This window comes from Ursus maritimus, unplaced genomic scaffold (genome assembly GCF_017311325.1).
Source record: "Ursus maritimus isolate PB19 unplaced genomic scaffold, ASM1731132v1 scaffold_14, whole genome shotgun sequence".
Classification (NCBI taxonomy): Eukaryota; Metazoa; Chordata; class Mammalia; order Carnivora; family Ursidae; genus Ursus; species Ursus maritimus.
Window position 1 is genome coordinate 24,033,307 of NW_024423786.1, and position 72,089 is coordinate 24,105,395.

The window sequence follows — 72,089 nt, forward strand, 5'->3', positions numbered from 1 at the left end:
TTTGCTTTATTGGCTGTAGAAACATCATGGCTACCATTGAAATGAAATGACTTTTCAAAGCCCTTTATTGGATCTCAGGATGTGTCAGTAAAAAGAAAGAAAAAAATAAACAGATGGAATTTGAACACAAAGAAAAACGACCTTCACTCAGAAACTATTTATTAAAATGATAGTACAATGCACTTCGTCTGTGAGGTGGCAAGTCACAAATAAGAAATATGGGAACCCGTAGAGCTGTTGAAATTTAAATTATGTGGCAGCTTTCCATCAGAAATGCAACAGTAATTTAGAGTTAGGCTTTCCTGACAGATTTATGTTTCAGTAAACAAACAAAAGGACTTTCTTGACTACAGTGCCAGGTGCAGGGAAAGATCCATGAGAATTGGAAAGAATGTGGGCGAATTGATGTGGTTTTCCCCTCGCATTCAATATACTTACATATTTCACCCATATTTATATTCATATTGAGGGCCAAACCTCTCTGAATGGGATTCAGCACATCCTGTTAGAACGCACTGAAACATCACACCTTCGAATAGCTGGCAAGTGGGGCCTGGGGAAGAGGAAGCCCTCTTCAGTTCTTTGTAGTCCTGCAGAATTTCACGTTCAATCTCTGAACCATGTCATGGGTGTTAGTTCATGACTGAAATGATTTTGCAACAAGTGCCTGCTACTGTGCAAATGAGGACGTGTTTTGTATCTCAATAAAAACGAGTAGTGTGGGTTTAAATAAAATGAGAGTTTTGAAGAGCACGTTTGAATATTGGGGAAGGTGTCCTGTGTACTTTGAAAGGAGAAGCAGACAGTCTCTGTCTGATGGGGTCTTCCCCTCTTCCCTTGTCTCCCCTGAGATGAGCGTGGACATTGTCGCTTCCTTGTTTTTATCAACACCACAGCAGTCACTTGGGAAAGGACGAGGTGCTGGGAAGCTTTTCCTGGCATCCCACACAGACCTTTTTACCCAAAAGCCTTAGAGGCAGATAATGAGGTTGTAATATCAGGCTATGGAAGGATTGGTCATCCTGTTCTCCTTACCCAAGTGATCCTGAAGAATGGATGGTAGTAGGCAATGAGGCCACTAGCCCTTACCAATAGACGTGATCTAACGGAGCTGCTGGCTGACATTGCATGTCCAAGGAGTGATTTTTTAGTGACTTTTTGTTACCCTAAACCTGTACACGATTCTAGGGTGTATAGCCAAGCAGTGAAACCCAGAGGTTTTCTAAGAGGTTCTTTTTTAAAGATTTTATTTATTCATTTGAGACACAGAGAGAGAGAGAGAGAGAGAGGAGAGAGAATGAACAGGGGGGAGAGGCAGAGGGAGAGGGAGAAGCAGACTCCCCACTGAGCCGGAAGCCTGAAGCTGGGCTCAATCCAAGGACCCGGAGACCACAACCCGACCCAAAGGCAGACGCTTAACCATCTGAGCCACCCAGGCACCCCCTTTCTGAGAGGTTCTTAAGGATCCTTTCTCATCAGCTTTTCTTTACTCTATCAGGGGTAAGGCCAGTCCATTCTAATAGAGGCAGTTTGGGATAGTGTTGCGCTATGACTGTTTTATGTAGTAAGCTCAAAGCCCAACTTATTGGAAGCCTTTGTTTGAATTCCAAAGATTTGCTCTGGGAGAAATGTGTTAATCAATGACCACTTTCATCTCTTCTGTCCTGTGTGATGTCAGGCAGCAGTGGCCACAGGGCCATTGTGCACACGGAAACACTCTGTCCTATGTAGTCCTCAAATTTAAGGCATAAGACAAATGAGTTGTGATGGAATCATTATCAGGTGGTAAGTATACTTTTCAGGAAAGAATATTTCTTGACCTTTTCTAAAGGGCAAGCTCCTGTTCAACCGTAGAGTGAGAGGTATGGTTTGCTTTATAAAGTGTGAATGTATCTGAGGACATTAAGAAGAACTTAAACACACCATAGAGGGAATATGAGAATAGATTAAGATTCCAATTCGAATTATCCCTTAAAGGATGAAGACTTTCTTTCCTTATGAGTTATAAAAAGCCTATTCAATTCAAGCTCAGCAACTACCTTCAAGATAACAAAGAGGAATATTTGTAATGTAGTGACTGTGTAATTTATGAAAATGTCTAGTTATACATGAACCATTGCTGTGTTGGGGTTTTTGCACTTAATCAGGCAAATTATTTTTTGTATGTTTTATAGCTATGTTTTTATATAAATATAAATAACAAATATATTAATTTTGGATAAATATATATATACATCTATATGTAAATATAAATGTTATATCTTTTGTATATGAATATACACTTATATTTATATATACACATAATTAATGAAAGCATGTTGTTTGTTTATTTCTTGCCTTTTGTGGGTGCTATTCTTTTGGCAAATATTGTTAAATGGCAGTTTCTAGACCGTGAATAATATATGTGGCCAATTGCCTCTTCCCATAAATGTAATTAAGCAGGAGAGTGAGTCAGAGATAAGCTCCAGCTTCTAGTTCATTTTTATAGACATTTGGTAATGATGAACTGAGCAATCAAGTGTCTGTGTAAACTGATGTAACTTTTCATACCATGAGCCTAATTATAGCTCTGCTTAAACACAAGCTAAATTGATAGCGAGTATACTTCTAACCTGAAACGTAGTCTCAATAGTGCTTATAATTGCAGGGGTTTTTTTTTGGAGGGAGGGGTCTACGGAGGGGCATGTGAATTATTGCAAATGTTCTTCTCTTCAATAACATCATAGAGAGAATCCTTGTCTTTGTAATCTATGCCACTCAAGCCCAGGTAAGCATATTTCCATCGTTCGATTCCCCGAGAGGTCTGGGAGTAATAGCCCAAGCACAAGACAAGGAAATATTTTGCAAATTTAGTGCAAACTAGATAACCAAACTACTTCTCATGGAGCTTATTTTCAAGCAAGAGAAAATGTAAGCAAATAAGCAAAATAGTTAATTTTTTACAATTAACATTTTTTTAATCACACAACTAAATAATTGTGCTAAGTACCAGGAAGGAAACCAACAGATAACAAGTAACTGGCTACCTATGGTAGGCATCAGGTTAGGCTCCGCAGAGGAACTGACCTTCCAACAGAGACTTGAAGGGAGATAAGAAGCCAGCCTTGCTGAGAGCCCTAGAAGAAGGAAGAGCAAGTGCAATGTTCCTGAAGCAGGATGCAGTGTGGCTGTTATAGGTATTCGTAGAAGGCTTGTGAGCTTGCAGCTTAGTGAGTGAGGAGAGCAGGATGAACAGACCGTTTGGATTTGAGGGGGGGACAGAAGGAGAGGGGAGAAAAGAAATGGAAAGAGAGGGTTCTCTTTCATTAGCTGATTTTATCCAATTTATGCTGTTAATCTGATGGCTTTCTAACCTAGCACTTTACTTCTGTTGCCTCCAAGTTAAAATATATATATGGAAGTTTATTATGTTTCATACTCAGAGACTCAGAGACTATCAGCCCTAATATATGAATCATCCCACCACCATTGACATAGACTCCATCAAAGAATAAAGGTCTTATAAAAAAAAATCCAAATGGTCTAAACACTGTGCTTATAGGAAGGCTGGTGACAGTGTCTTATATAAAGGGCAAATAATCTAAGACACATGCTGCATCCTCAGTAACCTTGGATCATATAAAACTGATAAATTGCAAACTGGTCCACAACTATTTGGCACCATGAAAATAACCCTTCACTGAGATGTGCTTAATATTAATTCCTTGTCTCTTACAAGGAAATTATAAAACACAGCTAATACCAGTGCAAATGGCCAATAAGCATATGATAAATCACCTACCTAACACAAATGAAAGAAATACAAATTGCAGGAATTAATAAACAATATGAAAAGATATTCAACCCAGCTAATAATTAAAACCTAACTTACAACATCACTTTTTCTTTCTTCTATCTATCAGATTAATAGGAATTTAAGATTTGTTATTATCCAATGCTGGTAAAAAAGTGAAGAGTATTTTCTTTCAAATACTGTTGGAAGGAATGTATGTTGGTATGACGTTTTAAAAATTGAGATGTAATTGATAGATAGCATTATATTAGTTTCAGATGTACAACATATTGATTCGATTGATACATGTACATACTGCAAAACGATCTCCACAGTGACTCTGGTTAACATCCATCACCACACATAGTTATAGATTTTTTTTCTTGTCATGAGAACTTTCTAGATCTACTCTCTTACCAACTTTCAAGTTACAGTACAGTATTATTAACTACAGTCACCAGTCCCCAGGATTTATGTATAACTAGGAGTCTGTACTTTCTGGCATCCCTTTACCCATTTCCTCCCACTCCCATCTCTGACAGCCACCACCTGCTCTGTATCCAGGAGTTTTTGTGTGTTTTTTTAAATTCCATATGTAAGTGAGATCATGATACTTGTCTTTCTCTGCCTGACTAATTTCACTTAGCACAGTACCCTCAGTGTCTACCCATGTTATCACAAATGGCAGGATTTCATTCTTTTTATGGCTGAATAATGTTTAATTGCATATAGTACCCTACATTTTCTTTATTTATCCATTCATGGATAAAGTTGCTTGCATGTCTTGGCTATTGTAAATAATACTGCAATAAACACAAAGGTGCAGATATCTTTTCAATTTAGTGGTTTTGTGCTTTTTTTTCTGTGCCGATAGCGCTCTTGCAAACATGGTTAACGTTCCTAAAACCCACCGGACTTTCTGGAAGAAGTGTGGCAAGCACCAACCCCACAAAGTGACACAGTACAAGAAAGGCAAAGATTCTCTTTATGCCCAGGGAAAGCGGTGTTATGACAGGAAGCAGCGTGGCTATGGTGGGCAGACTAAGCCGATTTTCCAGAAAAAGGCTAAAACTACAAAGAATATTGTGCTGAGGCTTGAATGTGTCGAGCCTAACTGCAGATCTAAGAGAATGCTGGCTATTAAGAGATGCAAGCATTTTGAACTGGGAGGAGATAAGAGAAAAGGGCCAAGTGATCCAGTTCTAAGCTTTGTATTTTGTTACATTATGAAGACAGTAAAATCTTGAGGTTATGTTCACTTCATTTGGTTGCAGTTGGTCTTGTAAGAGGGAAATAAACTAGTGCCACCAATTAAAAAAAAAATTAGTGATTTAGTTTCCTTCTGATAAATACCTAGAAGTGGAATTGCTGAATCACATGGTAATTCTATTTTAATTTTTTGAGTACCCTCCATGCTGTTTTCCATCATGGCTGCACTAATTTATATTCCCACCAACAATGCACAAGTATTCTCTCTCCTCCACATTCTCACCAACACCTGTTCTTTCATGCCATTAGCTAATACCCAATCTAACAGATATGGGGTGATATCTCATTGTGGTTTTGGTTTACATTTCCCTAATGACTGAGCCCTTTTTCAAGCACCTTTTGGCCATCTTTTTGTCTTCTTCGGAAATATGTTTGTTGATTCAGATCTTCTGCTCATTTTTTACTTATACTATTTGGTTCTTCTGCTGTTGAGTTGTATGAGTTTTTTATGTATTTTGCATATTAACCCCTTATCAGATGCATGACTTGAAAATACTGTCTCCCATTTTCATAACGTAGGTTGCCTTTTCATTTGTTGATGGTTTCCCATGCAGTGCATAAGCTTTTTGGTTTGTCGTAGTCCTACTCACTTACTTTTGTTTTTATCGTCTTTGTTTTTGGTGTCAAATAAAAAAAAAAATCATCACCACGACCAATGTCTAGGATCTTACTACCTGTGTTCTTTTAGGAGTTCAAGTCTTTAACGCATTTTAAGTTGATAGTGGTCCAGTTTCATTGATTCAGTGTTTCAGTTGCTCTCCAGTTTTATCAACACCATTTACTGACCTTTCCCCATTGCATATTCTTGGCTTCTGTATTGTAAATTAATTGAGCATATATGCGTGGGTTTATTTCTGGGATCTTTATTCTGCTCCATTTATGTATGTGCCTGTGTTTGTGCCAATACTGTACTGTTTTGATTACTATAGCTTTGTAATGTGATTTGAAATCAGAAAGTGTGATACCTCCAGCTTTGTTCTTTGTCAAAATTGCTTTGGCTATTTGACGTATTCAGTGTTTCCAATACAAATTTTCCAATACAGATTTTCTGACTCCCTCCCAATACAGAAGGAAACAAAACTACTTCGGTGTTTTATTTCTGTGAAGAATGCCATTGGAATTTTCATAAGGATTGCATCTGTAGATTGCTTTGAGTAGTATGGTAATTTTAGTAACATTAATTCTTTCAATCCATGACCATGGAATGTCTTCCCATTTATTAGTATCTTCAGTTTCTTTCATCGATGCTTTATAGTTTTTCAGGTATGAGTCTTTCACCTCCTTGGTTAAATTTATTCTAGGTATCTTGTTCTTTTTGATGTAGCTGTACATGGGATTGTTTTCTTGACTTCTCTTTCTGATAGTTTATTATTAATGTATAAAAATGCAACTGACTATTGTATATTGAGTCTGTATCCTGCAACATTACTGAATTTGTTTTTACTTCTAACAGTTTTTTGGTGAAGTCTTTAGGATTTTCTATATATAAACTATCATGTCATCTGCACATAGAGACAGTTTTACTTTTTCCTTTCTATTCTGAATGGCTTTTATTTATTTTTCTTGCCTATTACTCGAGCTAGGACTCCCAATTCTGTGTTAAATAAAAATGAGAAGCATGGGCATCCTTGTATTATTCCTGACCTTAGAGAAAAAGCTTGTAGCTTTTCACCTTTGAGTATGACGTCAGCTATGGGCTTATCATATATGGCTTTTACTATGTTCAGGTACATTCCCTCTACATCCACTTTGTTGAGAGTTTTTATCATAAACGGATGTTGAATTTTGTCAAATGCTTTTTCTGCATCTATTGAGATGCTCATATGATTTTTGTGCTTCATTTTGTTAACGTGGTGTATCACCCTCATTCGTGGATGCTGAACCATCGTCCTTGGACTAAATCCCACTTGATCATGGTGTATGATCCTTTTGATGTAGTGTTAAACTCCATTTGCTTATATTTTGTTGAGGATTTTTACGTGGATTTTCTTCAGGGATATTGGCCTATAATATTCTTTTCTTGTAGCGTCCTTGTCTGATCTTGGTATCAGGGTAATGCTGGCCTTGTAAAATTCGTTTGCAGGTGTTCCCTCCTCTTCTATTTTTTTGGAGAGTTTGAGAAGGGTATTAATTCTTTGAATTTCAGTATAATGCTCCAATAAGGCCATCTGGTCCTGGCATTTTCTTTGTTGGGAGATTTTTGATTTTTGATTTTTGATTTTGATTACTGAGTCAATCCCCTTAGTAGTAATTGGTCTCTTTGGATTTTCTATTTCTTCATGATTTACCTTGTTTGATTGAATTTCTAGGAATTTATCCATTTTTCTAGGTTATCTAATTTGTTGGCATAAAATCATTCATAGTAGTTTCTTATGATTCATATATTTCTGTATCATCAGTCATAAAGTCTCCTCTTTCATTTCTGGTTTTATTTGTTGGAGTCTTCTCACTTTTCTTCTTTGTACAGCTAAAGGTTTGTCAATTTTGTTTATCTTTTCCCTCCCCCCAAAAAATCAGCTCTTGGTTTCACTGATTTTGTGTGTGTGTGTGTATGTTTTCAGTCTCTATGTCATTAATTTCTGCTCTGATCCTTATTTTCTTCTTTCTACTGACTTTGGGATTGGTTTTTTTCTTATTTCTAGTTCTTTGAATTCTAAAGTTAGGCTGCTTATTTGAAATCTTTCTTTTTTAAATGTAGGCAGTTTTTTATTTTTTTTATAAAAAAAATTAAAAAGATGTAAAGAAAAAAATAAAATAAAATAAAAAATAAAATGTAGGCAGTTACCACTATAAACTTTCTTTAGAAGTGCTTTTGCTGCATCTCAGTTTTGGTGTGGTGTGTTTCCATTTTTATTTGTCTGAAGATATTTTTTGATTTCCCTTTTAACTTTTTTGTTTGACCTATTGGTTGCTTAGGAACATGTTATTTAATCTCCACAAAACTTGAGTTTTCCAGTTTTCTTCTTGTAATTTCTGGTTTCATACCATTATGGTTAGAAAAGATACTTGATGTGATTTCAGTACTCTTAAAGTTATTAAGACTTGTGTTGTGGTCTAACATATGATCTGTCCTGGGAAATGTGTATGCTGCTGCTGTTGGGTGTAATGTTCTATTTATGTCTTTTAGGTCCACCTGGTCTAATGTGTAGTTTAAGTCCATTGTTTTCTTACTGATTTTCTGTCTGGATGATCTGTCCCTTGTTGAAAGTGGGGTACTGAGGTCCCCTATTATCATATTGCCTTCTATGTCTCCCTTCAGATTTCAAATAAGCAAATATTTCAAATAAGTTCGTATTTGTTTAAATATTTAGGTGCTCCAATATTTGATGCATAAATACTTATAGTTGCTATATCCTCTTGATGCATTTCCCCCTTTATATAATATAATGAAATTTTTGTCTTATTATTGTTTTTTGTCTTAAAAATCTTTTTTGTCTGATATAAGTATAGGTACCCCTGCTGTTTTGGTTTCCATTTGAATGGAATATCTACTTCCATTCCTTCCCTTTGAGCCTATGTGTATCTTTAAAGCTGAAATGAGTTTCTTGTAGTCAGGATATTCTGTTTTTGTTGTTGTTGTTGTTTTTTAATCCTTTTGGCCACTCTGTGTCTTTTGATTTGGAGATTTTAATCCATTTACATTGAAAGTAATTATTGATAAGTATTGACTTACTACTGTCATTTTGCTAATTGTTTTCTGACTGTTTTGTAGTTTCTTTGTTCCTTTTGTCCTCTATTGCCCTCTTCCTTTGTGATTTGATATTTTCTGTAGCAGTATGCTTTGATTTTCTTTATTTTTTGTGTATCTACTATGGATTTTTGCTTTGTGATTACCATGAAGCTTATATAAGACATCTTATGGTTATAATAGTCTATTTTCAGGTAATAACTTAACTTCAAATGCATACAAAAGTTCTACATTTTGTAACCCCCCCCCCACATTTTATGTTTTTGGTATCATAATTCACATCTTTTTACTGTGTCTATTTATTAAAAAACTACTGTAGTTATAGTTATTTTTAATGCTTTTTCCTTTTAACATTTATACTAGAGTTATAAATGACTTACCACCCCCATTACAATATTAGAGTATTCTGAATTTGAGTGAGTTTTGGGAGGAACCCCACCCAACATCACCTGCATATATCTTATTTGTCTGGGTTACTTAGCTATCTCTAGTTGGATAGGAGTCAGAGGATATTAGTAATTTTAGCTTAGAACATAATATTGTTGCCTGAAGAAAATCAAGATATTGTTAGTAAGGACAAAATAGAGAGTGGATATTGGATAGGTAAGGAACAATGTCTGCCATACTATAAAAATCCAACTCTTATTTAAATGGTTCAGTTTGGAAGAAAACCAGATTGATGCCCATGGACACATCTTTATGGTTCTTTCCTTTTCCTTCTCTTATTTTATTTTATTTTATTTTATTTTATTTTATTTTATTATTTTTTAAATATTTTATTTATTTATTTATTTATTTGAGAGAAAGCAAGAGGGAGAGAGAACATAAGCAGGAGGCAGGGGCAGAGGGAGAGGGAGAAGCAGACTCCCTGATGAGCAGGGAGCCTGATGCCAGACTGGATCCCAGAACTCTGGGATCATAACCTGAGCCGAAGGCAGACACATAACAGACTGAGCCACCCAGGTGCACTCCTCTATTTTAAGCAAAGCCAAAAAGGGAATGGATATTTCATACAGGTTTCCATGGCTGCCTTCATCTGTTCTCTGCCCTATTTCCCTCATAAAACTGATGCAGTTGTTTAGCGTGGACAGGCTTTCCCAGCACACCTTACTGGAAGATAGCATTGCCAGTCTACCACCTGGTAGAGTTGTATTGCAATTTCTGTCTTCCAGAGATGGAAGTACATTCCTTTCCTCTGATAAGATAAAACTCCAACTCCTTAGCATTACATTTAATGGCCTTTGTAATTTGACTTCTTCCTACTTCATCACCAACTAGTCCTAAGCGTTGACTTTCGGCCTCAAGTAGCATAAAATTGCTTGCCCTTCCTTGTACCTATCATGCTGTTTCTCCCTAGTCTGCCTTTGTTCTTGCTGTGACCTCTTTCAGGAGTGCCCTCCCCCGGTTTTTCACCTAGGTACCTCTTATTCTTTAAGTTACTGGTTCTTACCTGAGTTGGTTCCCTTCATCCCCAGCAAGAGGACGTTAGGGAATGTCTGGAGACATTTATAGTTATCCCAACTGAAGAGAGGATCCTATTGCATCTAGTGGGTAGAAGTCATGGATGTTGCTGAACATCTTGCAATTCACCGAACAGCCCCCCACAACAAAGAATTATCCAGTCCAAAATGTAAGTAGTGCCAAGTTTGAGACATACTGCTTTAGATATTGTTTCCTCTAGAAAAAAAAACTTTTACTGAACTTAACCAAGACTGTCTCAGTTACCTTACTTAATGTCGCCTTAATGTTGTTGAGACTTCTTAAGAACCTTCTATTTTGGTGATTAAGAGCTTCTACTCTACTACTGTGTGTCCTTTGGTAAGTTATAGAGCCTCAGTTCCCTCATCTGCAAAATCAGTATCTAATTCATGGGCTATGGTGAGTATTAATGAGACAATGCAAGTAAAGTGCTTAGCACAGTACTAGGTACTGAGTATACAATTGTTGCTGTTATTGCTGTTATTGTTGTTACTGTGTTTGTCATTATTTATTACTCTACTTCTAGGGTCAGAGTTAGATTTGCCAAGAAACCAGTGAAGCTTAAATTTCAGGGCTCCTCTTTTTGCTTGGGGTTCTTCCAATGCCCTGTACTGTATTCTCTATGAAAGATTTTACATTATCATCTTAAAAACTCCCCCAACTCTGCTTCCTGTTCCCATCTTATAAGCTCCAGACACTACAGAACTTAGACCCACTCCTGTTCAGGATCTAGTATAAAGCCTTGCTATTCACCAGCAGCAATAAGCTACCCAGGACTATAGCCTCTTCAGCAAGTCACCAGCCAGCCTGAAGATAAATGTACTTTTCCATTATTGTCTGGTTTTTTAAAAAACCCTTCAGCCTTAAACTCACATTGCTTCCTCTCTTCCTTGTTGGTAGGTCCTCTAAAAGGCATTTCACCTATCATTCAGGAATCAATAGCATCCCTCCCCTTTTGTTCTCTCTTTCCAGTTGATGATTCAGCATCGTTGCAAGGACAATGAGAAAAAGAAAATATGTGTTATCACTGATTATTTACTGAAGAGAATTTTGATATAACTGCAACAGCACAGCCCTGTTTCCATGGGGACTGTGTGGGTCTCAGAAATCTGTTAGCACAAACTTCCAGTTATGGTATTTGCTATGTAGTTATCTGACTTATGTGGCTCCCCCTTCTTCAACCTCAGCTGCCTCCAACATCCCTCCCTGTGTTTCCAGTAATAAATACGTGTGTATATGTCTGTGACTGGCTTCCAGCCTTCCAGTGTCAAGGTTGACGTGACAGGACCAGAAGAGCTGGACAGGTCAATAAGAAAGAAAACACAAACAAAAAACCATGGTAGTGGAGTAATTCCAAAGACCAAACTGTTATTGGAAATTATATGAGGCATTGAAATTCCCACCACAGAGAATCCCCAGTGACAGACACCTAATAAAAATGGAAAGATAATAATAGAAAAAGGATTGCAAAAAAAATAAACTCTTGGGCTAGCCAGACTCACATAAGAATGAGAAATAATAATACAAATATCAAACTTTTCCCAGTGTATTGTTGATTGTTCAAGGAAGATGACTTGTAGCTTTTCTTCCCTTGATTTTGATCTCTTCTCATTATCTGATAGCACCCAGCCCCCAAAATAGAAATCACCCGGGTCTTTATTGAGAAATCACAGGCAAAATCTCCTCCTTGATTTTCAGCAGTGACTGCTATTTTATCCATGGTTCTTCTGATTAGAATATAGGCTGGGGAGGGAACAGGCACATTTAATCATTTTGACCTAAGAAAAACTAGAGGATAAAGGAAAAAAGGAGTGTTTCATCAAAGGAGAAGATCTTGTAAATCAGGTTAATAATATTCACACATGGGGTTTTGGCAGGTATAAATGACTTGACACATGGAAGAGATCTCTATGGTACTTTCTCCACAGAGACTCTTTTCTGTGGATGCATTGTTTTAATTAACCAGAAGGACACACCAGTGGCTTCCACCTTGATGTCTCTTTACAGACCCTTTTAGTAAGCTTTCAACTCATATATTCTGTATTCCCAGAATATCTCCATTTGGCCTTCTCTAGGGCATCTTCAATGCACACAAACCTGCTGGACTCATCATCTTTCCCCAAAAATCTGGTCCTTTCCTAATATTCTCCAGCTCATAAATGGCATCACCATTTATCTGAAAAAAAAAAAAAAAAAACCAGAAACCTGAATGTCAATTTTCCAATCTTTCGTGACTACATTCTTCTCAGTACAGAGTTAAAGCATTCTGAACATAGTCCCATGTTCCCTTACATCTATGAAGACAGGAATGTAAAAGAAAAGCAGAGATTATTTTTATGGAATACAGATTCTCTAATAAAGTACTTTGTATCTGAACCTGTGAAGCACATGGAGTTAACAAATAAGTATACACTTCCCTGAACTGCTAACCTGCCAGGACAGATCCAGTACATTGACAAAGAGTCCTGTGAGAAGGAGATGCTGTGTGTGGGTTAGAAATGATTTTGTTCATTTTAACTTCTCTAAAAAGGCAATAGAAATCCAATAGGCTTTAGAAGAAAAAAGGAAGAAAGAAAGCAGTTGAAATGCCATTTTCTTGCCTCCAAACGCACATTACATTTATCAAAGGAAATAATATGACTTGTAAGAATGTTTGTTATTGCCTTTTAATTTCTATTCAATAGCATCACTCAAATAATACCATGTAGGCTCTTGGAGAATTTGAAACTAGCTTGGGAGAATATTCAATATTGTTTGCAGCTTGATTTTAGTTCTCATATGAATATATTTCAGTCTCCACAATTGCTGCTGATCTCTGATTTAGAATTTCTGTTGGAATTCTAATGCATTAACTTTTTTTTGAAAAAGTCACACACTGAATCACACAATTGCAGGTTCAAAGGGATATTTGGAATTATCTAGTTTGTCACCTTTATTTGCAGCAGAAACTGGGGTAGAGCAAGTTTAAGACTTGTCCAGATCTCTGTAGATAATGTCAGCACTGAGTCTGGAACCTGGACTTCGTGAATCTCTATGTAGTTCCTTTCGTCCGGTACTGGCATTCTCTACCTAGTCTATTTTAAACATTTTTGTTTTAACGAAAATTTCCCTCACCAAAATCCACTAAAATATTTGTTTTGTTAAATTCTTCTTACATGCTGCATGACAGTCTAATCATAATAAAGATAGAATAAAACTTGGACACAAAACCAAGGGAAATAAATGTTGTATCTTGACCATTTCATTCCCACATTATTCTCTTCCCATTTTCCCTCAGCACTCCTGGCATCTACCATTCTGAATCTTCCCTTGACCTTGACTATTTTATCAGTTGCTGCAAATTTGTTATTAACGATCTTTTGAATTCATTACCAAAATAATCTAAACCTATTATTAAAACATTTATATCCTCACTCGTCGACATCCAAACATTAAACTTTCATTTAAAGTTGAATCCAATAAAATAGCTATTTTTTTAAACCTCTTGGGAACTGGCTTCTTACCCATCGTTTTTTAGGAGTTGAATTAATTATTAAAGTAACAGATTATTTGCCTTGAGATTAACTGCTTGGTTTTTAAAGCCAATTTGTATGGGTAGACAGCCTGCTGTTCCCGGCATATTAAAATTCAGAATACACAAAGTAGATTTCAGCTTTGTTTAGCTTCTTTGCAGATCCCACATGATATTACAGTAGCATCAAATGCAGTGTACGCATATGAAAAATCCTTAGCATTCACTTGTGAGATATATTTCTCTACACGTATCACAGAGCAACACAAGATCACACAAATTAGAGATGCTCTCTCCATCAAGAAACATCATTGATCAAACATTGATAAATAAGGACAAAGTCATATTTTTTCAGGTTAAGTAGCATTTTTACCTCCGCTTCCTCCCAAATATAAGCATTATACAAAAAAAATAGGAGAAAAAAATAGGCATGTGGGCAGGCATATCTTAGAGCAAGCCTGGGAATGCCAGTGTAAGGGCGCACTGATACTGTTTCTGACTTGACTGAAGTTTCTTTAAGTGGTCAGGAACTTAATGGTCTCCACTTGCAAAAGGGGCACTTAGCCCCTGACCACATGGTTGGTTCAGAAGCAGACATTTATCCCAAGCAGAGCTTCTGAGGATTAGTACTCTTGTCAGTACTGTTGGGAAGGGAGGTGCTTTCTCGGTGTGATGAGAATATAATTTTTCTTTGGTATGCAAGCATACAATCTGCATTCTTCTTAATTTATAGTTATACAGTTCTTACAAAGAAGTTTAAATGAAGTATCCCATTCTGTGATTGATCAGACATGGAACTGATAAAATACTATATTGATTAAGATGTTTCAGTGCTAACAGTCGTAAGTTCTAAGTCTCTCTCCTTATTTTTGTTTCCTTAGAGAGATCAAGTCTGTAATTGCTTTGGCCTTTATATTGCAAAATATAGAGTAGAGAGTCTTTTATATGGACCACTGTAAGCTGCCCATCGACTAATGCAATCATTTCCTGAAACCGCTCCGCTCTTCTCTGGTATGAAAGAACAATAGGCTGATGTTTGCCTCTCTGATTTACTTCCTGACCCCTGTACCTGAATTTCTTTTTTGTAGGATCTCTCAATCTATACAGTCAAACCCTAGGGCAGAAAGAAATTATGTCAAGTGAAGGGTTAGATAAAATTATGACACCCACCATTGACATTTAAGAGATTCAGAGAGCCATGTGTTCCAAGTGAGTTCACACTCATGGCTGCGTGGCAATGAGAAGGCTGTATTTGTATTACAATATTTATAACATCACTGCATCACCTTTTCTTGGATATATTTTTTCTCTCCTATATCCATTCTTCCCCACTTGTGATATACCACTACCTGAGTTTCTTAGAGGAATCATTGTTCCCTACTTCTCTTATTCCTACATTTGATTAGCCTGGTGTCACATAGCCCAAGCTTGACCACAGAGGCTACAAATGTTTTGTTTCAGGACTTATGTTGAAATTATTAAATTTACTAAAAAGGGAGAGTCTTCTTTCATCCATTAGACTTGAAGGTAGGCTGATGTCAGCCTGGAGCAGCTGGTTCCTGAAGCAAATGCTGTTGACCTACTCATAGGCCCTAAGCTCTCAACATTTCCATGTTAGCAGACCCAATAGCTCCCAACTGTAAGCTATACGTCTCTGCCTAAGAGCTTTCTCTGGCCGTAGCAGCCAGCCTGTGCACCTGGCATATTCATAGGACAGGCTGTAAGTGCCAGAGAATTCAGGCTCCCAGAGCAGCTTTCCGCCAGTGACTGGAGGGAGCTGGTGGATCAAAACCCCAGGCCTCTCTCCCTTTAGATGACAAATCTCTGAAGTGTGGACTTGAATTTTCAGTGTCAAATTTTTTATTTACCTTTGGATGGATATATAGGTGTGTGTACACATATGAATACATTTATTTATATGTGTTTTTATGAAGATATATATACATGTATGTGAATATATACCTAAATATTCATACAAATGTAGAATTCATATTATTTATATATCATTCATAATATTTTTATATGGCTTTATGTTGTTATATGTCTTTGACTTAGGTAGGGGTTGTATCTTTTAAGTATCTTTCTTGGCTCAATCATAGAACACTGTTCTAATTAGTTCATTAAAATCACTCAATATTTATTCAGTTTCAGAGCTAATATTCAGCCATATTTATCAGTACAACCATATCATTTCTATGGCTAGCCCTTATCTTACGGGTGTCCAATCTGGTTCAGCGTTCATGCCATAATCTGTTAAGGCTGGAATCAGCATCATGACTGTCAGTTCACACTCACCACCAAAGCCATGTCCTCTTCTCCCCATGGCTCAGAAGGTGGTTCTATAGGCTCATAGAACATTCTTGAATCTCCAGGCCAACACCCGAGATAACCAAAATTGAGAAGAAGACACCCAGGAAAGGAAAGGTGAAGAATGAGATTCTCATCTCCTTCCATCTGTAACAGACTGAAGGCAGGGTAAATTTTTAGAGATATTTGCATGTGTGTGTTCTCTTGCCTTTTCCTCCATTCCAAACAGAGAGCCAGACCCTTGGATTTTTTAAGAACTCAAAACAAAATCTTCTTGGGATCTCTGCTACTATTACCTTGAGTAAATACCTGAATTTATTGAATCTATTTCTGCTCAGAAGGGGCAGATAACAAGTAAATAGACCTCAGAAGGGAATGGGTGCACAGCAGTGTGTCTTGGCAGAGAAGGAGAAGGATGTTTAACTTCACAAGCCTATAGTGGTTGATGTCAGCAAGCCCTGGCCATATTTTCTATCAGATAAAGCTCTCAGATTCCACATTGCAACTAGTTTCTTAAAGCTGGAGGAATAAAGTGGGTACATTAACCTGATTTAGGGAAATGAATATTTTTATTTAAAATGTATTTTTTTTTCAGATAAGCAGATATCCTTTGTTGGGATATCAATAAATAGGGAAAAGTAGGAAATGGATATTTCTTACCCACTTGAATTTTGTGATTGAAGAACTATACCTTTAATAACCATATAGACAGACATATGAGAAACAAGCTGTTCTCTTATAGTGAGAGCATGGGCCCTGGACCAAGGACTTATCATCTTATGAGGAATCTTATAGCAATCATATGTGGGATTGTGGCAAGTGTTACCTTGCATTTCCTCTATGAACAGGGTAGGGAGACTGTGCAGGACTCTGTAGAGAATGCTCAGGTCAAGGTCTGCTGGCTTAAGGAGGTATAGTGTTGTTCCTAACTGTTTGATATGAGGGGCAACCAGGCACAGCTTTCTATGCTCTGGGATTGAGCACGTTTTGTTGTGTTTGCAAATGCCTCAACCAGGATTCTAATCTATTTGAGAATTTTTGCACCATATGAATAAGGCCCCAAAGGCTTTAAAAGAGAAAAATACGCACACTCTGACATAAAGATTTATGGATTTCAGTGCACATTTCAGTAGGGAGACTTAAAAATTAATTTGTATTCGAGGCAGCACAACATGGAGTATTTGAGGCATTTAAGAATTTTAAATATGAAGGAATGTGCAGAATAGGGAGGCGATTCGTTTGAAATAGTGTATCAGAGTTTAGAACAGGTGGGGAAACTCGACTTTTTTTTTAATGGAAGAAAATGTTGCAAAATTGAGTTTTGCTTTGCCCACATAGGAGTACTCAGAAACCAAAGCACCAGGCTTCATCTCTGCTAAAGAGCTCTGGATATGGAATATTGCAGTTACTTCTGTACCTTCAGTGTAAGCTACCATGTGTGTTTGTAAACAACTAAAAGACCCAGCTAATCTTGAGCAATACACAAATGAGCCATCTTTGAGAATGCCAGTCGCCTGCTAATAACTTTCTAAAACTGCTCTCCAGCACTAATTGAAACCATAAATCCTCATCACATTCAAAGCCTAACCACTGTATACCATTAGCTCACTTCAGGTCTTAATCTTCTTCTGGGTACTTTCTTGCTGTATCCATCTGCCCCTAGGAGCAGCCACATTTGTTATTACAGTTCAAGTACCCTGAGATAGCCCTGTTGGAGAGCAATATCCCATCTCGCTAAGCCTGTCAGGACTAGGGTACGCTTAATGGGAATACCTCCCTACCCCATTCCCATTAGAACAAGGTCAAAAAATGTCGGGGAATTATAATTTTACTAATTTTTTTCCTAGAGGCCTGTAGATAACACAGATCGAAAGAATATTTAAATTCTGTTTTGCTAAGACAGGCTACTTCTGTTATATAATGGAGCAGGTAGGAGGTTATGGTTGCCTCTAGACAGTTTGCCAGACAAGAAAAATGGCTTCACGGACCATCTGACAGCTTTATTCTTGTGGCTCTGGCAGAAAAATAGGCAAAAAAGATTGCAGAGGCGGCTGAGTGGAATATAACACAAAAGTTCAGAAAAATATTAACTGGTTGTAAAATGAGTGGGAGGATGTAGTAAAGGAACTGGCATTTCAGTTATATAAAATCACTTATTACAACATTTTTATACCCAAATTATGCTCCCTTTCTGTGCTGTGTCTTTGGGTCTGTTGCCCGGAATAGGTGGTAAAGAATCCTTCCACGAGGCCCGGAATGTTTATATGGAAGGAGAGAGGAGCGGCGGCCGTGAATCACTTTATGGCTGAATCATGCTCCTGATCCCAGTGAAGACCACCCCCCCACCCCCGGCAGTTTGGGTCTGATTTATATTAGGCCCTGTGCTTTTACAGATCTGTCCTGGCCTGTTTATTTACAGACACAGCCACTCCTGGCTGGGCCTTCTGATGGACCCTTGTAATTAATGTGGAATGCTCTGATACTTGTATCGAGACAAGTCCATTTGGGGCCCTCAAATAGCTGAGACAACAGTGAATACTGCCCGATTTTCTGTTCCTTGAAGCAGAAAAGACTGAGCAATAAAGTATTTTCTTCGATGACGGTCCACACAGTAGAGTCATCCTGGATTCCATCCCTTTTAGACAAACTGGCTCATGAAACATAGAGAAATGGGCCTCTCAACCCTTCTGTAAGGGGTTATAAGGATGTGGATATTCCCTTAGGAAAGCTCTTCTTTAGCATAAAAATGGAAGACTAGAGACCCCGCATCCCTTGCAGTGATACACCCCAAAGTTGCAGGAAATATTAACATATCGTTGTTTAAAGAAAAAAATGAGTAATGAAATACTTGGGAAAACACTGGGTGAAACACTTAAATAGGTTTTCCTACTGCAGGACATCCCAGTGCCTCTCCTAGCCTCACAGGCGCTTCAGATCTCCACGAGAGGAATATATGCATTTCTGATGCGTTTCACCACAGGACTCTTTATTTTATGGAAACTTGCATGTGGTCAGTATTCCTTAGACTAAGATAAACAACGCCCTTCTTTATCAAGGACTCTGTTATATAAAGAGAAATGATGTTTCTTTAAACGTCTGGCAAATTTAAATACTTGTTTTTGGAAAAAAAAAATTAGAATTCCCCATTCTGTAGAATAATGATCAAGTACTTGTATTGTATTGTATTGTATTTTGTCATTCAAATTCCTAGTTGAGCTGGCCCCAGCTTATTTTTCCCCATTTTGACCTGTTACTTCGCTTGCCTTGCCCCTCACACTCAAGTCTAATTTACTTCTTGCTGCTTTGTGTATACTCTTCGTATCTCTCATCTCTCTATCCTTGAACACAATGCTCCCTCTTTCTGAAACAGCCTTTCTCCCTACTTTTACTTATTTGGGACTTAACCATTTTTCTAGAATCGTTTTCCCAGCTTTAGTGTTCCTATTGCATTCGTTGTGGACCTCTGTTCAAGCTTACAGCAACCTTCCCATGTTCTGGTTATTTGCTGATTTCTGTGAGTTCTTGCTCGAATATGAGTTCCTTAAAGGCGGGCTCCTGTGTCTTGTTCACCTTTGGGCACATAGACTGTTACATTATCAGAACAAATCTAGGTCAAGGTAAATTGAGATATGTGGTCCCTCAACCCAGTTTCTACCTGACTCTCTCCCTTCAGCTTTCCTCAATGTTTCTGAAATGGCCAGGCCATCGGATGCTGGCAGGTTCCCCCCGAGAGCTGATCTAAGCCCACCCTAGCAAGTCCAAATGCGCTGTACTGTGCTCAGTGTTACTCTGTTTATAACACCACGACTGACAGGGTGCTCCTAGCAGAGAGACAGGTTTCCACAGGCGTGTCTACTTTACCTGCAGAGTTGCTCTAGACTTGTACCCACAAGGCTTAGCCTGCCAGGTTGGAGGAGGTGGCTGAGTTTACAAAAAGTCTAACACAATGCTTTTTCTCAGATCTAGTAACTACCAGTGTGTACATCCCTGCTGAGGATACTACCACCAGGTTCCTCCCTCACACAGTCATCGAGGTCCCCTTCCCAGAGCCCTTGGGATGACACTTTGCTCAGACTCAATGGCTTCTTCCCTGAGTACTGTCTTAGCTCTATGCTCTGTAATCTGAGAGACAGTTTTCACCCTCATGTGTAGTCTCTTGGCTCAGCTTCAGCTCTGGGAACCCCAGCTCAGGTCAGAGGCCTGAGCCTTTCCCTTTTATCAGGACACACCTGCCGTTACATTGCATCATTCCAGGAAGGAATATAATGCACATTTAAGAGTAAGTATGAGCTCTGGAGTCAAACTGTCTGGGTTCATATCTTGATTCCAACACTGAGTAGCTGTAAGTTTGGGCAAATTAACCTTTGTGACCTCAGTTCACTTAGCTATAAAGTAATAGTAGTACCTATTGCACATGGGTTCTTTGGTGGGTTTTTTTGGTTGGTTTTTTTTTTTTTTTTTAGAATTAAAAGGAATGATGCCCATGAAATACTTGGCGTGATGCCTGGCATGCTCTAAGTACTCAAAAATGGCTTTGTTTTAGAATAGAAAGGAGGGCCAGCTTAAAGCCTTGGGAGCCCCTATGCAGCATGTTTAACATCCTCACTGTCCTCGCCTGTCAAACAGATGTGTTCATCTCTTGTTGCATAACAGAGTATCACAAACTTAGTGGCTTCAAACAACACACATTTATGATCTCACAGTTTCCAGGGGTCCAGAGTCTGGGCACAGCTTAGCTGGGTCCCCTGCAAGGCTGCAATCAAGAAGTCAGACATGCTGGGTTCTTCACTGGAGGCTGACCGGGGAAAGTTCACTCCCAAGCTTCCTTAGGTTGTTGGCAGAGTTCATTTCCTATGGCTGTGGGGCTCGGAGCAGCTCACTTCTTCACAGCCAACAGTGGAGAAACTCCAGCAAGATGGCCCTATGGTGTGATCACCACATCCCATCCCTTTGCCATGTAACATTGGTTAGAACCAAGTCAGTGATCCCACCCACAGTCGTGAGGAAGGGATCACACAAAGTCATGAATATGGGGGCCATCTTGGTGCCTATCCTCCACAAGGGGGAAGATACTAATAGTAATGATCTCATTGGTGGTTGACAAGATTAAATGAATTAATGTATATAAAGCTTTTGGAATAGTGCCCAGCACATAGTAAGTGCTCAGTAAGGGCACTCCATTTATAATCAGGCCTGTGAGTGGAGGAGGACGTTGGGTTGGAATAAATGAATGAGTCTACGTTCGGGATTTGTAACTGGGTAGATCCTTCCCAACCAGGCTTTATGTGGGGCTGATTTCCCCAGTGGTTTTAGATTAGCGGTTGTGAGCTCTGCTGTGGGTGGTATTGAATGTCGACTGTAGGTGGGTATTACTTGCCTTAGTCATGTGTAACTAATTTAGAGTACACTGTGTATTCAGGCAAGTGTCTGTGATTGCCATTTTTGTTAATGGTGAGAATGACTTGTTTGCCATCTTCCCTTAGGAATCGAGTAGTGGCCTGAATGTATTGGCTTCCTCCTGTGTGTGGTACCTAGGTGTTAGTTTGTTGCAACAGGGTGGCCTGTAGGCAAAGTTCAAATAATCATAAAACCAGGAATCAACTCAGAAAACCTGTGACCAAGCCCAGGCTTCCTGGCACACAAAGAGTGTGTCACAAGCCTGTGACTCTTCTGTGCCAAGACTTGTGCTAGTTGTTCACAGGATAAAGGAAAAGAAACTTAGACAAAAAATCATGCTTATGGAACTTTTAATGTGTGGCCCCCAAATTCTTTGCTCTTCCCATTGAGGGGGAGGGAGAATTTATGTCTCCTCTCCTTGAATCTGGGCTCTGTGATTGTTCACCAATAGAATGTAGCAGAAATGATGCTGTGCCACCTTCTAGTCTCAAACCTTAAGAAATTTGCAACCTCCACTCCCTGTCTCTTGGGAGGTTAACTTAAAACTCAGCCACCATGCCATATGAAGAGGCCCGGTGCAGGTAGAACGATAGCCATCATCACCTGCCAGCCATGTGAGTGAGCAATCTCAGAAATGTATCCTTCAGTACCAGCAGAGCTGATGGCCTGTGGAACAGAGAGATGAGCTGCCCTCATCAACTCCTGTCCAATTTGCAGATTCATGCACAAAACCATGGTAGTTGTTGTTTTAAGCTACTAAATTTTGTTATGCAGTAATAAGTGTCTGGAAGAGGAGACAGACACTAATCAAAGACTAACACTGGCAACAGTACATCTGTATGCTATCTTCACTGCCCTGCACAGTAAGAACATGGTTCTATGATGCCGTCGAACAAGGAGCCTCACTCTTAGGTTATGCAACCAGGGAGGGCTTCCTTGAAGAAGAGAAGCTTGAGCTGAGAGTGAAAGAAGTTAACATAGAGAAGTGGAGGTAAGAAACAGCTGTGCAGAGGCTCCTGGGGTACAAGCACATGAGCTATTTGAAGACGGGGCAGCAGGAGAAAATTGGAGTGATAAAATGAGCACTCAGGTAGGCAGCGTTCAGATTTAGAGTGGGCCCGTCCCCATGCAAGGAGACCATCCTGAGTTCTGAAAGAATCTTTTGAGACTGTGGGGCACACACACGTATGTCCAATGCGTGGGAGTGGAAGGGCTAAAGCTTGACCGGAAATCTGGTGTAACCCACCTATCTTAGCTGTAAATGCAACCTACAGTGAGCGTCCGCAGTGCTGGCATGGGGTGGGGGTCTTGATTCAGTTAGAATTAATTGCTTCCTGGCAGAAGAAAGGTTGGAAGACTTTTTCTTAACAGTTTTCACTTCCTTTTCCAAACTGCATTTCTCAGCTGACCTAATTCAGCAGCGATGTCTATAGGAGTTTTTAATAGATTCACAGGGGCTAGTGTTTCGCAGACTGCTCTCTATTTTTACATCTTTACAGTGAAGAAACTATTCCTTATAGTGAAGCATGCTTGCTGGAATTTTGGCCTGCTTTCTCTCCCCTTGCCTCTGTGTAGATGGGAAAGCAGAGAGCAGAAGCCTTCATATGTATTCCATTCACATGTGTGAGAATAGCTACTCCCACCCTCCTCCATACACCCAACTTTTCCAATTGTCCCTTATTTTCTGGACAGCATCTTCCGCTCTAACCCCTCAGATTCACTCTTCCTTCTTTCCACACATGCATCATGTCCGCATCACTTCAAACCTCAGTCTTGGCTTCATGTAAGCAATAGTTTTTGTTTTTGTTTTACTACCTGTTGTGTACTAGGTTCTAGGCCCTGGGGATTTAGGAGTGAAGGTGACCGTCATCAGACCAGAGCAGTGGTTCCCACCCGCGGCTGGAGGCAGCGGACGTGGGAGCTTGACAGTATGTCAGTGCCTTGGATCACTTCCCAGAGTTTCTGATTTTACTGGTTTTTCACTATTGGAGCAAGAGGTTACAAATAAACCAGAGGAGGAAACTAGAATGATCCATGTGGTAATTGATCAGACTCTGAAACATCACTAGGAACTCATGTTCTGCTTAGTAGAGATACAAATGGTTACATGTAGAAATATTTACAGAAATATATAGGTATGTATATAAATATGGATTAGTATGTTCACATATATCTTCTTGCTCAGTCAGCTGAGAGGACTTAGAAGCAATGCTATGCCAGGAGCAAAGAGCACACCAGAGCCCCGATCTTGGTTTCTAATACCATTCTCCAATAAAAGAAACCAGAAATCCTTGCAGAAATGTCTGATTTTAGCACTGGGGCAGGAAATATGCCAGATGAGCCTGGAGCATCTCATTGTGCCAGAAAGTATGGAAGTGCACAGAAAATGAAACACATGAAAACCCTCCATATTAATGGCGGCATGGTAAAGTGGCACTTGGAGCTCCCAGGGGTCAAAGCTATGAAAATGTGAGCAAGAAGAAAAATAAAGCAGTACTGTATGATAGCCCAAAGTATAAAATAAATATCCATGAGCCCATACTGGCATACAAAAATGACTGAATCAACAAATTAATGGGGCAAGGAGAGAAATGAGAGAGCTCTACCACGCAGGAGTCCAAATAATTCATGCACGTACTTGGCCCTCAAGGAGGTGGAGCGTAACTCCCCACTCCTTAAACGTGGGCTGTGCATAGGGACTTCTTTCCAAAGAGTGTTTACAACATGGACAGGAGGGAGAAGAGTAACTTTGCTGTAAAGAAACCTGGCAAACAGTACTTCAGCCAGCCATGTGATCAAAGTTAACATTAACACTAAGGGGCGCCTGCGTGGCTCAGTCATTAAGCGTCTGCCTTCAGCCCAGGGCGTGATCCCAGGGTCCTGGGATCGAGCCCCACATCGGGCCGCCTGCTCTGCTGGGAGCCTGCTTCTTCCTCTCCCGCTCCCCCTGCTTGTGTTCCCTCTCTTGCTGGCTGTCTCTCTCTCTGTGTCAAATAAATAAATAAAATCTTTAAAAAAAAAAACGAAACAATTAAGTCTCATTGACAGTATATACACCTGACAGGATATAATGCAAATAGCACTTTACCGCTGTGATCTTCTTCCTTAAAAAAATTGCAGCTCCAGATCAATCATGAGAAAAACGTTAGATCCCAGTTGAGGGCCATTGTATGAAATACCTCACCAGTACTCCTTGACACTGCCAAGGGCATCAAAAACAAGGCAAGTCTGAGCAACTTGCACAGTCCAACAGAGCCTAAGGAGACATGAGAGTTGAATGTAATGTGGTCTCCTGGGTGGGATCCTGGAACAGAAAAATGATGATGGCTTAAAAAAAAGGAAACCTAGGGGCGCCTGGTTGGCTCAGTCGGTTAAGTGTCTGATTCTTGATTTTGGTTCAGTTCATGATCTCAGGGTTGTGGGATGGAGGCTTGTGCCGGGCTCCACACTCAGCTTGGAGTCTGCATGAGATTCTCCTCCTCTCCCTCTGCTCCTCCTCTCTCTCTCTCTAAAATAAGTAAAATAAATTTTAAAAAATAAAAAAAATGAAAAATAAAAGTCATTTTCATAGTATTTTAGTCACCTCCATATTGTTTGTCTTCGAGCCAACTAACTAGACTATAATTTCTTTGCAGCTAAGGAAACTTCTTTTCTTTTGTAGTGTTTTCTTATGTACTAGAAGGTCCCACCCACAATAGGTAGGCAACTGTCTTTGTTAAATTTTTTGCGGTGGCCTGATACTGTGTAACTTTTAAGTAACATATATTTCTTTTCTAAACTTGAGAAGGATTTAGTTAAGGCAAAAAAGAAGTGTATTAAAAACACTCATGGTTGCATGATGTCTGAGAAGATCACTGTTAATGTGTTGGTATTCTTCTAGATATTTTTTATTTTCCACTATAAAATTGGTATCATGCACTACTTACTATTTTGAAAACGATTTTCACTTATGGTCTACTATGAACTGTTTTCCATCCCATAAATAATCTCCTTAAAGCATAAACTGAGCATTTTAATAGCTGGATAATGTTGACTTGCTAAGTTTACTCAAGAACATGGGGAAGGAAGGAAAAGGTGGATAAAGGATAGGGGAAAATAGGAACAGTTCTGGGTGATGACAAGTGGTTCTGGCATTGCGTGTCAGGAGTGGCTGACCTGCTGGTGTGGTGGGAATTTGGCAGGCAGAGGGAAATCTAGTCCTCCTTGCTCCTCTAAATCTACTGTTCTGTAGACGGAAGAGCCTAGAGAGATCCTTTCAATGTTTTTCCTTCTCTACCACAAAGGAGGAGGAAGGACATCCACCAGCAAGTTGAGCAGCATCTTTAGTGTCCTATTATGTCTTCATCTCATTAGATGGATCTTCCAAGGCTCAGAAGTTATTTAGGAGACAGTGAATAGCTCTGTTGTCTTTGTAGAGCCCGTCATTCCAGCTCAAAGCCACTTTCTGGCCCATTTGTACAATGGTGGAGTGTTTCTGGGAAAGGACCAGTTGAGGGGGCAGTGGTTTCCCCTCTTGTCCTCAGTGTATAGAAAAACCACAGCACCCAGCAGGATCTGGGAATTGGTCCCATGTTGCAGTCCTCCATCAATTTCCTAACTACTCCACCACCACCAAGGTCTAGTTCCATAGTGCCCAAGCAGGTTGCTTCTCCATAGAACAAAGTGTACTTGAGATATACTGAGTCATCTTGCCCACATTTTTAGTTAAGGCAATGCTTATAGCTCTTCCTTAACCAATTATCTGGAAGCAGAAAAAGAAATCAAGTAGTCTTTATAAAAGCCAGTTGCTGGGTACCAAATTCTGTGATATCCATTCCTCTTTTGGACATTTGAAATCAAAGTTGAAGGGAAACTTTATCTGAGTGGGTTGCTGTGAGTGGAGACTTATTTTTGGCTGGCATAATGAAGACATTTAGAAGACAATGAGTGTTTACAGGAGGAGTGATGGAGGCAGTCACGAAAGTGTGGGACCAGTGTGGATTTGGGGTTTTGAATAACATGTGGGTGACTGCTGACATTTGAGAACTTTTATCTGGGGTGGATTACAGATGTAGGAATTCAACGTGTAGGCATTTAATTGCCCATTTAGTAACACTAAATCAACATCTGATTCAATTTGGTGGGACAAAAAAATCCATACATTGATTAATTCTTTTAAGAAAGATACTGGAGGGTCACGTTGGTATGTATTTCTGGATATTAAGGAGTGTATATGGCTAATAAAAACCAACCTTTCTGAAAGAGTAGGACTTCAAAATTATGAGGGTTTTTTGCTACAGAGGAGGTTTCAGATCATGAGTCCATCTTAAATGCCACCCCAGGAAAGTTATTTAGAGAAATAATTTAAAGCCCTTCTTAAAAGTTGCTTTAACTATGAGAGATTGGATGTCACTAGGACATGCGCTGGGAAAGAGGAATCAGAGGTTTGGGTTCAAATCCCTGCTTGGTTACTACCTTGCTATGCAATGACAGTAAAATACAGAATCGTGGGCAATTGTATGTCACTGTTGGTACATGTGGGGTCAGAAAGTTTGGGTCCAGATCCTTGCTTATCACTTCTTAGCTGTGTTACCCACAAGCAAGTCAGAGAACCTTTCTGAACTTCAGTCTCCTCTTCTACAAAATGAGGATACTGATAGTAAATACAAGCTTTACAACCTTTACCATATTGTCATAAGAATGAAATGAGGGAGATGTAAATGCCTCAGGTAGGTAATACAACTACAATATGAAATGCTGGCACAGACTCCCAAGTTGGTGTTGCTATGTGGTTCTAGTTCCAATTGAGGAATCTTTAAAACCTTGAAATGTATCAAGGTCTTTTGCTATTGTTGCTCATACCAAACCAGACTAACTCTGATCCTAGGCAAAAGGAAAAGCTTTGTCTGTTGCCATTTGCCCATGATGGGGGTGGTAATCCAGAGGACATGACCGCCACTTGACCCGTGAGCAGGATCTGCGCAAAGTCTCCTCAGCCCCTGCCCTGTCCTTGGAATGTACATTCTGCCCATGTTCCCACAGTGAGAACTGTTCCAAGGACATAGCCTTGAGAGCGTAAACTGTTGTTGAGACCATCTGGACCAAATACGTGAGTGAACCCAGTTAAGGCCTCTTTATGAATGTCTAAGATTAGGCAGGTAGATGTGGAAATCGACTTGTCTCACAGGCACCCAAGACAAGCCTTGTAAGTAAGTTTCCTTGCTTATTAAAACTGCCACCCACCAATCTGGAGTGATCTGCCTTCTGTCTTTAGTCTCTCCTTACCCTCCATACAATGGGGCCAGTTTGTGAACCAAAACTGCACCAGAGTGCCTTGAAATTTTTCAAAAGGGGAAAGGATTTCTAATGAAGGAGACTTGACGGATGCAGGCACTAGGTATCAGTAGAAGTTATTTGTGATTGTATCAACTAGCTCTTGAATTCCAAAGTGGTACAGTGAATGATGCCAGGACCAGTTTTCCAGTTAGCATAAGGGCTAGGGAAAGGGAATCTTCCTCATTACTCTCTCCACAGATAACTGTGATGTCCTTAACCATAAAGACAGCACCAGCTGCACCAGATCCACAGCCTTAAATCTTTTTAATGCATATACTCTTGCCTTGTATCTCCCTCTGCTAAAGTGTAAGCTCCTTGAAGACAGGCACGTGACTTACTCCTTAGCAAGAAAGCATGTGGCAAATGAGGATAAAATCCTTGATTTGGAGCTAGAAAAACCAAGTTCAAATCTCATCTCCAAAATTCATTAGTTGTAAGAGACAAGGCACAAAGCTTTTAAACCCCCTTTGAGCCTTATTCCCTGCTTTCGTATAATGGGAGTCTCCAACAGCGTGGTTTTGTTTAAATCTACTTAGTATTGGTACCATGTGCTGGGATATATATGCTTGGTGCTTTGTATTTATTCATAAAGTCTTACAACTCAGTGAGATATAATATTATTATGTCCATTTTGCAGGGATAATTATTTGCCATTTAACAGAAACACTAAAATGTCTTGGAGATTCTGTTGTTAGTTCTCTACTCTTTTCTATTTTGACTTATTCTGTGGGTATGTCATCTGTCCTCATGGCTTTACATACCAACTAGATGCCAGGACTTCCAACTTAATATATTAAGCCAAGGAATGCCTGGGTGGCTGTCGGTTAAGCATCTGACTCTTGTTTTTGACTCAAGTTATGATTTCAGGGTCATGGGATTGAGCCCCTGCTTGTTCCTCTCCCTCTGCTCCTCCCCTGCTCATGTGCTCACTCTCTCTTATATATATATATATATATATATATCAAGCCAAGGCTACTCCCTTGAACTTCAGACCCATATACCCAACCACCCACTCAGTATCTAATAGGCATCTGAACATGACCAAAACCAAGCTCCTGATATTTCCCCTAAATGTGCTTGTTTCCCAGTTACTCCTTGGTACTTGTTAATACTATTCTTTCAGTTGCTAAGGGCAGAGAACCTCGGAGTCATCCTCCAATGACCTCTTAGTCTGACCTACCACATTCAGTCCACAAAAAAAATAATTTTAGCTCTTCCTACGGCCCCTCTCTTCTGGGCTCCTACTGCTGCATGCTAGTCCAAGGCATCATCTCCTACCTGGATTATTACAAGAGCCTCCTGACCGAACTCCTTACTTACGACCTTGCCCCACGATAGTCTTCTCAACACAGCAGCCAGGGAAATGCCGTTGGAAGGTTAGGGTAGATGATGTGTCCCTTTGCTCTGTGCTCTTGATGGCTGCCCATCTTTTCAGAGGGAAATCCAGGTCCTCATGTGGTCTATGAGGGCTGACGTGATCTGCTGCCTCCTCATGGCCCCTCTGACCTCATCTACCAACCTTGCCCTCCTTGGTCCTTCTCCAGCTTCCTTACATCCTGGCTGATTCTCCAACATACCATCACATTTGCTTCTCAAAACCTCTGTGCTTGATGCTCTCTCTGGCTGGAGTTTTCTGCTCTCACATATCCACATGGCTCCTTGCCTTGCTTCCTTCAGGCTTGTCTCAGACATTCTCATTGAGTTCTCTCTTGTCCTCTCTTCCTAGAGAACCAACCCTAAAACACCCTTCTCTATCACTTCCAACCTGATTTATCCTCCCTGATTTATCCTCCTCCTTAGCACACAGCATTGCCTAAAACATTGCATATTTCCTTTGTCTGCAGTCTGTCTTTCCCTCTAGAAGGAGAATGCCACAAGGGCAAATATGTCTTTTCTGTTTGTGGCTGTGTCCCCAGTGTCCAGAGCAGTGCCTGACACTTAGTAGGTGCTCAGTACATATTTCTGGAATCAATGAATAAAGGAAACCAAATCTCCTAGAGATTAAGAAATTGCTTGTGCTCCAAAAGGTTGAAATGGGCAGTAGTATCTGCAGTCTGAGACTTAAGGTCTCTCTGAGATGGGGACAGGCAGGATTCAGGCTCTTCTGGCTTGGGTCCATGTATTTCTGAAAGCCACGGAAGTGCTGTTCTTGCCAAAAAGTGTTTTTTAGAACTCTCTGCAAGGGTGCCCCAGTGAGTAAGACCTGCCAGGGTGCCCGGCACATAATAAGCTGACAATGCTAACTCCTGGGGTTCTGTGTATAACCCAAATTCATAGTCCTTGACATGGCCTGTCAGCTTCCACTGCCTTCGGTTCTAAATTTGTATGATCTTAGCATAATTAGCCCAGTTTTTGTCGTTCCACAACTGCTAAGTATGCAGTGGCTGTGGCGTGTTCTGGCTCCTCTTGGAAGCAGATGACATATCATGAAATATTTATTAAAAAAACAAGTGCAGGCATTCTTAATTATTACCACTGACTGCTTTCCTCTCAAAGTCCAGGAGAGTCGAGTCTGCACAACAGAACTGCTTGAATATGATAATTTCCTTTTGATCTTTAATTTTCCTCCTATGCATTTGGGTACATTTTATGGTTACTTTGAAAAGCTCCACTCAGCCTCACTGGCTGCTTGTTTATTGTCCCCAATCTGCAATGTCTTTTGTTTCATCATTTACATTTCTTAGCCTGTTTCAGATGAATAAATATTGCCCCAACTGCTCTAGCTTAATAAAACTATTATTGCTCATTAACTCTCTGTGCTAGAATTAGCTGGAAAATATGCACTGGGGTTGTTTCCTGTTTTTGTATGTTAGTAGTAAAAAAAAAATCATTTCATTCTCTGGGATCTCTGAAGTTTATTCTTGGCAGTGGAGAGACAGATCTCTGGACACAAGTTGGTGACTCGAGGTCATTGCTACAGAGGACCTGCTTGTTATTCAAAGGGATCACCAGTTCTTGGTTGGACAGGTAGAATTAGAAGGCAAATGGGTGTTTCAGCTTCTCACAGACATCCTAGAGCCCACAGGAGGAGAACGGAGTCATTAAAGCTGTTTGGTTTTGCTTTGCTTTCTCCTCTTCCTGGTCCTGGATCGCGCTTCTGTTTTCTCCCTATTTCTTTCCTTCTTTTTCACTTTCCCCACAGTTCCCTTCTCATGTGAATATCAGAAACTTCTTTAATGAATTTTCATCTGTAACTAAGCCCAGGGTCTGCCCATCTTCACAAAATGGAACCAGAGGGTGGAAATCCTATTCTGTGTGAGGATCATAAAATCATTAAGCATGTAACAACATTAAAACAGGAACACACCATCTCTCGGGTTTCTTTTGACCTTTTTCAACTGTTCTAAGGCTGATTTTTTTGGGAGAAGACAAGGAAATTGGAATAGAAGGAAACTTTTGCACTAAGTTCTCAAAGTATTCATTTATTCTTATACTCTCCAGGGAAGGAGGTAGAAGCTAATTTTCTAATTCCCATTTCATAAATGGGAAAGCTGAGGAATGAGATGCTAAGATCTAAAAATTCAAGTGGAAACTGAGGGTAACGAGGGGGAGTATTTAATACATACAAAATAATACATATGTAATACAGTAAGGCATAAAATACGATAACAAAATGATACTGAGAATACACTATCCAACTCAAGAACCAGAGTAGTACTAATACTGTGGAATTCACATGTAGATAGCCCCAGAGCTAACTACTATCCTAAATTTTGTGATTCTTATTCCTCTACTTTTTACAAAATAGTATTACTACATTTGTTTACATTTATAAATAATTTACTATTTCATTTTGGCTATTTTTAAGCCCTATAAAAGGGTAACATACTGCAGGTACTTTTGTGACTTACTTTTTTCCACTAATACAGCACAACCCCATCATTACCAATACATGTGATCCAAAGAATTCAAGCACATGAAATGTGGGATCACATTGCTTCCAGATTAGTGAAATGATGAAAGAAAGCCCAAAAAGCTAGTTGGCTAGGATTCTGGAAGTCCAGATGCAGAGTTCACATCCATCCTAGTCCTGACTCCTGGTAGCATTTGCCTGCTCCTGCTGATAACCAGTGGAGTGAGTTATGCAATCACTGTCACCATTTGGAGGGGAGCCACCAAGGAGAGTCAACTGACCTGCATTGGACTCGGACTAGAATGGTTTTAGGTCACTGAGATTTGAGTTATTTTTTAGAGTTTTAGCACCTTTGATTTTAGCCCCTTTCTACTCCAAATGACCTTTTTCAGATTTGTGCCTTCTTGGTCTCTCAATTGGCCTTAGTAGAGATTTGTTGACTTTACTAGTATTTTCAAATACCTGACTTTGGCTTAACGGATCATCTCTAATTGAGTGTTGTGTTTTTATTTCACTTAAAGATTCTTTTCCTTCCATTTTCCTTGAGTCTGTGTGGTCATTCTTTTTCTAATTCCTTTAATGTGTTTCTTAGCCCATTAATTTTCAGCCTTTCTTCTTTTCCTTTGTAAGAACCTAGAGCCACACATTTTCTTTAAGTACTGGTTTTGATCCATGCCACTAGTCTTGACTTATAGTTTTATAAGTCAGGATAGCCTAGATATGCTTCAGTAATAAACAGCTCCAAATTCTCATTTCGTTAAAGCAACAAAGGTTGTTTCTAACAAGTTCCCAGTTGATGCTGATGATGCTGATTCATAGACCACACTTTGAATAGCACTGCTTTAAACGTATTTCAAAATGAATCTTTCTCAAACAGCTCTTTGCTGTTTCAGGTCAAAGGAGGGAAATAAATGGCTTATTTGGAAAATCATGCATTTTCCCTAGCCTGTCTGAACCTTCTGGACAGCATATTATATACATACTTCAGTGATACATCTCTGGATGGTTGTCAGCCCAGCCTGTGTTCCCCCAAAGAAACATCAATGCCTCCCTGACCTTGAAGTCACCACCAGGATATTGCGAGGCTCTCAGAATTCTTTAACACTAGGCTTTCAGAAGCCCCTTTTTGCCCACACTTGGTTGATGGATTTTTCTTCCAACATAGGAAAGAAGTCTCAGAGGGTGGATGTTATGATCCGTGGGTGATTCAGAGTTTGTTTAAGGCTCCAGTGAAAAAGATTTCAATTCTCACCCCAATGATCAAATGCTCATCTTCATTCAGAGAATTAGGATTCAGCCACAGCAATTACTTCAATTCAGGCACTCTCTTAGACAAGGCTGAGAAGCAGTCTATTTTCTAAATGTACTCATCTTGCGGCACTTTTCCCTGTTTCCTTGGGGCAATAAGAGAACCCCCTCCCCCATTCTGGCCTTAATTTTTAAAAAAATTCTTCCTTCCCTGAAAGCTACATTAAAGTTAGCCTGGATTGACTTACTCAGTGCTGGGACAAATTTAAAATTAGGCACTAGTGCTTGTGTTATTTATTTATTGCTGCATAAAATCAACCCAAAATCTAGTGACTTAATCAGCAATATTGATGTATTACCTCTCCTTATTTCTGTTGGTCAGATATTTGGAAAGGGATCAGAGGACTAGTTCTCCATTGAGTCTCTCATGTAGTTGCCATCTTACATTAGCTGGGTCTACATTCATCTGAAGGCTTGACTAGGGCTGAAGGACTCACTTCCAAGATGCCTCATTCATATGCATGGCAATTTGGTGCTGGCTGTAGACCGAGGGCTCCAGTTTCTCTGCAGGGCTGCTTCAGTAGTCTCAATCCATGGCAGCTAGCTTTCCCTGTGTGCATGATCCAAGAGAAGGGTGGAAGTTGCAATGTGTTTTATGTTCTAACCTTGGACATCACTGCCACTTTTACCATATTCTGTTGGTTGAGATACTTTAAAAAGTCTGTGCAGGTTCTAGGGGAGAGAACATCGACCCTACCTCCTGATGGAAGAATGTCAAAGTCACATTTTAAGACAAGCACATAAAATGGGACATATATTATCACAGCCAGTTTTAGAAAATTTATCTGCCGTAATGGCTAATTAAAATGTTAATGCATACGCCACAGTTGTAATTGTTGGAAACAAGAGTTTCCTAAATTTCCGTGGGCATGAGGCTTTACCACAAAGGCCTGAATACACAATGTTAGAAGTGGGATTGTCCCTTGCATCGTAATCTAGGATAGCAACAAGAAACTGCCTGAGAGATTTAGAAATGAGTGGGACATAGGACCTGACTTAGGAGGTCTCACAAGTGTGAAGAAAGGCAAAATATTAGCATTTACAGTTTGAGAATGTTCCCCTCTTTTCTCCTTCCTATGTTTGCTTGAATTAAAAGGTTCTAAGTGGGTTTTGCTTAGGGAAGCTATGACTTCGCAGACAGGCTCCTTGAGCTTCAAGGATACAGAGTTGGGGGAACAGGGCTGGGCGGGTGGGGTTGGAGTAAAGAGGGAAATGGGAAGTAGGAAGGAAAACATAAAGGTTTAGCCTTGAAAGGGTGAGCTGATCTACTTAACCAAAGTGAGTGAGGAAAAGAAAAGGAAACACTTTGGCCTGGGATGAAGGAGGAGTTGGGAGTTTAGTTTGATGGGTCCCTGCAAGATAGTTGTTAGCTGTGAGTGTAGGAGAAGAAGGAGGATTTGGGACTTTGTGATAGATTTAAGCAAAGAATGGGATTCTCTTTAAATTAATTTTGCCCACTGAGTTGTGCTTTTGGAACGGGATTCATCCCAAAGGCTGAACCACTGGGTGCTGGGGTTCAAGAACCCAGAAATTAAAATGTGTGGTGAAAGGTGTGATCTCTGAAGTCACATGGACCTGGGTATAAAACTTGGCTTATCAAATACTAACTGTGGGGCTTGTAGTGAACTATGCACCAACTCTTCTTTTTTAAGATTTTATTTATTTATTTTGACAGAGAGAGAGGCAGCAAGAGAGGGAACACAAGCAGGGGGAGTGGGAGAGGGAGAATCAGGCTTCCCGCTGAGCAGGGAGCCCAATGTGGGGCTCGATTCCAGGACCCTGGGATCATGCCCTGAGCCGAAGGCAGACGCTTAACGACTGAGCCACCCAGGACCCCCTGTGCACCAACACTTGGCCTCAGTTTTCTCCCTAGTCAAATGAGGTAATGCGTTTCTAAGTCTTCTCTATTAAAATGCTAAGTCTTCTCTGGCATTTTAAATACTAGGCCTGATGCAGCCCGAGATCTTATGACTTCCTGCAGTTTGGCATCTAGGCAAAATCAGGGCTTTGAAGAAGAGTCCCTGAAACAGAATAATAAGAGGAGTCGCTTAAAATAGAGGTTCTCCAGCAAATCCAGGGCACAGGACTCTTCATTTAAGACAATTAAAGCTTTCAGCCCTTGCTGTGGAAACTGGGGCATTCTACCTGGCTCCTCAGCTCCTATTTGGCATATCATTCGGATCAGGGAGGAAAATAAATTGTAGAAGAATCAAGTAGAATTCTTAAAAAAAACAAACAAACAAACAAAAAACCATGTAAACTATGATATGTCCTCATTAGGTTTGAACTCTTCTTTAGGGATATTTAAAGTGAATGTAAAGGTGGAAACTAAGGCAAAATATCAGCTTTCTCCTAAAACTTATTTCAGTTGGAAAATACTCAGAGATTTATTTTTCTTTTTACTTAAGTCTTCATTAAGTGGATTTTTCCCCCTCTCTGCTATGCAGGGGAAGAATTTCGATATGATTCATACACAATTTGAAATTATTTTTAAAGATTCTATATTTTTCCTATCATTTTCCTCACCCATAGGGTTATACTTGAATTGAGAGTCTTAGGTTGCCGACAGTTAAGTAATGATCATAACTGAATATGAAAAACCTGCCATATTCCTCTTTTACCCTCAAGTCGGTTATTTCTTCCTTCTCTTCTTCCTATCCTTCTTTCTCTGGGCACCATCTTCATGACCATCATCTCCACCACTTTTTAAGCCCATCACAATGCTTAGAACTTTTCATGTATTCTCTCATCTGATTTTCATGGCAACTCTCTGAGTCTTCTGTTATTAGCTCCAATTTAGAGGCAGGAAATATAAACCCAGCATGATTAATTAACCTGTCCAAGGTCCCACAGCCAGCAAGATGGCAGAGCTAGGATTTCCTGATGCCAGCAGAGTTCTCTTGTAACATGCAAAATACTTCATTTATCTTTCAACTCCACCACTAGCACTGTTCACTGACTTTTTTCCTCCCCAAACACACCAACTAACGCTTTTCAAGAACTCCTGTATAAAATAACAAGTTGATCATCATTGCCTTCCTGTTTTAAAAAATTTAGACTTTATTTATTTAAACTTTATTTATAGTTTAAGTTTTACAGAAAATTGGCGAGAATGTACAGAGAATTCACATGTTTCTTTTCTGCCCAGTTTCCATTATTATTAACATCCTGCCTCAGTGTGATATATTTGTGACAATTGATGAACCAAAATTGACACATTATTAATTAGAAACTGTAGTTTCCATTAGAGTTCTGTGTGGTACAGTTCTATACATTCTGACAAATGCATTGTCATTTATCCTCCATTACGGTATCATACGGAATATTTTCACTGACCTAAAAATCTCCTTACTTCCTGCGCCCCGATCCCTGAGCCCCTGGCAACCACTGATATTTTCACTGTCTCTATAGTTTTGCTTTTTCGAAGTGTCGTATGACTGGAATCAAATAGTATGTGGCCTTCTCAGACTAGATCCTTTCCACTGAGCAAATCACATTAGGAAGTTTCTAAGCTTTGTGAGAAGGAAGAGAGGCAACCCCTTCCGCACTTGCTTATATCCCAAGTAATCAGACTCACTGCTTCTGCTTGTGCTCTCAACGTGGGAGAAAAGGCATTACCGGAGAATAAATGTAGAGAGTTAGTGGAGCAGTCTGTCTGTGAGATGGAGCTGCTCTATGCCCATGGGCCACCAGAACTGAGGTGTGGAGAAAAGATGAGAACGGGGTGTTCAGATTTAGTGGAGACTACATACGTCGAGGGCAAACCAGCTGTGTCGAAGGGATGTACCTTGATGGCACCGGCAAGGAAATATGGGCAAATCCGGTGAAAAATAATCAATAGCAGGGAAGGGGGTATTGGGTTTGAGTATCACACCGAGCTGGCCTTTCGGAGCCTGCACAGCATCCTGTGACTCTTCAGGTGCCATGCGCTGTCACCTTTCATGAGACAGAGAAAGGAAAGAGGAATCTAGTCAATGTGGCAGAGGGACACTCACATTCAGAAGTGGTCATTCCTGCCCACAAAGAGAACAGCCAGTTCTTCATGGTGCTGAGACAGAAGGACACACACAAACTTTAGTTTATCTCCTACCCTGCCCCAGAGCAGATGAGCAAAGGCAGGGTTTGGGATGGGATGCAAGGTGTGTGAAACACCCGCTTCACTCCAAATTTCTGGTCCCCAAGTCTAAGCCTGTGTTGGGGGAGAGGAAGACCCTTTAAGCTGAATAGACTATTGGATTGAAGATAGGAAGGACTGAATCTCAACTTACGTGAGACTAATTGAATAATTAAAAATGACTGGAGGGTCATGGAGTTGAAATAAGAGATATTAAAAGAGCTTCTCTATAATGAAAAAGGTGAGATTTGACAAAGGACAGTTAGTAACAAATAAAGAAAAAATGAAAAAATGAAACTCATGTTTATAACTCAGGGAATTGAGACTGTGATCAGACTGACTCCATATAATAACTCACGTTGGTATAGTGCCTTCTAGTTTAAAAAATGCTCTTATATCTTTTGCTCCATTGCTCCTTTTAGAAACCCTGAGAGAAAAATAGGACGAATATTATTTCCGATTTCTAAGATGAGAAAACTAATGTTTCAAGTGAAGAAGTGACCTGACCAAAGCTACATGGTCATTAAACAGCTAACCCATTATTAATGTCCAGGCTGTCTGACTTCCCTTCTGTTTTCCTGACTACCATGATATATTAAGAAAACAACTTTAGAATTCAGATGAATCACTCATGTAAAGAAATTGGTGGATTCAAAGGAAATGTTGCAAATGGGTAGAGAATGAAGGAAAAATGAGAGTGTTTCAAATAGTGAGATCTGTGGTCCAGAGGCATTCAAATCTCCTGGGTATGAATCTACTAAAACTTCACATTTTCAGGGTTCACCTTCAGACCTTTTGAATCAGAATTTGGGGGGCCCGACATTCTACCTGTTTAACAAACTCTCTCAATGATTCTTACTCATTCCAAGGGTTAAGAATCACTGACACTAAGCCTTCCTGTTTCTCCAGCTCTTTTTCCTTAGATCTTGCTGAGAATCAGACCTGGTATTTTGATAATACTTTAGGACATTTATCTCATTTAATCTGCAAAACTACTCAGCGAGATAGGTGCTATAATCTCCATTTCACAGTTAAGAGAAGGGAGTCACAGACATTCAAATAATTTGTTCAAGGTCATATCATCAGTAGGCAGAAGAGCTAGAATCCAAACCCAGGCTCACCCAAACTCATGAGCCTACAAGTTGAACTTTTAGGCTCCACGGTCTCTTTGTTCCTGTTCTGCTTTCACATTGCCTAGATGTTATAAGCCCTCTGATTCTAGCAAAACATATTGCTCTCTCCTGTCTGGGGGAAACAAGAGTCAAACATATCCAGAGTCACGCAGCTTAACGGAGGTTAGATAAGCTCATTTTTCAGTCCTACAAAAGTCATCAGAAGATTGCTTTTAAGGGATGCTGTTTACACACTGATTTAGCTCTCAATAATTTATTAATCTATTAATATCTCTCCTTTTTTCAATTTTATTCTCAGAGGAAGCAGCCAAGTTTTCTCTTAGGGTGTGTTTTAGTGTGAGGATGTGGAGTATAGGATTGTTAATGGGTTTTCCATTATTGCTCGAGATTTTGCACCCTGAGAATATCAAAAGCTGGAGGAGGAGATGCTGGGGCAGGAAGTGGAAAAAGAGCCCAACCAGGGCCTTTTCTCATCTCTCTTCTGAAGTATCCATTCAGCAAGAAATCCTCTGAAGTTCAGTATTTCCTTCCCCAGCGCCTGATTCAGACTCATGTCCCTTTATGCCTGTGACTTAGCCTCATAACTCCAGGTGTCCCCTGGAAGCTCTCGTGCATGCTGTGGTCCATGTTCACGGACCATATAGAGAACCCTTCCCAGGTACTCAATAGAAGGGGCTGAATATAGGGATCTAGGGGTTAATGAGCTCTGTCGTGGGAATCTTCTCACATTGTCACACTGTGCACTTTTAATATATTACGTATATTTAATATATTTATAAATGTTATAATTTGAATACATGACAATTTCATTTGTCATTTATATCTCAATATAGGTGATCTAGTTATGGAGATGTTGAAAGAACTGAGAGTGAACAGGGAAAGGCAGGTCAGCCCAGAATTTAACAATTACAGGAAGGTGCTGCTATGGCTAGACCAGGAGAGAGTAAGAGAGGGGATGGTGTTAGAATTCAGGGGTCAGGGATGCCTGGGTAGAGCTGGAAGCTGGAGGAGGAGCTGGCCCAGGGGACTACATGGCTGAGACTGTCAGATGAAAGGTGGAGTCTGGAGAAGGTGCTACTCACTGTAAGCTGGAGCTAACACCGAGTTTTCCCAAAGGGAATGACGAACACAGAGGGAATGTGAACCTAGCAGGAACTTGGAATATGCCGGATATACAGCCACTGACAAGATGCTGTATGGAGGGGAATTATACTGCCTGCTCCTTTCTTCCTGCCCTCCAGTCTGTCAACATTGCCTCCCATTGGATGAACCTGGCCAGAAACGAGTTAGCAAAGGAGCGTGAGAATTGAAGTTTGCAGCCACCGACTTCCTGTGGTACAAAGCAGAACAGAGAAAGTGTAGGAATGGATCTGAGAGCAACCAGACAAATGATCAGCACAGGCACCAAAGGGAAATGACAGGTGAGTGACATCACCAATACAGCTTACAGAGGACCACGAAGTCTGGAAACACTGAAGAATATATGCAATACATGGTTTATTGATATTACATTATAATACATGTGTTCAGGGACATTAAGCAACATGTTCAATGTTTTGACCCTCATTAGTAGTGCATAGTTCAGTGAACTATGGAAATTGCCACAGTAATGGTACATTAATGCATTTCCATCAATTCCTGTGCAGGCGTCTGAGATCAGTTGCTTCCCACGAATTGTGCCTCTGATTTCCATTGCGTAAGCCTGCATCGTTAGCATATCCCAAAAGAACTGTGTTCAATCTGTTTTTTTTTAATCATCTATGTTTCCATCTGCCTCCTGTACTTTAACTTGTTTAATTAGCTACCGTTAAACGTTAAACTTCATCTCCAGTTTATTCCAGAGAGAAATATGAGCTAAGCTGCCACAAAGTAAACTTTTTCCATTCTCACATGCCCGATTTCCCGACAAGCAACTGAGGCCCTAGTGGTCAGGATGCACTGAAGAAATAGATCAACGGGGTTCTTGGCTGCATGCCACAATTCATTTCAGAGTGGTGGATTGCCATGTCGAAATCTAGAAATGCTATCCGCCGGCTCATAAGAAATCAAGGAATGTGAGAAGCGCCCCTGGAGGATCACAGTTTGAACAGTAAGAAAGGATTTGAAGTTTATTCCTTACGGACCTAGAAATGAAAGTTCAGGGAAAGAGGAATGTTGTCAGGTTATTAGGTCAGAAGTTAATCTTAGAATCTTCAGAGACCACGCATGATGGACAGGGCCTGGGAACTATTTTCTCTTCCACCTTCTTATCTAAATTATTAGTCTCAACACTCACTTTTTTGTCCAAGGTTTCCCACTCATTACTGCTTCCCACTTTTCTTAGTAACAAGTCTTGTAAAGCCTTCTTACGCCTTTGTTTCGGTCTAGGTGTCTTGCTCATTCGCCTGTATGCGACTTTATTTCAGATCCACATTTACTCTTTGCCTTCTTCACTGCAGTAGCTTCCAACTGGGCCCCGGTTTTGACTCATTAATTTACTTAATAAATCTTCCAATTTTTATTTCCATATGGTAGCTAGAGTGATATTTCTAAAATCCTGGTCTAATCCTCTAACTCCTTGGTTAAAACTAATAGTTGTCCATTTTCCTATTAACTGACATCCATTAAGACTTGCCATTGAACAAAGAAAAAAAAGCTATTAACTTTTCAGCACGGTGTACGAGACCATTCCTGATCTGACTTCCACCTGACTTTATAGCTCCTCTCCTGCAGTTCCTCTGTATTCAAGGATCTTGTCATTCTAAGGAACAGAACCTGCCTGAAAAGAGTTCAGGTGTGGATACAACAATTGTCAACATCTCTTTTGGTCTTCAGCATTGTTTATCATACATTTCCGGTCCTTTACCTTCGTAGTACATGGTGGGCGTTGTATTTCCCCTGGTATCTAAATGGGTCTGTACGGCTAGTTCTGGCCAGTGTGTTTTACGTGGTTGTGATGTGGGCCACTTCCAGACTGAAACACTTAATCTTTGTTGCAAGACTTTCCACAGGGTTTGACAGTGCTCGGCATGGTGGCTATTGTGTCAGCCTTCTTCCCTGAGTAAGGAGACTTGGCCCAAAGCTCCAAGGGGAGGGGCAATATCTTGTTATAAGCTTCTGAGTTTTGGTGATGGTTATTACTATAGTGCAGGGTTGGCAGACTTTTTCTGTAAAAGCTTTGCAGGCCACATAGGTAGTTGATTCTTCTCCTTTTCCTTCTTTATGACCCTTAAAATTGTAAAAACAATTCTTAGTTCAGGCTATCCAAAAACAGACCCTAGGCAAGATTGTCCCAAGGGGTGTAGCTTGCCATCCCCTGCTATAATGTGACCTGGTGTGTTTTGACTAATACAAAAGACAAGAAACAGAATACATGTGGTTCTTTAATCACTGCCTTTGTCCATGAGTCTCTTCAGTTCTTGCTTACCTCTGAACAGGCTTCCTCTCCTTTCTTGCCTTGCACATGGCCTCATATAGTCACCACAGATGGCTTAATATGACTGCCCTTGTCTCAACTTTTCAGCTCAAGTATCTCTGGTCAGTTAGTTCAAGTTCTCTGAAGACCATCTGACTGGTTACTTAGCAACCATGTACTGGGTAAGGTATCCATCTTTGACCCAATCAGCATGAGCTGAGCCGGTTGCAGGCATACAGAACCACCCTTTCCCGAGCAGAGGTGGGGACAGTCTCTCTAGAAGAGACCATGAACTGCGGATGTTTATAGATGTTTCTAATAGAGTACTCTAACATTTGTATAGACCATTTCCCCTCCCCTCGTTTGGTATAGGTGGTCCATGTTTCTTTTCCCTGCTGTTCACCTGGCAATCTTCAACCATTTCTCATGATTCAGCCTCAGTATCACCTCCTCTGTGAGGTCTTTCATTAACCATTAACATCACCTCATGTCTGCCATTCAGCTCACTAGGCAAAGTTAGGTGCTTCTCCTCTGTAATCCTATCGTACTTACGTAAACATACCAAATCAACATAATGTAATGATTACACGTATTCGTTAAATTAAAAGGGGCTCAATTGGGGCGACTGGATGGCCCAGTCGGTTGAGTGTTCTGCTCTTGGTTTCGGCTCAGGTCTTGATCTCAGGGTCCCGGAATCGAGCCCCACATCAGGCTCCACACTCAGCAGGGATTCTGCTTGAGGATTTCTCTCCCTCTCTCTCTGTCCTTCTCCTCCACCCCCACTCATGCACACTCTCTCTCTCTCTCAAATAAGGAAATCTTTAAAATGGGGGGGGGGGTGGTGCTTGATTTAATGGAAGAGAACATAGTTTATTCACTATCATAACAGCTTTTAATTTTCTGAGGAGGTGCTCCCTCCTCGTCCTTGAGGGACACCATCCAATCATAATTCCTATCATCCCATATTTAGATTTGTCTTTGGCAACCGCAGCTGTGGTCCTTGGCTATAGAGAGTCAATGAATTTACACTTTTCTTTAGTGGAACATAATTTTATGTTTCTTAAAAACTAGTTTTCAGAAGTACAGAAATTGCAAAATCTATAGCCAGTGCAGTGTAAAACGTAGCTACCAAATAAAATTCTAGCCTGAAGGTTAACAAGAATTAGGGTAACTGGTGCCTGTAGCCTAAATCCACATGACGTGTTTTTTGTTTGTTTGTTTGTTTGTTTTGCCTCCAGTGCAGTGCAACATAACAGCCTTTTAAGGGACTTGGGATATAACTTCAGTTACCAAACCGCCACCAGCTGGCTTAACGTTAATAAAACATCAAGCTGCTAAATATGTCATGCATTTCTGTTCCAGCAGTTACTATGTATACGGAGTGCTTACTGTTTCTGGAATGTGGGCCAAAAGTAAATAGAACTATATGCATAAAATATTTATTCATCTTAAATTATTATTTGACAACATATGGATCCCATACTGTCACCTTTTAAACATTTAGAAACTTTTTTTTTAACATGTAATGCCATTTAAAAGCAAGAGTTGCCTTGCTTCAGGTCACTGAAAATTTGAAAATGCCAAAGTTTACGACCTAGGAACTCTTGTTAGGCATTTCAGTCAAAATGGTCAGTATCAGTCAGAGGATAATCAGTTGTTGGCTGATGGTGGACACACTTTACTCATAGATTAGCACATCCTTTTTCTTTAATAGGCAGTAAAGTGTTCTGTTTGAGTATTCTTTGATATTGCTTAGGAGAGTCAAGGGGTGAGAAAGAGGAAATAATGTAGAGTAGCCAGTAGTTATTTGGGGAAAAAGTAGTACACACGTTGCTGAGAGAATAGAGAGAAGGGAAAGGCACAAGAGGCAGGGGAAAGGTCCTTAGAGAGAATACAGATTAAGAAAAACAGGCCATCTTTTCAAAGAAATTGACCATCCACCCATACACTGACCCTCATTCAGTGGCTGTTGGGCTTTGGGATGGTCCGATGTGCTACATGTCGTTCCTGTGACCAGGGACCCAAGAAACACACAAAGTCTGCCTTGGGCCACCCAGCCATTTTCCCCATGAGGTCCTCCCAAGAGATACATGCCTAGGGACGTTTACCAGTGACAGGGTAACTAGGTGTTATTGTATTTGAACCTAAATGCCAAGGCAGAGTTTTAGTAACACAGTTGACCAAATAGAAGTCTCCTTTCTCCAAAGCTGGTTAGGCCCAATCAACCTCAGATAAAGCAGGTTGTGAGAATGGCTCTGACTCTCTGCTCCATGTCCCCAAATGCTCAAAGACTCTGGTTCACTTACCATGAGATAAGTGATGGCCCATGACTACCAACAACGGGCAGTGTTGCTGGATCAAGCTGGACTAGGTTCCCTTCCAAAGCCACTGAGCAGGAAGGAAAGAGAGCATCTAAGGAAGGACTGAGAAATGGCAGGCCCTGTAGGAAAAGCTCTAGGCTCTTACCTACCCTCTGGGGACAGGAAAGAAAGAGAAGCCAGGCCCACATATGACGTGACCTTTATCCCCTCTGAAAGTAGACCCGTCAACATCCTTAAATTTCAGCAAATCTTCCCTTCTTGGGAGGCCAAGTTTCTTGCTACTGATCTTAAAAATTAGGAATCAGATTAAGTAGGCATGAGAAAGGAAGGAAATAGTCTTGACTCTCTAGAGACCAATCATGCCTCACTTTATTGGTCATACAAACATACTGTGGACAGGATAGACTAGTGTCTACTAAGTGCAATAGACAGGTCCTCCCTGACCTTTGTCAATTTCCATTGAACAAAACTTGTCAATTGCTTATAAACCTCTGGCCCTTGGATCCTAAATAGTAACGATATTTCAGACTTTGACCAAATTCCTGGCCCTGGTATGACCATTCTTTTTTATCCTACCCCCTTTATCTTACTGGTCTTCTTGCTGCCTGCTGCCTGCTGCCTGCTGCCTGCTGCCTGCCTGCCTGACCGTGCAGAGATCCCTGACTTCTGTTTGAATGACCTCACATATTTCACTCAAGATTCTGATCCTTCATTTTTAAAATATTAGGCATCTGAGCAGGCCACATTTTCCTCTAGGAAAGCTTTTTGTTTCTTTTTAAACAACAACAGAAGAGCTATTTACAAGGAGCCAATTTAGTAACATTCATTTCCAAAGTCATTTTCGTTTTATAGGCTGTAAATAAATTTGCAAAATCATGTAACTTCATGGTAATAACATGACCTGGAAATTACAAGGTAATTAAACTCAAAGCATCTAAGAATAGTACTCCAAGAATAATTTACTTCTCCGTGCCAGGAGTCAAGACTTTTTGCTGCTAAGCACTAATGCAGAATGAATTAGTACTGAAAGTTCCAAGCTGCCACACTCCAGGAATTATGGGAGGCTGCCTCTGTAGCTGCCGGGTGTAATTGATGACCGCATGGAGAGGAAGCAGTAGCATTGTAAGAATGTTTGGAGATGACTTGTTACAAAAGTTTATTGTGATTTTAAAGTAAGTTCTGTGTTCCTGAAGAAAGTGAATGTGGGCATCAGGGTGGCCTATATAAAGAACTACTGCCCTCAAAGTCAGTGTTCAATCAAACCAGGTTCAATCAAATCTAAAAGTTTGAAACTGGAGGTGATAGTTTGATGGTACAGCTTGAATTTAATGATACTGTAGAAAAGTCCTAGAAGATATTTTTTTCTAGGGTAAAAACGGCAAGTATTCAGATCACAGTTTGGATTGTCCAATCTCAGTGGAAAAGAATCCAAAGCCAAGCATTTTTTCCTAAAACCTGAAGTCAACTTCCTGCCCCAAAGGCAGCTGGCCAGCAGACATGGTGGCCATCTTGATATAGACACTGTTGTCTTGGACCGTCCTTATCTGCCTCACCAGAAAGCTGGCACTGAAGAGGTCTTTCTTTCTGCTGAAAAGAAAGAGATAAAATACTTGAGGTCACCTCCATATTATCTGCTTGGGCCTCCTGAGAAATGATAAAGGGACCTACTGGCTTTCCAGCCTTCTGAAGAACTGGCATTGTCTATGGTGTGCTGTGGCTCCGATAAAGTGGCTGCAAACGCACTAGGAATAGAGTCAATGTTGCCGTCTATTTAAGACCTCGGGTTGGCTATACCTCAACCTCAGGTCACTTCTCTTCTCAAGGTTGCCCTCTCACATGATTTTGTTTCTTCTAAGCTCTGATTATCTTTCCCGAATCTTGCCTCTTCAGACCTAGGGAAAGTAACCATTCCACTCTTACTAACCCTGGGGTACTGCACTATTCCTTGTGCTTTCCTTACATCTGTCCACATCTTTCGAACACCCCCTTCGTTAAGCCCTCCTTGGATTGTCCTAATTTGAATTAACCATCTGTTTCCTGTTGGAATGATGACTGACATTCTTACTAATGTTTGGGGGGACTGGGTGTTAGTTAAATATTTGTCATTGAGATCTATTTTAATTGTTAACAGTATGTGAATACATATTTGTATGTGGAATACAAATTTTAGCTCTTTACGGTTATCTTTATTTTTGTTTTTAGTGATTTGTGAGCTAGAGTGTGGCCAATTTTTGTAAATGACCCATGAATATTTAAAAAGTCATATTCTTTATGTGGAAGACAAGGTTCTACGTAGATTCTTTACACTAAACTTAAGAACAAAATCAGACTCATCAACAGTCACAAGAGAGAACTTCAGACATGAATTTTCTCCCATAAAATGTAGTAACAGGTGATTGAAAAATGTAAGTCACCCCCCCACATCTGTACAGAAAGAGCGATTACAAGCTATCGTGAGTAGAAAAGCAGGCCAGTGTACAAGTCGGGGCTGGGCCACCTGCTAAGTTCCCTTACAAGCTCTGTTTACCTGGGTCAGACCCTCAGAACTTCAGACTTTAGGAAAATCTTACGTAGCTCTGTTCCAAAGACCTTTGGAGCACTCGTGTAATTAGACGTGCAAGTGCTGAATGCATGAATACCAAGTGACCTGTGTCCTGCAAATCCAGTCACCAGTGTCACTGGCCAAGGTGCCCATCAGCTACGATGCAGGCACAGTCTGAGCGGCCCAAGGACAGAGAGCCCTGGTGTGAATGCACACGTATGGATCGTAGACGTGAAGTCAGTGTCTGGTGTGTGGAGTGCAAGGCACTTGTGTGCTATGGCTGTATGAAGCCTGTGAAGACAAGAAAGATACATTAACAGAAACCACAGGGAAAGCAGAAAGGTGAACAATTCAGACATTTCTACATTTTTCTCTTGGCTTCTGTTTTTGAAACTGTTTCTGTAAGGCTAATTCTAATAAGGGACATCAACACAGATTAAACCTTTAATTAATGATATTAATGATCGTTAACTTATAATGCTCAATATTTTATATATCTTTAATCATTTTGTATGTTTGATTCACTAGTGACTGAAAGAGATGTGATAAGATTTCTCATCATGATTGTGTTTGTCAATTTCTGCTTAGAACTTCTTTTCTTCATCACTATAACTTACCTGTCATGGATCCCATTTCTTGATCTTGGTTGTCCAAGGTGACAGTTCTCTTTAAGTTAATTTACTCTAAATTATTATTGGTTGGTAGTAAATTAATATGTTGTTTGAATCCATAGTCTATATCTAGAAAGCCCCTCTACTTACAAATAGGTTCAGTTCTGAAAGATTCTACTCATAAGTCAAAGAGACCACTAATGCCTTTTGTGGCCACATTTAATGGGCTTTTTGATCTAGTGTGTTTCTTTGCTCATATTTATAGCAGCTTGCATCAATGAGAGTCCCAATGTTGAGAGTGCATAATTAGAGGTTCTTCTGTATTAACTTAAGTCATATATCTGTTCCACAATGAGGAAGAGATGAAATCATGTTGGGAGTCATAGCAGACACAAGTAATTCAGATCGCTCTTCAAGAAAGAACTCCTTGCTCAACTGCAAGATGTGTGGTTAGCTGACAGCCTCTAGCTGTTCCTCCTTTGGTGGACCCTAGCTTTTGGGCCAAGGTCACGGGCTTTCCAGGAAAGCCCCAGCTCATGACTGAGCAGCACAGTGGTACAGGGCTTAACCTTTTCTACCCAATGAAAGACTCCTCCAAAGGGCAATCTGCACTCTGCACAGTCCTGTTGGGTTGCCAGATCTATTGACCCTCCCTGCCCAATTCAACTTCCCCCCTTTTCCTTTTACAAACGTTACTTTTCAATAAACCTTATGCACTCCTAATTCATTCTTAGCATCAACTTCCCAGAGGCCCCAACTGACCCCAGCGTTAACCAAAAATGTTCATTCCAATCTAGTTCTCTTATTTTCTCTCCGTGCTGCTTTTATAATCCTTCTGGAAAGATTAAAGATTTTATTTCAATGGTGGAATCAGTTTTTATTTCAACCAGTGAAGTGATGTGTACAACAGGTTCATCAATAGGCTCAGGAAACCATTAGTTCATAATACTCTTAAAACTCTTGCTCGGTCTTAAAGTATTTTGCCTGAGCAAACTCAATAACATTGAGGCACAAATGTTAGATTACAGATGCCATTGATCTCCTACAAGGTGCTGCAAGGAACCGAGGTATTGGTCTCATCCGGGGATGCCAATCTGCATCCATGTGAGGAGAGACCATGCAGGGAAATGCCGTGTTTTAGGCAGTTTCAAGTCTCAATGGGAAGTGTTTGTTTTGAGAGTTTGGTCTTCATCTATACCTTTACTGTTCTTAAAAAATGGGGGGAGGTTGGGACGCCTGGGTGGCGCAGTTGTTAGGCGGCTGTCTTTGGCTCAGGGAGTGATCCCGGCGTTCCGGGATCAAGTCCCACATCGGGCTCCTCCGCTGGGAGCCTGCTTCTTCCTCTCCCACTCCCCCTGCTGTGTTCCCTCTCTCGCTGGCTGTCTCTCTGTCACATAAATAAATAAAAAATCTTTTAAAAAAATGGGGGGAGGGTTAGAATATGAGAGGGAATTTAGTAAACCATGCTCGGGCGGGGAGGGAGTCAGACAGCAAAGTGAAGTGAATTCCAAGCAAGAGATACCTGCATTGCTAAGAAGACTAGAGGAAGAAACGAGGTTCGTAATAGCAAAGTCTGTCCTTTAATTACTTGAATCATCCAGAGGAGTGGTGTCATGTGGTAGATAAGAATGTTCTCACCATCCATTTCATATGAACTTCCGGACTTTGAAATTCTAGACTCACCCCAGTAGTAGTGTCCTAACATAGTTGTGGATTTATCATGAATGTACAGGGTGGGCACATAAAATGGGATGGGGTTGAGTGATGGTATAGAGCCTAGTGCCAAAATCCTGGTGGACCACATTCAATGTGGTTTATAAGGCTGCATGGGGTTCTGAAAAGTGGGTCAAATGTTTGTTCATGACAACCGCTGCTTTGCTTTACAGCTCAGTGAGATTGACCAGATCTGTACATCTTTAAGCTCTTTTATTTTAGTCTCTCTGTTAAGCTAATAACATCTGTACTGTGATTCCTTCCTCACTGGGGCAGAGGGGGTGGGGAAGGGGTAATTGTAAATTGGTATTTGTAACAGAAAGTGAAGAATTCCATAGGCAAAACTTCACTTACCTCAAGGAAGTGGGGAAGTAAGTCCCTAGGAAGGTGATCATACACTTTAAGCGATTTGAAAGTAGTCTCATTCCCCTCTGTCTCCATATGTCCTAAGGGTAATTCCAGGTGTCCAGGTAGAGAAGTGCCTGGGAGGGGTGAATGGGTCATCTGCTGTCATTAATCACTTGCAGACTGGTTCCTAGGGCTCCCTCTGTCCTACGCTGGTGTGATCTACGGTATCTCCTGGCAACAAGGTGTGTGAAAGCTCAGGTCCTCGTTGGGCATTTTTCTCCTCTAAATGTCAGCCTCAGAGAGTTATCCTGGGGGAGACCAAAAAAAAAAAAAAATCTCCTTCAGCTGCTTTAAAACAAACCATGCTTTACACGTGCATTTTTAAAAGAGGATTACAATGCTTACTTTTTTTTTTTTTTTTACTTTGGGCAACACACTCAATGTGTTAGATAGTATATAAAATGGAGATTGTGTATAAGTGGAATTGAGTTATACTTGTCTCCCCTACCTCAAAGGATTGTTTTACAAGTCCTCAAGTGGTATGTCATTGCTACTTATTTATCATACCTCATACATCAGCATTTGTCAAAATGTGTTCCATGGAACCCTGGTCCTTTGAAATGTTCACGAAGAAACAGATTGGGTTCAGTTGGTCTTAGGAAGTGCTCCCCACCATACCTCAGTCTCCGAGATTCACCATACACGTTAAGGGATGTGAAGAGACATACGGTCAAGAAACCTGTTCAACTTTTTGTTTAAATGGATATTTCCTAAACTCTTTTGGTGATGGAATCCTTTTCATATGTGTGTAACATTTGCTAACATCCCATAGCAATGTACTGAGGACATACAGTCAAATGATTAAGAGCCTATGCACTTAATGCTTGGGTTTGAATCCCAGCAATGATATTTACTGACTTTGTGACCTTGGGCAAGGTTATTATGCTCCTTGTACCTCATGTCTCTCGTCTGAGAAATGGGAATAGTGATAATGCTGCATTAGGCTGCTGTAAGGTTTAAATGAGTTAATATTTAAAGTGCGGAGTAGAATCTGTGACCTGCAGTAAGCATTTCATGATGTTTCCTGTTATCATTGTGACTTTTCTGTCTTTATCTTTACCAAACAGTTTTGGTCTAATAATAACAATAAATATGAAGTGAATATAATCTTATGGTTCACAAACTTTCTCATATGTGCATATCTAATCTTCAGATCAATCCTAATAGGTAGGCATTATTGTGGTTATACCCATTTTACTGATTAGGAAAGGAAGGCTAAGAAATGTGAGTATATTTCATGAATGGGCAGTAAAAGGGAGAGCCAGAATCAAATATGGGTCTTTCGATATCAGATCTTGTGCCTTTTCCACTTAATATACTTGGTTTTCCTGTGATTCCAAATTAAAATATGAAAACTTTCTACTTGAAGTAGCTAAGAAGGTTCTCCTTTCAAAAGACATATAGCTTAAACCCCAAAGATTAAAAATAGAAGTTAGAAATTAAAGGCATTACAATGGATGAAATTTAAGCAAAGCAAGCAAGCCAGGGCTTTTTGAGTTATAAAGTCCCTGGACTAGTATTGTAGAAGAGTGAAGAACACATACATGGGATACAAATACATTCTCCAGGTTACAAACTAAAAATCAGTACATATAATCTGACCAAGGATCATTATACTTTTTTTGTCACACAAGAGGAAATTCTAGATGTCAAAATACTAAATTTCTATGATAGCTTAAAAGTTATGAGGAAAATCAAGCTCAGTATTTGAGATCTGTATTTGAGTTGAAGAAAATAGATTGGTCCTTATTTTAGCATAATCTATGATCTCCTTCAACCATACATTATCTGAAATTGAGAAAAATCATGCTTCAGCACTTAACATTTCCTAGAAAATGCAATTGGTGCATTAGCCATGTTGCTCATGGTGCTATCATTCTTGACTCATCTTTGAGTCTCTGAGTAACATTGAAATAATTAGGTGTTCTTTGAAGAACTTTTTAAGGGATCATGTCAAGGCCCTATGACAAACTTATCAAAATGTTTTCTTTATAAAATAGTGGAAATAACAGAGGGTAGGGGTAGAACGATAATTCCACTGATTTGCCATTGATTACTTTTATAAACAAAGACAATCTCATCATAAGTTCAATTTCTGGTCAAGAGTTAACGAAACCAAGTAAAACACCTGTGTGGAGGAGTGGGTAGGAAGAGAGGAAAACATTTCATTTCCCCAAAACACAACGGTCCAGCGATATGACCAGCTTGATCCAACTCGACAAACGAAAAGTCATAGAAACCTTTCCTTTAGGTCACTATGACTAGATTTTAATACTCCATATTTCCCCCAAAAGTTTATCTTGCCTTATGGACTACTTTTGCTCCTTTTAATTATAAAATGGCATCTATTTCTCATTTTGCCTTGCCCGCCAGGGAGCTCAGAGCTAAACTTAGTGGTAAATCATAGTCATGATTTCATGTATCTGAAAGTTGATGCGGTCTCACCTTCTTTGTAGCTATGACTGCTAATATTAATTTCTCTCTATATAAATTTGGGCATTCATGTGCTGATACTTAACATCCTTTTTGCATGTCTCTTAGAAATGAGAATGAAATGAAGATTGGAAGAAAGGAAGACATTTAAGAGAAAGATTTTCAGCGATGAGCATTGGAAAATTAAAAATTTTTCTTCATTAGCACTCCATTAACCAGAGTTCCCCCAACCCACACATTTTACTTAATGATATTGTTAGTACAATAATTATACTTAAGGATAAGCACTGTGAGAAAACTGAAAAATATGTTCAGGTGGGGGACAGATGGAGTGATAGAAACGGGAAGGTAGAAAGACTGAACCCAATCAGGGCGCCTGGGTTGTTCAGGCAGATGGGCGTTTGACTCTTGGTTTTGGCTCAGGTCGTGATCTCAGGGTCATGGGATCAGGCTCCACGTCAGGCTCCACACTCAGTGCAGAGTCTGCTTGAGATTCTCTCTTTCCCTCTGCCCCTCTCCCTCCCCCTGCTTGCTCGCTTTCTCTCTAAAAATAAATAAACAAATAAAATCTTTTTAAAAAACCCGAACCCAGTCAATACCTGTGACTTTTATTAAAGGTTTAAAGGAAATGCTTGTCAATATTAAGATAAAACATTCTGCAAAGTAGAGAGAGCCTATTACATCCATCCATCTGAGAGGAGCCAAAAAGACAAAGAAAACTGACAAGTGAACTTTGGGGAAAGGTACCTGCAATGCACAGGTTCACACAAGGGCTACGCTCCTAGTTAAAGTTTTTTGAGACATTTTACCTGACAATAAGATCTTTGCATTTCCAGGTCCTTTAAAAAATGTTTCTATTTTCTCCAGGGCATCAGAAAGGAAATCCTTGGGACGTTTCACATTTCACAGGTGAAAGAGAATCCATTTCTGCTGCCATTTGGAACGGAAGCCAGTCTGGCCCCATTCTTTATCTGGGGACCCTCCAACACCCTCCTGTCCAACAACTCCAGGATTTGATGGCAAGGAGACTGTTAGCAACAGAAAAAGGTGAGAAGAGAAAATGAACAGCTTAGCCGGTGCTTCCCTCTCCCCAGGAAGGGCTGACACCGTCACTCCGGGTACTTCGCGCATCTCCGAATGCCTGCGGTGTTGCGGCGCTACTGTTCTGTTTTACCTTGGATCTCAGTTTGCAGGCTTGCATCTTTCTGAAGACCAGTAACTATTTATTTATAAGCCTCAAACAGCTATTAAGTGCGTATGTGGAGGCAAGTGGAATTCCTGCTGAATGCATAAAGTAAATTGATTTGTACCTACAATTTACATTTATTTTCCGGGTATATTTGACACTAATGTTGTGACGGAACTGCCATGATGAAGATTAATTACATAAACATTTTTTGCTGACTTTGTGAGCAGCCAAGTTGATTGTTTTACTTCATTTTCTAAGCTTGGCGCCTGATGGCAAGATGGGAGACATTTCTTGGTTTTGCTCGGCACCTTCATAGATTACGTGTCCCAGACCAGTCTTCCTGAATAAGCATTCGGGCAGGGTTTTTGCTAGCTACAGTGTTCCCACCTCCTTGATTGTGAAGGAAGACGTAGAACACCACTCAGCTCTTGGAAGTTTGCAAATATCTGGATTGAGGCAGAATTCCCCGGAACACGATAAGAATTGTGCTTCCACCGTGGGTATAAATGAGCTACATGTGCAAGAAAGGGCAATTTGTTTACTTTTTCTTGCTCGACCCATATTAGCCTAGACCCCAAGCACCTTGAGCTGGAGATGGTTACGCCCTCAGAGGCTCTGTTTTTCTCCTTTGTCAAATGGGGATAGTTATAGTACCTCCTGGCACTCGTTGGACTACTCGCATTGGCCTCCGTGGGGTACAGGCTAAAGAGGCAGTGTGGGGGCCCAACTCAAGTCACACAAAATCAGAATCATTGAGGAACTGCCTGAGTATATCCAGTTACGGTCTAGAAAGCACATTGCTTGAGATTACAGAGAAATCCTGAGGGGTTTGCACGGATCCAGCAACTAACTAGAAAGGCCTCTAAGGGTGGGCACATCATGGTCACGGCTGTAGGACTCATCGTCCAGGCCCACGTGTGCATTCAAAGAGGGCAGATCCTTTTGCGACGGACTCGGTGTGGGAGCTCTTTGCCGAAGTTCCAAAAATCCACAGCTGTTCCACCGGAAGTCTTGTTCCTGGGAGTGAAGTTGAGTGCCCCCCCATCCCCCGATCTCTCTCGAAACCCCCATCACTACTGCGTGCAGGCCAGCGGCTAACACCTCCTAAGCACCCACAGGCCCACTGAAGCCCCGCATCTGGGCTGGCCTGTAACTGCTGTTTTCACTGCTGAAAGCTGACTCAGGCTTAATCAGCTCCTGAAGCAAGAAAGCCCAGATTTGACAAACAAAGCCTTATTATAACCTTTTTGTGCCAGGCCTAGAGAAAAACTCCCCCTTGTTTTTCCAAGTCCTGTAGTTGAGGCAGAAGAAAGTACCGTAGACTATTTTCAGAAATTTTCCTGCCTCGCTCATATCTGAACTCACTTTCCTGATGTGTGGTTGATGCATTTGTTGGAGTCCTGGAAACCGAAGACAGAAATGCTCGCACAGTGTGGGGGAAACCACAGGAATACTCCAGTACCCCGCAGTTCTTATCAGCAGGGAGCAGTTCCCACCCACGGTCCTGAGGAAGCTCGGGGAAGATCATTTATGGGGACTTGAAGACAAAGCAGCTGTGTGGAAAGACAAAGAATGGCCCATGGAGGAGCCCGGGGAAGTAAAGGCCCTGACCTGGCTCGCTCTCAGGCCTCCTTGCTCACCCTAGAAGCAAAGACAGGCAGGGGAGCCATCTAACTTCAGGACAGGGAGCAGAGAAGGATGGAGAATGCATGAGGGAGCAAATGCAAGATACCTAGCACACCTTCTTTCCATTATGGTCTTTTTCTTATTACCTGACATTCACTGGGCACTGATCATGGATGTTAACAGATACCAGAACTGTTCGGAGGCATTTTCTATACATTAGCTGGTTTATTCCTCACAGCAGAGCCATGGGATAGACACGATTATTTTAGGGATAAAAAAATCAGAGGCTCAGAGAGGTTCCACAGTCTCTCTTTGGTTTCCAAGCTCATTTCATGAATAGGATGCTAACTTTACCTATGGAGCCAACAAGCCAAATAGGCAAATTTTCGCCTGTGTTTGCAAGGAGGTGATACAACTGACCTTCTAGGTATACGCTCAGAATTTGTTGAGAGATACTTTTGTTCATCAGCGGTCATTAGGGAAGATCAAATTGAGCAGACGGTGATGCTTTGCTTTCTCTCTTTAGCCCTTACTTATTTTATTTACATGTTTATTTCTTAACCTGTAGACTTTTCTTAGAATATAATATACAGGCAGAAAAGTACTCAAATTTAAGTGCATGGCCTGATAGATTTTCACAAAGTAATTCACTCTGTATCCAGTACCCAGACCAAGAAACAGAACATTCTCCACCCCAGGAGCCCCTGGCCCCCCTCCTAGTACCTAGACCCCCATCCCCACCACCCTGCTTTCAAATCCTCATACATCGTTCTTGTCTCTGGGTGATGGGACACCACAAGGACATGCAAATCCTTATTTTAGACTTAATGTAGATTTATTAATGATTTATTGCACTAGAGCGGGCAGCTGCAAACTGGCCTGTAGACCAAGTACAGCCCACCATCTATTTTTATAAATAAATAAATAAATTTATAAATTTATAAATAAATTTGTATCGGAGCACCGCCGTGCCCATTCGTTTACTTATTATCTCTGGCTACTTTCAAGCTACGGCAGCAAAGTTGAACAAACCCCAAAGAGGCCCTATGGTCCCCAAAACCAAAAATAGTGACTACATGGCCTTTTAAGAAAAACCTTCTTGCCCCTGTGCCAGAGGATAGGAACAGTACGGGAACAAACAAAAACAAAGGACAAAAAACACCTGGCACCTGGTATGTGTCGTGAAAATGCCTACAGACCGGAGGGGGAGACTGACAGTAAACAAGCAGCTATACAGAGAAATAATAAGTGATATATCATGAAAGGTGCTTAGAAAGGAAGCCCAGGGTGCCATGCAGGGAACAGGAGGCCATCCTCTCGTGCCGTCACCTTCTTCAGAAAGCCTCCCTACCTTGGCATAACCCAGGTTTTGTTTTACCTGGACAGGGACAGTATGGATCCTCTGGAACTGTAACGGAATGTGCGGGTCAGCAGCCTGGGGAGGATCGTTTTCAAGCAGCCGGCATCCGAGGGGTGAGGAGAGCTCATGAGGAAGAGCGTGTCTGAGCCACTGCGCAGTCTCCCCACCCCCAACATTACTGCTCGTGTCTGCTTAATAACGGGATGTCACCTGGCCTCTTCACCTTTAACCCAGAGGCCCAGACACACTTCCTCTATATCATTATCCAGTGACCTAGGCCATCAGAAGCCTGTGGCTGTGAATTCTTTATCCCCGTGAGCTTGGCTGCCATGTGCGATGCTGCCGAACATGGAGAGAAGCCCCGGGCGGGGGGCAGCAGGTGCACGCTTCCAGGGAGTATGGTAGGTTTACATTTAATATTGTTGGGAAAGGTTTTATTTCATTTTTGCCCCGGAGGAGTGTGCAAAGAGTGAACATTTGGATTTGTCTGGGAGGGAGGAAACTTGCGATGGCTTTCCACCTCTGCCAGATCCGGAATTGCGGGAGCGCAGACTTACGGGGGGATCAAGCCCGAGACGTCCGTGAGGGCGCGAGCACCGCCACAGAGCACTGCCGCCTCTAGACCTGCCAGGGGCTAACTCTGGGGTTTCGTGGTATGATTCGTAGGAGAATGCTCTTTTCTTTCTTTCCTTCTTTCCTTTTAAATATTTTATTGAAGAGACGTTTATCCTTCCCAGCAGGCATTTCGGTTCCCCTGAGTTGGGTTTGTAGCTCTGAGAGGGTCATCTTTAGAGCCGGTTTCTGGAACAGACATCTTCAAACCCTGCCTCATCACAAGCTAGTAGCCCTCCGAGCTTCGCGTGGTTCTCAGCACGTCTGCGGCGGCAAGAGCATGGCCTTGTTCTTCGGAGCTGCTTGCTAAAAAGAAAAACGTGTCTCTCCCTGAGCAAGGAGTCTCAGAAAGTCTGCAGCGACAAGACAGGCAGACATTTACAGCTGCAGAAATTTAATGTAGGGAAATTAGGGATTCTTTAAACCAGGATTGCAAAACAGCAAAATAAATTTCCACACACATAAGTCAAGCCCATGTGGACATCGATAATCAATCCCTGCATTTCTTTCTGCTGAGTCTGGACAAGACCTCAGACTCATTCTTAATGCTATATTTCTAGCAGCTACTATCAGAAAATAAAATACGAGCTTCAAAAGATGTAGCATTTCTGATTTAAGTAATTACTTTTTTTTAAATAAGATTTTATTTATTTATTTGAGAGAGAAAGAGTGAGAGAGAGGGATTATGAGCAGGGGGGAAGGGCAGAGGGAGAAGCTGACTCCCCGCTGAGCAGGGACCCCCCCCCCTAACGTGGGGCTCGATCCCAGGACCCTGAGATCATGAATTGAGCCAAAGGTAGACGCTTAACCGAGAGAGCCACCCAGGCACCCCAAGTAACTACTTTTGAGTAGACAGCATATTGTGAATAAACTGACAATAAATTCATTTTTATTATGTGCCGGAGATTGTTCTAAGGGCTTAACGTGAATTCACTTGTTTACTAGAAAGTGCGTGAGTACAGACTTTGGGTGAGTGTTGAATCACCAGTGCCCAGAAGCGTCTCTGGTACACAGTAGGTGCTTAGTAAATCCCTATTATTGAAATGAATTCTGAAAACTCCTATTATTATTCTCATGTGCCAGGTAAGGAGACTGAGGCCCAGACAGCTTAAGTAACTTTCTTAAACTATTAAGAAATAGTTTAATGATGGCTGGAGCCATGATTTAATATTGCTTTAGCATTTTGTTCATACTTTCAACCACATTGCTCTACTTCTGCTCGTAAATAATGTTTGATACCTCTGTTCTTACTGATTAATGTCCAATAAGCTGGTTATTTGGTCTCATTGCTTCTCTTTATTCTTCTTGCCTCTATCTTTTTTGATATTTTAGAGAGCTATTTGTTTCTGAAACAAAAAAAAGGGAAGAGCAGGAGTCGACATCCAAATGCCTATGGGGTTTCGACAGAAGACGTAAGTGAGGGAGGCCAGGTGGGGACCACAGGGCGGTGGGGAGTGCACACCCCCTGGGCAGCTGCTCCTTGGCTCTGGCGATGGCAGCTGCGGGGAACCCACGCCCACACTGCCAAGTCTTCCCATTTTCAATAGAAGTAGGAAAACTGAACCCTGCCAATGAAAACGCCAAATGGAAATATCAGTCTGAAAAATCCCATATGTAAAATGTTGACAAGCAAGGCAATTTGGAAAAAAAAAAGAAAAAGAAAGAAAGAAATGAAACCTTGCAAGTCAAATAAAATTTCTCTGTGGGCTCCCTCTATCCATGGATCTGTAGTTCACAACCTGTGGGAGAAAAAAAAGTAGCAGCAGCTTTGGATAACTGATCGGGTAGTTCTGGTCAAAACAAGCAAACAAGCAAACCAACCATGACAGGACATCGATGTAACTGTTAAGATTTTAGAACAGGTGTCTCTGGGAAGTAGAATTGCGATAATGATAGCAGCTCCATACTTCAGCACAGTGCTTCATATTTTTTAATTCACTTCTGCAGATGCATTTGAACCTCCCTGACAGGTGGTTCCCTTGCTCAGTACTAAGCAGTAGGACTCAGGATCAGACCCTGATCTCCAATCTCAAGCTGGTCTTCCTGAAGCAACACAAGGCCGGAGGGGGATGGCTGACCCCCAACGTTCACGGTTCGTACAGGCCTCTGCTTTTACATCTCATATGTAATCAAAGGTAAAGGGGCGCCTGGGTGGCTCCGTTGGGTAAGTGTCTGACTCTTGATTTCAGCTCAGGTCAGGATCTCAGGGTCGTGAGATCGAGCTCCACGTTAGGCTCTACGTTGGGCGGGAGCCTGCTTGGGATTCTCTCTCTCCCTCTCCTTCTGCCCCTCCCCCCTGCCCTTGCATGTGCTCTCTCTTTCTCTTTCTCTCTCAAAAAAAAAAAAAAAAAAAAAAAAAGGTAAAAAATTTATCCAGAGCTCATGCCCAATTTGTGATGAATGTTTAGAGAGGAGAGAAACAGGACAATCATTTGAGGATACTTGAATGATTGCTCGAGCATGTTATTCTTGGCAGATTGAGGTTGTTCATTTCCATGCAGTCCTCCCCAAATCATCTCTAATTACAAAAGTACGTGCCTACCAAAGGCTGGATAAATAATGTAATCGTGGCCTAATCATTGTGTACATTCCTAAGCACTGAGCTAATGACTCGTCGGTTTGGGGTTTTGAGCCTTCAAGTGTAGCTCGCTGCCAGCCAGAGCTGAAATGTAGCATGTTTTGCATGCTCCACGGAAACCATTTTAAATGAGGCAGATTTGAAAATCATCACACGGAGGGAGATTTTCCTGATCGCTGGGTCTGTGTGGGCCTCTCGAATGTCAGCTCTATGCAAGAGGGGCTCTTGCCATTTGATGCCTTTCTGCCAGGTTGTGTATTTGACAGCTGTTCTGGGGTGTCTTTTCCCAGCCACTGGCCTGGCTACTGTCATAAAGCCAATTAGAGTCACAGGCAATTAATGTTATTTTCCTCAAGTGCTCCTGGAATTGCTTATGTCATGTGGCACTTCTGCCTGAAATCTGTGACCTTTGGAAATACAAGCACAAGAAAGCAAATAAGCTTGGCAGTGCATGTGCTCTGTTCCGTTAAGTCACGAAGAATATGAAAACGGATCGTTGTGGCTGCATGCAGAGATGTCCGTGGAGCACTTTATGTCTCAGGGTCCTTAGAAATGAAGATCTGTGCCCACACCAGAAGCCAGCTAACCCATAAAAGGGTGGTAGGTACACCGAACAGCAATGCATTACCATATGGGCGGCAAAGTAAGAAAATTTGTGAATTGTACCATGTTCAGAATGGGTTCCCATAACTAGTGCTTTATACTAGTTTTACCACATTTTAAGAAGGCTATTAACAAACTAGAAATGAAAGGAGAAACCCTGACATTTTAGGAAGGGTTGGAGAAAATGGGCTGTTGGAGCTAGAACGAGAAGCCTTTGGGGTAAAGATGGGGGAGATTATCCTCCAAAAGACACAGCGAACTCACCATGAGAAAGTTTGTCTTAGTCCCTGGGTTTTCTGCAGGGATTCCTTGGTGGAGAAGACCTACAGCATAGTAAATGCTTAATAAAAATGTTTTGAATGAGCAAAAAAAATGAATGGGACCAATGGAACAAGACATCTGTGAAGATGTCTTGACATGAAAGAAAGTCCATGAAAGTCCATGAGAGAAGCTATTATGTGTGATGAGTTGCTTTATGAGCTGTGCTCCCTGTTACCTGTTGAAGCCAGGGCTATAAACTGGTGGCCGATGATGGGTCACTTGCGTTAGGATGGATATCGTTTGCACTCAGTGTTTTCTTTAAGTTTGATGTTTAAAAAAATGTAATTGAAATGATAGCGCCCTCTCCATCTCTCTCTCACACACACACAGTACTCTCCATTCTGCATTATCACAAATGAATGGAGATCAGAACCTGTTGCTCCCGTTCGAGGAAGCATGTGTTCCTGGTTGTCCTCTTCCCTTATTGTTTTATTTATTTTTTATTTTATTAATTTAAATTCAATTAGCCAAGGTAGAGTACATCATTGACATTTGAAATAATATTCAACGATGCATCAGTCACATATAACACCCAGTGCTCATCACATCACGTGCCCTCCTTAATGCCCATTGCCCAGTTTGGACCTAGCTCCATTTCACTCGTTTTTAGCTTCCTTGCCCCCGAAGGTGGCCAAGACTGCGCCCTTGGCTTAAGCAGAGGCTGTAGCTAACCACTTGTTATGGGTGTGGTGGAGAGAGTTCCTATGCTGAGAAGGAGAATGGGCCAGGCTTGTTAATTCTGAGAGGCCTTGGTTCAGGGATGAATAACCATACCTCATTCATTGGAGTAAAGAACAGCACTGGTCTGGTTTCAGCCAACTCACAAGCACTTCCTTTGAACCCAACCAATGTGTCAGAAGGAGCACTGCCTCAGTGACAAGATTCCCAGGGCTGTGTGCGTCCAGGTTGCACTAAGTGTCCTCACAACTCCACCTCGTACCCTCCAGGGCGATTAGCTAACCTGCATCTGTGTTCCACCCTTGCCCCTCTTCTTTCTTGCTTGCATTGGTTTCATTCAGCTGAATGCACGCAGGCAACCCCCTCCCCCAACACACACACACACACCCCTGCAGGGTCAAATCACAAGGTTGTATGGAATGGGGGTGGGGAGACTCATGAAAATGAGTTGTGTCACCAATTAGAGACATCAGTATTACCAAGAGCTGGAATCGAGCGGGTGTACAGGGAGCTGGGTGCAGGGGCTTGTCTGAATTTGAAGGTTGCCATGGTTGTGCTAAATGCTAATCACTTTTCATCACACTGACTAATGGGTGTGGAATTTTTGGCTCAGGTCCTTTGCAGCGATTCCAGGCCAGCTCCTGAGAGAGCTGCGGAGTCGTGGCTCCCGCTGTGCCCCTTCCTTTTTTGCTCCCTTCAAAGAACGTGAATTATTCTTAGATGCGGTCCCCTAAAATTTAGACAGTGATTCACGGAGAGGTGGAGAGGCAGCAAAAGTAAAAAAACAAACCACCTGCTTCGGAGCCAAGGTCCAGTTGTTGACAGCACACCTAATCAGGTCAAACTGGCACTAAAACGCTATATTTAAGTGCCTTCGATGTCTTACAGATGCTGCGTAACTCTATTGGAAAAGGCCAAACTGTCCTATTATTCATTGAGAAATGGGACGGACTGCAGTTTTTGGGGTGAATCTAATCTACGTTCACCTAGCAAGGGCTGAATAAATGCCAGCAAGGCCCGAGAGGCCACTTGCCTGGAGTCATGTTCTTGGTTCGGCTGGGTTGAGAGGTGTGTGTTTCCACCATCTCTCAGGTGCCATAAGCCAGTGGCACGATGGCATCCTTGGGCCGCACATGTTTTGGTCCCAGAGTCAGTGTCCAATATGTCAGGCCATCAAGGCAGATGGCGAGCAGGACAACGTTTCTGAACTCTTGGAAAATATACCACTCGAGAGTCCAGCTAGGGAAATGCCTGAAATTGGAAAATAATGTAATAGAATATTTGATTTGCCACCAAAGACCTTAGCTGGGAAGATTGCCACATTGAAACGAGAGGACAGCTTGGCTGCCTTGGATCGTTCAGCGCTAGTTAGTAACTGTCTGTCCGTGGGCTGGGCCCTGGACTCCCAATGGAGCCCCAAAGTGCCCATTTATGCCTCCCTCCCCAAACACTACACGTCCACAAGCACACACCCCAGAGAAGGTTGGCAGCTGTACCTACAAAGTTGTAACATTAGCCTAAGAACAGAGGTCGGGGCCAGTAGTCACTGGGTATTTCCTCAGAGGGCCTGTAGGTGGCCATCAGTGTGGAAGGCAAGGTAAATGAAATGTCATTTCTGTTTAACTCAATTTGCTTTTTCTCCATGCTGCCAGCTACTGACTTGGCCTCTGAGACAAGGTTTTGGGTTTTGGGTTTTGGTTTTTTTGTTGTTGTTGTTTTGTTTCCCGTGCTTCTCCAGAACCTTTCTGAACTAGAATACTTCAGTCCTTCAAGGTTTGTCTCATTGAGCCACTAACTTGAAAGTTGGATGGTTTCTTGTCTATTCATATTCTAGTTTCCAGGGCAAAGTATCCATCACCACCCCCCAATATTGTCTAAGCTTCTCATGCCCATTTCCTTGGCATGCACTCTACCTGTGGAAAGCTGCTTATTTTAAATACCTGCAAATCTCTGTTTTCTTCCTCTTTGGTTGAGGGAACATCCTTGGCAAATCTGAAGCTATGGAGACTTAATGGTCCCAGAAGGAACATTCAACCAGTAACAGATAGGAAGTCAGTAGAAAATACTTTAGCTTCTTTGCCCCTCAGTTGGGACAATTCATTAGTCTTCCCATAGTTCCCCACTGGGGTTGAGTTCCACTTGTCCACAGTGGTACCTGATGTGAAGCACATTGTTTTATGTGCTTCTTTCCTTTCCTATCTCACTTGTTCCTCCCTTGATGTTCCCTGGTACCTCCAAAATACATTATTTACACTCGAATCCTCCTCTCAGCCTCTGCTTTAGGAGAATCCAAGCTAAGAGAGTGAGCCTCCATGCAGTAAGGACGGTATACACATGAGATTGTGATACTGTGCGTTTGAGGGCTTACATTTGACCTTGAGTCTTGGCTTACCAGGAAGCACACAAAAAGCAAAGAAAGCTACACAAAACTAGGTGAATAAAGATAGGAAAGAAGATTAATCTTCGTTAACATTCAAAGATGGCCAACATCTTTATGCCTGGTTAAGGTCTGTTTCCCACAGTGAAGCGTAATTCCCAAAGAGGACAAGGGGCCATAATTGTTTTTGTTCACCAGTGTGTCCCCATGAGGTAGACACATAATAATATTATGTAGAATTCTCATAATAGTAGAATAGTTTGTATGTATTAACTGGTCGATTTGTGCAGAGAAGCTCCAACCCTTTTGATGGCATAGCTCTGTTGGTTAATGTCGCCCTTTCAATGGGGTTGGGGTAGAATGAGTGCTCCGACTGCTGTCCTGATGGGTGAACGGAGGACCAGTGGGATCAAAGAAGGGGGAAACTGACTCTTCCTGGAGTTCTAGTCTTTCATCTAGGTCTTGAATATTAGTAGGAGTCCATTAGTTAGAAAAGGGGAATGAGGTAAAGGCTGATAATTATTTACTCATTCCACAAGTATCTAATTTAGTCTTAGCTATGCAGTAGGAATTCTGCTTGTAATGGAATAGCAGTGAGCAAGACAGATCCTGTTTTCTCAGAATTTTCATTGAAGCTCTATCCACAGTCCCTTCAGTGTGGACTTGTACCAACTGTCCTGGTGTAGACAGCAAAGAAATAAAGAAATATATAAAACAAATAATTAAAGAACATGAGAAATGCATTGTAACAGAGTCATGATTCTCACACTTTGATGGGCACTCACATCATGTGGGGATCTTATCTAAGTGCAGATCCTGGATCAGGTCTGGAGGGGGCCTGAGAGTCAACAGTTCTAACCAGCATCCAGATGATACTGCTGCTGCTGCTGGCCTTCAGACTACACTTTGGGTAGCATGGTGATAGCCCACAGCCTGCTGGTCCTCAACCCCACCCTCACATTGGAGTTCTTTGAGGAAGTTTAAAAAATGCCTCATGTCACTCCAGCAATTTTCATTTAATTTTACAAAGGGGGGCGTGGATATTGAGAATTTTGTTTAAATAGCTTTATTGAGGGGTAATTTATATATCATAAAATGCATCCATTTTATTCTACATTTTAAGTATAATGAAATGATTTCTAGTATGTCTACAGTTTCGCCGCCATCACCACAATCCAGTTTTAGAACACTTTCCATCATCCCAAAACATCCGGTGTATTCATTGGCCGTCAGTCCTTGTTCCCACCCTCTGCCCCTAGGCAACCACTTCTACTTTCTTTCTCTATAGATGTGTCTTCTCTGGACATTTCATATAAATTACATCATTCAATATATAGTCTTTTGTGCCTGGCCTTCTTCAGTTAGCATAATGTTTTTGAGGCTCGTCTATGGTGTACATGCATCAGTACTTCGTTCTTTTTTATTGACTAATTGGTTCTATTGTATGGAACTATTGTATGTTGTCTATCCGTTTACCAGTTGACATTAAAATTATCTCCAATTTTTAGCAAATAGTGGTTTTTTTTTTAATATTCACTTACAAGTCTCTACATGGACATATATTTTCATTTCTTCAGGCACATCTAAGGGTTCATTTGCTAGATCATTTGGCAACTCTATGTTTAGCTTTTTAAGGAACTATCAAATTTTAGAGGAGGAAAATTTTTTCTTTACCCTTTTAGGTTATTTGGCAGGTCTATTAATTAAATTGACATAAGACAGATTAACAGGAGGAAAGCAAATTAAATTACATGCATATGGGAGCACCATAAGAGCATGAGACCCACAGACAGTTAGGTGTTGGGGCTTATAAACACCCTGAGCTAAGGAGAAGGGGGTGGGGGTCTGGAACTTCAAAAGGGAGGAAGACAGTTTACAGGAAGATAGGAAGAGCAGATGTTTGATAAACAAATATTTGTCATGCCCTGCAGAGACAGTGGGACATAGGAATTTGATCTCCAGGCCCAGTTTACCACACCCAGCCCATCCTCCTTGTAGTTACTCTGGTGATAGCTATTTTCCTGGACAAGACCCTGTATTGAAATTCTTTTACGCAGTGAAGGGGGAGGTAAAATGTTCTTCCTGAGTCTTTCCGGCCTTGACAAATTTCAGCTCAAAGTAATCCACATGCCATATTATGAGGAAGCTCATTCTGAACCCCTTAAAAATTGTTTTCCAAGGTGTCTGCACTATTTTACAATCCCACCAGCCATCTCTAAAGCTTCTGGTTTCTTTACATCCCCACCAACACTTGTTGTCTCTGGGATTATGGCCATTATTGTGGGCGTGAAGTGGTATCACATTGTGGTTTTGATTTGCATTTTCCCAATGCCTAATGATGTTGAACATCTTTTCAAAGTGCTTGTTAGACATTTATGTATCTTATCTGGTGAAATGTCTATTCCTATCTTTTGCCCATTTTTAACTGGGCTGTTTATCATCTTCTTACTAAGTTATAAGAAGTCTTTTATGTATCCTAGACATAAATCCTATATCAGATATATGCTTCTGGAAATCCTTCTTCCCAGTCTGTGGCTTGTCTTTTCATTTTTCTTAATAATATCTTTTGAAGTACAAAATCTTTCAATTTTAATGAAGTCCAGTTTGTAATTTTTTTTTTATAAATTATGCTTTTGGTGTCATATCTAAAAACTCTTTGCCTAACCCAAGATCGCAAAAATTTTCTTCTTAAAGTTCTTTAGTCCTCTTGCATTTAAGTTTGTGATCCATTTGAGTTAATTTTTGTGTGTGGTGTGAGGTAAGGCTCTAAATTCATCTTTTTTGCATGTAGATACTCACTTATCCCAGCAAGATTTGTTGAAAAAATTTTCTTCCCCCGTTGGCTTATCTTTCTACCTTTGTCTAAAATCAGTTGAGCCTACATGTCACAGTTTACTTCTGCACTGTCAATTCTGTTCCCCCTCTCTCCCTCTCCCTCTTTCTCTCTCTCTGTGTATATGTGTGTGTGTGTGTGTGTGTGTGTGTGTGTGTGTATGAGTGTATATTTATGCTCAGAGACACACTTTTACACTGTCTTGGGACTTTATTGTAATTTGGATTTTTAAAAGGTCCCTAGGTAACTCTAATGGCCAGGAAAGTTTAGGAATCACTTTAATAAAGAATAATTTGAGGGATGGGGTGAGGAGGCCACTTTTGATAAGGTGATCAGAGGAAGGCCTTTTACTCATAGATGAGGGGAAAAAAAAAACAACAGCTATGAGAGGGTTTGGGGAAGAGTACCTATGAGCCATGATCCAGGAGGTGCTTTGTCAGGCCAGTTATGTTTGCAGTCTGGCTAAGGGAAGTTGGGCAGCCATTCTCACGCAGGAGGCCCTGGCCCTTGTAGCCTTAAGTGTCCCACTGGACACAATCAGTCAACATTTCATTCCTCCATTGATTTTCAAATTGAGGTGGGTGTAGCCTCCTTTCCTTACTCAAGGGTATACCACAGGCTGAGCCAGGCATTCATTCCCTCATTCATTCATTTAATAAATATTTATGGAATGTCTTCTGTATACAGGGTTGTATACTAAGACCTAGGGATATAATGATGAATGAAACAAAGTCTTTCCTTCATAGACTTGACAGGGCACCTCCCTAGTGCATCAGTTACACACACACACAGACACACACACACACAGCTGTAAGATTTAAATGCAGTGGTGCCAGTGGAAGAAATTAACACACACCCTCTATATAACTGTTGGGCTCCTTTATTACCTTTAAAGAGACTGAACTAGATACTGATGCTCTCAGAAGGATCGAGACAACTAATGAATCATCGAGCCTTACATTGGAAACCGGGGATGTACTGTATGGTGACTAACATAATAAAATAAAAAATCATTATAAATTAAAAAAAAAAAAAGAAGGATCGAGATAATGGCATGCTAGTGCCAACATCCATCTTCTGACTCCTTCGTAAGTACCTACATCCTAGTTATCAATTTATTTTCTCTCAGCTCCAGATCCTCCTTTTTTTTTTTTTTTTTTTTTTTGCCCTGCTTTGACTTTGACTTACCCATGCTGGACCCTTTGCTGGCCGACAGAATGTTAGTTCTTGCCAAGAGGGCACTGGAATGATCCTGCAAGGCTCCAGAGGCAGGAAGATGTTTCCCTTCAGGGTTCAGTGTCCTGTTCAGTATTCAGTGTGGAGGCTGAGTCATCTGGAGGTGCCAGCTCCAACGGTGCCCTCGGGCCATGCTCTCACCACTGCTGGCCCAAATGTGACACTGGCAGGCCACTCCTAGAGACCAGTGCAAGGCTCTTTGCCAGAAGTTAGCTCCGTGCTCTGTGGTATTTGTGCCCTCTTCGGAGGTCTGAACCCTGCCTTGCAGGGAGAGACTTGGGTCCTTTGTTTCTCAAGCTCATTCTTCAGCCTAGAGGGAGGACCTGTTCTTTCACTGGTGGTTTCTGCTCCGCGTAGAATCTCTTTTACCCTTTTTCATAGTCAACGCCGTGTTCTAGCTTGCAATTCTTTATATTAAAATATCCTTGTTCAATTAGCCAGTGACGTTTCTGTCTTCCCACTGGTCCCTGATTGAGTCAGCCCAGAGTTATGAAAACAGATCAGTCTCATTTGGGCTCAAGCAGAGAGATCTATTGCACGGCTCCTTCCAAATGGGAAAATAAATAAATAAATAAGCGGGGGGTCGGGGTCGGGTAGATTGGTTCACTTTCTGAAACCCCCAACTAATCTCACAGCCCCATGTCATACAAGGAGCCCATGACCGATCAACATCTCCCCAGGCTTTGCACCGCTAACACCCAGTGGCAGTCATGGTTAAAAATTGATGCTCCCATTCCAAAGAGCTGATTTCATTTTTCTCCCAGCTCAGGTTTGCTTCAAGGTTGAGAAAATTGTTGGGATGGATAAGAAGAGATCCAAAGCCGCATCTTAGCCCCTGGGCTTTGTACACAGAAAAGTGTTCATGACAAAGTTAGTAACATGGTGGTACTGCTTGCCCCAGGGCTGCTCCTCATAGCTGGTGATGGAAAAGGGACAGTTTGCAGGTACCCAGCCTTTTAAATGTGTACATCTTTCCTTCTTGCCTATTTGTAAAGGAAGCAATACTCCACAGTGGTTAAACACGCAGTTGCAAGAGTGTGGGTTTCCTAGTTAAATCCTGGCTTAGCCACTTTCTGTGTGATCTTGGCCAAATTACTAAACAAGCCTCAGTTTCCTCATCTGTAAAATGGCGACAATGTAGTACCTATATCATGAAAGTTTGTTGTGAGGATGGAATGAGTTAATACATATGAAGCGCTTAGATGAGTACCTAGCACGTTGTCTGGGCTTTTTAGCCGCCATGACAATGATGACAGCGGTGAATGGGTAAGTGCTAGAAGAGAGAAGGAGGAATACAACAAGAAGAAATGCCATGAACACTTATTAAATGTTGTGTTCTGTGTATTTACACGCCAGAGCTCCTTTAATCCTCTCTTATAAGACTTCCCATTTTACAGATGAGGAAGCTGAGGTGTAGACAGATAAGCCCCACATCATAGCTAGCCACTGGCAGAACCCAGATTTTTTCAACATGTCTACTCCTACTAGGTAGTTGTCATGCTTCCACATCACAATCTTCCTCTCTTCCCTGCTATCTTCCCAGCTGTAGGTCCCACTAAGCTCTTGCCCGTTCTCTGCACCGAAGCTATAGCGGGCCCCTGTCAGTCCCTGATCATGCTCAGTGCTACCTCAGGACCTTGGTCCATGCTGATTCCTCTGTCTGGGAAGTTCCTTTTCCACCTCTTTACCTAAGTAGCTTCTCATCAAATCCTTCCCCAGACAGGCTATTCGTGATGACGTAGTTAGCTCACAAAGCTAGAGTGCCTGCGTCCCAGTCCAGGTGCCCTGGTGTGGACTGGTGTGCCTGACAGAAGGCAGGGCTTCTCCTACTTCTTACAAGTTTACCTGTGACGCTGTGAGTCCACGGGGCTTATACACTGGAGCCACAGCCTTTTACTTATTCACAAGGTTCCAAATGGCCTGGCAGTGATCACACCTCCTTGCCTAGGTCCACTCCTGGTTATAACGTCTTACAATATCACGGACCTTGCCTTTAGAGTATTTGCCACTGTTCTAATTTTTCCAACTTTTTATTTTTTAAAAATTCAAGCACATAGAAAAATTGAGGGAATAATACATGCTACTGACATTAACTACCTAGACTCAATGATTGTTAACATTTATAATCTGTTTTACTATCCGTATACCTCTTTATCTTTCATTAATATTTTATCAGAGTATAACATATACAGAAAAAGTCGTGAACTCCAAGTGTACAGCCTGGTAAAGGTTCACAAAGTGAGTGCAGCTGACCCTCCTCTGGATGTATCCTCTGCACAGGAAGGGAATCACCATACAGGCTGGGCATCCACACTCGTTGGTGCAAGATTCCCTTACGGTCTGGGGGTGGAGCCATGCTGGGGGCTTCATTAGTTCTCCTGTTCCAAGCCCCACAGATGTTACTGGTAGGCCTGTTCCTTGAGCTCTCAACATTTAGGGGGCATGTATTTATTCTCTTATTCATTCTTTCATCCATTCAGCAAGTATTTGTTGTATACTAACGGTGCCAGAGGCTGGGGCCCAGGTAAGTGACACAGCAGACAGCTCTCAGCATTATGGGCGGAGCTGAGGTGTGAATTGTGCAATCTGGCTTCAGATCCATGTTTGCCCACCATGCTATTATCATAGACTATTGAACCATGGACAGTGTGAAATATGGAAAACAATGCATTGTTTATTCTCTTTTCTCTTTGTTTATCTCCATCCCTTTCCCAAACTAATTGTGAACTAGTAGAGGGACTAGGCATGTACATAGGGAAACCCCCATACAGAACAACATTCAGGTCAGATGCTGGTGGGCACCCACATGAAAAGAACCACCAGAAGCCGGAAGTTGGGGCAGGGAGGCCAGAGGATCCAGATGGAGGGGGCTTAGAGAGCTTGAAAGGAGGTAGGGATATAAGGAGCAGCAGGGAAAAGCAAGAAGCTGCTCAGCAGAGACGGCGCATCCGCACTTCCAGGTGGCCCGGTGCGCACTGAGTGATGCCTCTTTTGAAATCTGACCCATGCTCCACGCAGCAGATAGAAGACAGGTTGGCCTCCACTTCTGTTCTCTGGGATGGTTGCAGAGCCCTGCATGCCCCCTCTCTCCCCTGCTTGTTCAGCCTCTGTAAGTTCCAAATAAGGGATTGCTTCCAGCGTTTCCTTACAGAGGAAGTTAGGAAAGAAAAATTGCCATTCCCTGGGCTTTCAGCCATTGGCTTCTACCATAGCCCTCGTACACCCCTACGACTCAGCATATATCCGGAACCTATCAGGAGCTGCAGCCTGGTCGGCGGCCCTTTGGAATAAATATGTCACCACTCTGTGAGTGGGTTCCCTTTTTCCAGCTCTGCAGCCCAAAAGAGGAGGTGAATAGAGAGGAGACTCTAGAGGTGAATATAAAGGAGGTGAACCTTGATTCAACTTTTCATGCTAAAGAACAAGGCATTGTAACCTCAAGAAGATCCTTTTAAATAGGAAAACGGGCAACGAAACTGTTTTTCCTTCCAGCAACCATTAGGGAACTTTTTGAAAGTTCACATTCTACCATTTCACTTTACAAAAGACCTACATCAGTACTTGTTTTGGCTAACTGAAAGCAATCCAAAGAGGATTTGGGCCTTTAGGAAAAATGGTGAAAAGCAAAAATAGCGTTCAGCATTTGTTTTACAGTGAGCTGTCATGGAGCCAGCGCTCGCCCCACACGCAGAGAGCGGCCCCACCAAGCTCCTTTCCCCAGGAACTCCCCTCGGCACCTCAGCATCAAGCTGCCAAGCTTTGAATTGCGTCTGTGAGCATCTGTGCTTTATCTGGATTTATTCTGTGCACCCGTTAGCAAGATATGTCCTCAGGTAACAGAAAAGCCTGAGTTTATTGTTTGAGTCTGGGAATGCTCAGAAATGTTTCCATATAAATTAACGGTAATTGCTTCTTTGCTTTACCCCCTTTCTGCTTATGAAAGTTTTCATGAGAACATCCTACTTCCAGACAGCAGGGGAAACCTGTCCTTAGAATTATTTCCTCCAGTTCTAGCTATGAGTCAAAAATATTTTTATCTGGAAAAAAATTTTTATCTGGGTCCATTTGATTGGTCCAGAAGACCTCACAGTCTACATCTCTTGCCCAGTCCCATGTGTTAATAGAAAAGGGACTCTCTGAGAACAAAAAATTAGAAAGGAACAAAATGCTTAAAAGTATACTAAATTTCAACCATCCCTGATCACTTCCTTCCAGTAAATAGACATAATTTCTCATTGAGTATATGCTTTCAAGTCTTCCTATCTATTTAATTTTTCTACATGAGCCAGCAGCAGAAGCGGTGGGTGTCCCACACGTATCCACGTGCTTTTAACACTTCACCATGTACCTCCAGACCTTCCAACTCCCTGTACCTGCATTGCTTCCCCTGAGGGATTTCTCTGGTCACCGAAGCAGGGTGGTCACTACACAGCAGGCTGGAAACACGCCCTCCCTCCCAGCAACCCTCAACCAGTTTCTGGTGGGAGTTGGTGATGAATACCCCAGCTCTGCGCCCTCACAGGGGGGATGGCTCTGAGACACATGGCCTAAGCTAATTCCCAGAGTTCCCCAGAGGTATTAAGCCTCGCTTCCCCATGGCAGTCACAGGTTGATAACACACCCTTCCTTCCCTCCTCCGCTACTGGTGGTTCCTGAAATCACTTCCCAAGGGAACTGCTCCCACTCAGAACTTTGTCTCAGAGTCTAGCTCTGGAGACCCCAAACCTGGAACCTTGATTCAACTTTTTATGCTAAAAAACAAGGCATTGCAACTTCAAGAAGGTCCTTTTAAATAGGAAAACAGTCAATGAAACTGTTTTTCCTTCCAGCAACTGTTAGGGAATTCTGCTTGCTTCAATTCAGGGCTAATTACCCATAAATTTGTTTAAATTGTCACCAAGTCAAGCGCCTTTCAGTTTTAAGTAATATAAACCCACCTAAGCTAGATTAAGTTTTTGAAAGGAGGGGTGAGGGCCTAGCACGAGGACACTGAAGTGTCTCTCAAGGCCAGGAAAGCACTTTAGGCCGAGAGAGGAACTGGAACCAGGAAGTGGACAGCCATCTTGCTCTTCTGGAGCCCCCAGTTCTCTTCTTTTTACTCCATTTTG

The 72,089-nt window shown here is 41.3% G+C and overlaps 1 long non-coding RNA gene and 1 pseudogene across 1 annotated transcript; both read left to right on the forward strand.

Moving 5' to 3' along the window:
* Positions 1-4,623: 4,623 nt before the first annotated feature.
* LOC103674236 lies at positions 4,624-4,978 on the forward strand (annotated as a pseudogene).
* Positions 4,979-52,446: 47,468 nt separating this feature from the next.
* LOC121102391 lies at positions 52,447-58,565 on the forward strand. The gene is made up of 3 exons (XR_005834485.1): positions 52,447-52,615; positions 55,770-56,144; positions 57,688-58,565. It is a non-coding gene; the product is annotated as an uncharacterized LOC121102391 (long non-coding RNA).
* Positions 58,566-72,089: the final 13,524 nt, after the last annotated feature.